The 70,951-nt window shown below is 49.8% G+C and overlaps 2 protein-coding genes and 1 pseudogene across 2 annotated transcripts; 1 reads left to right on the top strand and 2 right to left on the bottom strand.

The window, feature by feature from the left end:
• Nucleotides 1-5,610: 5,610 nt before the first annotated feature.
• Nucleotides 5,611-6,171, top strand: LOC134057390 (olfactory receptor 14J1-like; the record flags this gene model as incomplete). The annotated part of the gene is made up of 1 exon (XM_062514378.1): nucleotides 5,611-6,171. A coding segment is annotated over exon 1 (561 nt), but the record flags the coding sequence as incomplete, so codon positions are not given.
• Nucleotides 6,172-29,954: 23,783 nt separating this feature from the next.
• Nucleotides 29,955-30,731, bottom strand: LOC134057293 (olfactory receptor 14A16-like; annotated as a pseudogene).
• Nucleotides 30,732-47,611: 16,880 nt separating this feature from the next.
• Nucleotides 47,612-55,275, bottom strand: LOC134057292 (olfactory receptor 14J1-like). Its single transcript, XM_062514286.1, has 4 exons — nucleotides 55,144-55,275; nucleotides 54,815-54,963; nucleotides 52,704-52,851; nucleotides 47,612-48,376 (listed from the first exon to the last, which is right to left on the bottom strand). Exons 1-4 carry the CDS (start codon nucleotides 55,273-55,275, stop codon nucleotides 47,612-47,614), a joined length of 1,194 nt encoding a protein of 397 aa, XP_062370270.1.
• Nucleotides 55,276-70,951: the final 15,676 nt, after the last annotated feature.

The following is a 70,951-nucleotide window of genomic DNA, read 5'->3' as shown; positions in this document are numbered from 1 at the left end:
TGGTCTAGGCTGTGCATGTTTAAGAACCGCTTGTGCTTCTGTAGAAATTGATGATAACAATGGAATCTTACCTACTAAGAACCATTCTAATATTTATATTTGAAATTTTATCAGGAATGTCAGGTATGCCTTTTGATACTTGGCACCAGTCACATCCCACCAGCTGATGAGATCTAACTACACAATATATCATAAATTATCACCTAGACCCATTGGAATGAACATTGCATTAGGAAGGTTCATTTCATTAGTAATGAAATGCCAGAACTTGACAAAAATCCTGAAAGAGATTCAGAAAATAGGCAGAGGATTCTGGTTACAGTCTAGAATGATATAAAAGAGATAAGCAAAGTGTTACAAAGAGTAAAGTAGGACACAAATCATCACAGTGCAATGCGCTCTTTGGATGGTCACCAACTACAGCTGGGATTTTGAACACACTTCACCACCGTCTCATTGTCATACTGACATTAGCAGATGTGAGTCTGGTGCTGTCTATTGCAATACTTGTTTGGAATTGGAGGATGTTAAAGTGGAGAGCAGCACTGACTTCCTTAGTGGCAATACATGGAGATGCAATGAGGGATACACGCTGAGAACAGCGAGCTGTGGAGGTAAACTGGAAAAAGGAAAAGGTATCGATATTATTAAGTAAAAGAATTTACAAATTTTCTAGGAATGGGGGGACTGAGTCTGAGAAATTGAGAATCAAGAGTTGGGCATCGAGAAATGCTTTGAGTAAAGGGGGCTGACAAAAGCATATGGAATTCCTAAACATTTACTGTGCTTACAAGAACAGGAGGAGAGCAAAGATACAAGATGAGATAAAGAGCTAGAATGCACAAACAGGATGCAAGGATCATAGGACAAAGGGGTTTTGCAGAGCCCGGAAGCAGGAAAACTGGTATCAAAGTCCAGAAGATGACCAAAGGACTAAAAAGAGCATGCACAAGCAGACAAGGTGAAAAGTTCAACGGAGAGGAAGACTGTTTACTTCATCCCAAGGACCCTCAGAAGACCACCAGAGTGACCAACAAGGAGCAGTGCTCAGTCCCACAGAGGTGTGGAGCTAATTTTAATACAGAGCTGGGACAAGCAGGGTTAGGAAATGAACATGTGTTAGGTGAATTGTGTAGTCCTAGTTTGTAGAGAATAAAAAGAGAGGCACTGTTGGATCCCAGAAACCTGGGGTTTTTGAGGTTTCTGTGCTGGCAGGCACTGACCCACTGGAGAGCACTGCTTTTGACCTGAGGCCTTCCTTGGAGACGGCTTCTAGACAGGAGTGATGAAGTTCAAATGACGAGTGTGTAGTGAAATAGAAGTGTGTGCTTTCCAATGGTGATGGGTTTTAAATTGGAGGGTTTTATAATACAGCAATAGGTATGAGACAAAATGGAGGATTTTTGGTGTTGTGTCTTTCAGTTTTCACCTTCCTTCTTCCTCCTCCTTCTTCATGGGTTTCAGGTAGCAGTTTCTGGTTGGTCAGGCAGTGTCACACTAAGGGACATGGGAATTTAGTTATTGGATCAAAAGCATCAATGATACAGGTGTTAATTCTCTATTGGACTCTTTAGCTCTAAAAGACCTTGTAGCTACATGTGTCTTCCTTTCCTACAGGAAAAAAGCAACTTTCACCTCCAGATGCACATGGCCAAAATTTGGGAATCTACCTCCAGAATTCCCTATCTCCAAGAACAGCTCCCAGACAAAAGTTGCCATGACTGACAGGTCTGGCTGGCCTTGGCTTCCTGAGGGCTGGCTCTCATCTGCCTTTTGAAACACTGGGCCTCCGTTTTTTCTTTCCTAATGAAAAGAACTCTTCTTACATTCAGGCACAACCAAAATGGAGATTCTATCTCTAAAAATCCCTGTGTCCAAGGATTTCCCCCAGATGAAAGGCGCCAGGAGAGACAGGTCTGGCTGGCTTGGCCTAAGGGTGGCCACCTCTCATCTTCTTCCAATGCACTTGGGCTTCGCACTTTTCTTTCCTATGGATGAAAACATCCATCTCGACCACTCATCCATGGCCAAAATTGGGATTCCAGCTCCAAAACTTCATACATTCAAGGATTTCTCCCAAGTGAAAGCTGCCACAACAGAGAGCTCTGGCTGCCCTTGGTCTCTGGTGGCCGCCTTTCATCTGCTCCTGAAACACTGGTGTTCTGTGCTTTCCTTCCTACAGAAAAGAACTGTCCTTGTCCTCCAGATTTCCATGTCTGAAATTGGTATTCCACCTCTAAAATTCCGTATATCTGGGGATTACTCCCAGACAGAATCTGCAAATAGCAACAGGTCTGGCTGTCCTTGGCCTCTGGTGACTGCCCCACATCTGCCCCTGCAACACGAGGGGTCAGCTGTTTCCTTCCTATGGAGATGGTGGTGACACCTTTGGGAGCCCGTGGCACCAAGTTCATCACTGTGGCACTGCTGGGCTGCATGGTGCCAAGGGGCCGGTGTGAAGCAGCAGGGCTGTGTGGAACCAAGAGGCCATTGTTGCATTACAGGGCCTCGTGCAGCCAAAGGGGCACTGTGATCCTGCAGGGCACCGTGGATCCATGGAGAACATTGTGGCATTGCAAGGCCCCATGGAATCATGGAGACCATTGTGACACTGTGGAGCTCCTCTGAACCAAAGGGGCATTGTGATCCTGCAGAAGCATGGAGAACGTTCTGACACTGAGGGGCCTCGTGGAACCAAAGGGACATGGAACATTTCTGGCTGGCTGGGAATCCCACAGACCACCTGGCACGTCCAGCTGAATTTAGCATGTCGTGGGCTGCTTCTCATCTGCCCCTGGAGCACTTGGGCTTTTGGCTTTCCTTCCTATGGAAAAGAACCATCTGTCTTTCCTGTTACCCATCGCTGAAATTGGAGCTCCCCCTAAAATATTCCACATATAAAAGGGTTTCTCCAAGGCAGAAGATACAAGACCAGACCACTCCAGCTGGCCTTGTCCTCAGGAGGTGACCTCTCATCCACCCGTGAAACACTGGTGCACTCTTCCTTCCTTTATACGGAAAGGAATCTTGTTTCTCCTCCAGGGGCCATGGCCAGAACAGGCATGTGGCCTCCAAAATTCCACATATCCAAGAATTGCTCCCAGATGGAAGTATGCAGGACAGAGAGGTCTGGCTGCCTTGTTCCTCCAGTGTTTTTTGTAGATTATGAGCAGAATCTTTTCAATAGCAAACACCTTGGAGAGGGCCCAGAGATCACCCAAGGTGGGGTTGGGTGGCTTTGGGCACATGACCACAATATAGAGACAAAGGAGCTCTGTGCACGATGGAGTCGAAACTGACGTTGAGAGGAGAGCCTAGACTGGACCCAAGGAGAAAGGAATTTTTCTTCCAGGGTAGGGCTGTGGTGCAACACATCCCCCAGAAGGAGTCTGGAGCAGCCCAAGGCTTTGTGTGTGCAGGCAGAGGCAGGCAGGACGCAGAGCTGTCAGCAAAGGAAGGGGCCAGCCAGGTGGGGCAGCCGGGGGATGAGGACAGCCTGCAGGGACAGAGGGGCAGGGCATGGACACCGTAGGACAGCCTGGGCTGCAGAGGGCACAGGGATGGGCAGCAGCTGAAAGGCCCTGCCAGAGCCAAGTGCTGCAGCACTTTGGCCATGGCTGCTGGCCCTGGGCCCTTGGCCAGCAGGGGACAAGTGAGCCTTGCTGTGCTGGGGCCTCATTGCCTCCTTGTCCCTGCTCAGCAGCCTGGCAGGGGCCGCCCCATGGTGCTGCCCTTGGCATTGCACATCCCCAGAGCCCAGTGCCCCGGGAAGAGCCCTGAGCAAGGAGGGAGGGACAGGATCTGCCTTGCCAGGGGCTGGGGCTCAGCCCTTGGCCCTTGGCATTGCTGAGACACATCCAGGTTTGCTCAGCATCAGGGACACCTTACCCTTGTTTGTCCCCTCCTGTCATCACAGCTACCAGTGTTCTGCTCTAACTGGAACCTGTGGACACTTTCACAGTCATATCCTTCGGTGGGACCTATTAAAAGTTTAAGCTATTTTGAAGTTTCAATCTGACGTTCAGCTATTGACAAGTTTTTTGAACACACTCTGTGAGGGACTGAGTCTGATGTAAACAGCACCAAATCCCAGAGACGGTCATTAAAGTCCTTGTGCTGTGTCTGTGCTGCTGAGCTGGCCTGGGATCCTGGCATAGAGGACAATCCTGGCAATCAAGAAGAACTTTAAAAACCCATTTCTCTTGATGAGCAGCTCTTCTCCCAGCCCAGCAGGGCTGGGGCACTGTCTGCAGCCACCCCAGGCACAGCACAGAGGCACAGAGAGCTTCAATCAGTCAGGGCTGGGAAGATGCTCACAAGTGCCTGGGGCAGAATCACTCCCAGCCCTGGACACAGGAAGCCTCTGGCTGCAGGACAATGCAGCTGCAGCTCCTGCAGTGATCTCCTAAAGCTGGAACATCCCAATGCCCACAGACTCTGTGAGTACATTCTCTGATTCCCTCTCCTGTAGAGCAGCCAGGGGTGCCCAGGGCTGTCCTGCAGAGCAGGGTCCTGCAGCCCAGGGTGCTGTGCTGGGCAGGGACTCTGCTGCCTGCCAGGGACAGCTCTCAGCCAGCCCTGGGAGCTGCTGACAGCACTGGGGGACAAGGTCTGGGTGGAGGGAGACAGCTGGTGAGACTTGGAAGTGTTCTCCTTGTGTGGTGAGGATGGTGCATTGATCAGGACTGCTCCCAGCGTGACATTTAACTACACAACATTTCCAAAAGATTATACAGGGAGCACAGCAAGTCAGGGGCTGCATAAAAGGGAAAATCCTGATTTTATAATCTACTGCTCAGGTTTGCCTGGATGCAAAATTGAACATTGATATTCATATCTATGCTCTGGTTGAGTACAATAAAAACAATTTCTCTCATTTCTGAATAAACCAGGCAAAGAAAGAAATCATCACAGGGCCCCTTACAGGCACCATCAGTGTCGCTTTTCCAGCTTCCTCAGGGCTGCTCTGACTTTGCCATCAGAGCCTGCAGAGGCAGAGCTGGCCCTGGCAGTGCCCTGTGCTGGGAGGGGTCTGCAGGGCAGAGCTGAGCCCCCAGGGCTGGGCTGGGCTCTGGCAGCACTGGCAGGGCCCAGCCCTGGGCACAGGGAAGCAGCAGCTGGCAGGGAGAGCTCCAGGCAGCAGAGCCCTGGGCAGGCAGTGGGGGGAAAGTGACACCAAGCTGGGCTGGGATATTTCAAGTCATCTCCAAACCAAACTATTCCATGATTACTGTTCTTACAGATCCTCATGCCAAGACACAGCAAATGTCCAACAGCAGCTCCATCAGGCACTTCCTCCTGCTGGCATTGGCAGACACGCGGCAGCTGCAGCTCCTGCACTTCTGCCTCTTCCTGGGCATCTCCCTGGCTGCCCTCCTGGCCAACGGCCTCATCATCAGCGCCGTAGCCTGCGGCCACCACCTGCACACCCCCATGTTCTTCTTCCTGCTCAACCTGGCCCTCACTGACCTGGGCTCCATCTGCACCACTGTCCCCAAAGCCATGCACAATTCCCTCTGGCACACCAACAACATCTCCTACTCTGCATGTGCTGCTCAGCTGTTTTTCTTTACATTCTTCATTGGAACAGAATATTCCCTCCTGACCATCATGTGCTACGTCCGCTATGTGTCCATCTGCAAACCCCTGCACTACGGGACCCTCCTGGGCAGCAGAGCTTGTGCCCACATGGCAGCAGCTGCCTGGGCCAGTGCCTTTCTCTATTCCCTGCTGCACACAGCCAATACATTTTCCCTGCCCCTGTGCCAGGGCAATGCCCTGGGACAGTTCTTCTGTGAAATCCCCCAGATCCTCAAACTCTCCTGCTCACACTCCTACCTCAGGGAATTCGGGCTCATTGCTGTTGGTGTCTGTTTAGCTTTTGGCTGTTTTGTGTTCATTGTTTTCTCCTATGTGCAGATCTTCAGGGCTGTGCTGAGGATCCCCTCTGAGCAGGGAAGGCACAAAGCCTTTTCCACCTGCCTCCCTCACCTGGCCGTGGTCTCTCTGTTCCTCAGCACTGGTTTTTTTGCCTACCTGAAGCCCCCCTCCATCTCCTCCCCATCCCTGGATCTGGCCCTGTCAGTTCTGTACTCGGTGGTGTCTCCAGCCCTGAACCCCCTCATCTACAGCCTGAGGAACCAGGAGCTCAAGGCTGCACTGTGGACACTGATGACTGGAAGGTTTCAGAAACAGTGAGCTTTGCCAATTTCTGTGAGTTGCCATTTTCTCCTAGTCACTTTTAATATAAATAATTTTTGAGAATTCTTTCTTTTCCTTCATTGCCAGAAGTTTTTACCTTTTAGTCTAATAATTTGTGCACAAAATCATGCCCATATATGTGATATATTTTTGTCTCTCCTCCTTTGCTCTGGCCCCAGACTCTGTCCAGGACGGGCTCTGTTCTCTGTAGCTTTAAATTAACTAAAGGATCTCCCAAATTTTTTTTTTTATTGGGGATCTCATTTCTTTGAAGCTTCCTTCTGCTCCCTTCTCTAGAGCTGCAGCAGCAATATCTGTGTGCAGAGGTGGGGGCAGGTCAGGGGTGGCACAGCAGCTCGGCTCCTGATGGCCACACCATTCCTCATCCATTAATATTTTTACAACAAAAAAACCTTACACTACTCTTAAAAAAATACTACATATATATATAGATATATACAAATCATTCCAAAATTACGCAAAATAACATAACAAAACTACAATAAAAAATTGTAAAAAATCAAAACACAAAAACCCCAACAAAAATAATATAAATCATAGTTTAACCATTCCCCATAACTTACCACCCTCTTATCATCTCTTACCAAACTAATAATATTACTAATTTTAAATTATCATTTAAACCATATATTCTTAACAAAATAATTACTATTCTAAAAATCCACCTAAAAACTACCCATTTAATACTCACCCAAACTAAATATAAACCAACACAAACCCCCCAATCTTAACTAAAACTAGAATTCTAGATCATCAAAAATTACAACAGTTCAATAAACAAAATAAAAAATAATAAAACAAAATGCAATCAATATTTATTCACCAACCTAATTAACAACAACAAAAAAGCGCAAAATATACATTTCCCAAAATCTAACTACAAATATAAAACCTAACTACAAACATGAAATATAACTACAACCATCCAATAAAATAAACAAAACATAAAAGTCCTAAAAATTATATAAGAAATATATAAATATACATCAAAACGTGAAAAAAATAAAAAACCTTAATCCTCACAACGACTAGAAAACAAAAAAAACCCCTAACAACACACCACATATACACAAAACACAACAAAAAAGATACAGGACACATAAAATTAAAAAATATATAAATCAAAACTATCAAATAAAAAATGATGAACCATTAATAAAACAAAAGTCCCCAACCACCCAACACTATTTTACTTACTATCACTTATTAAATAAATTATACTAAATCTAATCAAATTTAATTCTATCAATTCCTATAACTCACTTAGAACACAGGCCAGGTGCCATTGCCCACCTGGGCACACTGCTGGCTCATGCCCACCCTGCTGTCCATCACTGCCCCCAGGTCCCTTTCTGCCTGGCCCCTCTCCAGCCACTCTGTCCCCAGCCTGGAGCACTGCAGGGGTTGTTGTGGTCAAGGTGCAGGACCCAGCTCTTGGTCTTGTTAAACCTCACCCTGTTGGATTTGGGCCCTGGATCCAGCCTGTCCAGGTCCCTCTGCAGAGCTCTCCTACCCTCCAGCACATCCACACTCACACCCAGCTTGGTGCCATCTGCACATTTGCTGATGTTGCACTGTGCTCCCTTCTCCACATCATCAATAAAGATGTTAAACAGGACTGGGCCCACACTGATCCCTGCAGGACACCACTGCACACACGCTGCATGTGGCACCATTCCCCACCACTCTCTGGGCCCCGATGTCCATCCAGTTCTTAGCCCAAGGAGGGGTGAACCGCTCCAAGCCACAGGCTTCAGCTTTTCCAGGGAATGCTGTGGGATAGGGTGTCAAAGGCTGAAGTTCAAGTAGACAACATCCACAGCCCTCCCTGTATCCACCAGGCCCTGTCAGAAAACTCCTGGTGGGCAGGAGCTGGGCAGGAGGCAGCCGTGTGCCCTGGCAGCGAGGCAGGGCAGGAGCACCCAGGGCTGTGGGACCAGGACCTCAAGGACGTGGATTATCCAGGGCACTGGGGCCTGGTTTGGGTTGCCCAGGGCAGGAAAGATGTCTGGCAGCTGGAGCAGGGTGAGGGAAGGGCCTCCAAGGTGGGGCTGGAGCCCTTTGGCTGTGAGCAGAGGCTGAGGGAGCTGGGCTTGTCCAGCCCGGAGCAGGGAAGGCTGAGGGGCTCCTCATCCCAGCCTGGCAGTGCCAGCCAGGAGCTGATGGAGAACACAGAGCCAGGATCTTCACCGGGGGGCCTGGGGGGAGACAAAAGACAATGGGTGGAAAGGGGGGAAAGAGGGGAGATCAGACAGGACATGTGGAAAACTCTTGTTCCCATGGGCTCAGACAGGTTCTGAAATGATGCTGTTTCTGTCTTTTGGGATTTCCAGATTCAGACCAAATCCAGCCTTGAACCACTTGGTCTGACCCAGTTTCTGCAGACTTGATAAAATATTTTCCATGTTAATCCCAATTTTGGAATGGGCCAGAGGAGATGTTTATGGGACAAGAGCAGTCCTGGGGATGTTGGAAACCTGCAGCTTGCGAGGTGCGTGACCACATGTCATAAGATGGGGCATTTGAGTACTTGAAGAAACGTCAAAGTTTTCCCACCAGGAGAAAACAGAAATTTCCTGGATGTGTACTGATGGCAAGAACAGAAATCCTGCTGTTTCCCTCTATGCTACTACTATGCTGTCTATTATTTCATGTCCCTCTCCATTTGGGTGTTTCCAAGACTCCTGTTTAAATGGCCATGTCTAAGGATGTCTCTTCACTAGACCAGATGGTTCTATGGCCCTCCCATTTCTCCCAGATTTCCTTCTCCAGTTGCACTCTGATAATTTCTCATCAGTCTTAGTTGTGTTTTCATTTGTAATAGAATCACCCTTTCTAATGTCTTTTTCTAAAACTGTTTCTGAATGGAAATCCCTTGTGCATGGTGGACATATCTGATACTGCTTTTACATTGCACAGAGCTGAGGGAAGAATTCTGATGTTTATTAAATTATAACATTGATACACTTCTTATGTTGGCATATGAAGAGAAGCCTTCCTGTGCCTCTGAGTCTCAGCAGTTCCTGACCCCCAAAGGACACAAACCTGATGAGTTGTGGTGCCCACTGCACTGGTGGCTCTTGCACCTCCCTCCATAGGCACAGCAGAGCTCCCTTGTCCCACAGAGTCCCTGGCAATGCAGGGATGAAGGAAACAGGACAGGCTGTGGGGATCAGGGGCAGGGCACGGCCAGGGATTTGGGGTGGTTGTGAGCCCAGGGCAGGAGCCGGCCCTTGGCCTTGCTGAAGCTCATCCAATTGTCCTGGGCCCATGGCTCCAGCCTGGCCAGATCCCTGTGCAGAGCTTGCTGCCCTGCAGCACAGCCACACTCCCAGCCAGCTTGGGCTCCCCTGGACACTGACTCAGGGTGCCCTCCATGGCCTGGTCCACATCAGCAAGGAACACATTGAACTGCCCTGGCCCCAGTCCTGAGCCCTGGGGACACCCCTGCATGTGGCTCCATTGCCCAGCACTCCTTGGGCTGCACTTGTGTTTGCCATGGAGCTGGGCCTGCCTTGGCTTCTGTTTGCTGACCCCAAATGAACATCCCTCTGTGTCTGGGGCAGCTCCTTCTCCAAGGAAAGCAGCTGGGACTTGGTGCCAAGGAGCTGAAAGCTGCAGGCACAGCCTGGACTGGAGGAAGCTCAGATTTGCACTGGGCTGCTGTGAGTGCCAGGGCTTGGATGAGGGAAATGATGGGGTGAGGGTAGGGACAGAGTGTGATTGATTGTCAGCCATAAAGGGTCTTGATTTTCATATCTGTTAGAGTGCATGAGGTGGTGCTGGGGATCAATATCAGCTGGAGATTGGTGATATCAATCTATAAACAGGAAAAGAAAGAATGGGAAAAAAAGTCTTATCGATCATTATTTTTAAATGACATATATTACAAATTGAGTGACATCTTAGCCTAGTCCTGCCTTATGGTCAGGTTTCCAGCAGTAGCTTTGTTTAAGGATGCCTGAACCCCAAATTGCCTTTGCTCACAAGTTCCTTAGAATGGCAAATTATGTCTACTATAAAATGAATTATATATTTTGAATGGAGTCCAGATAAACAGACAAGAGAGTTTAAATCAACTACTTAGTGCACAGGATAAACAAAGAAGTACAGGCAAATACAAACCCAGTGCACAATAAAGTTACCTATATTACAGCCAGTGAAGAAATAGCAGAGATCAGGAGTCAATGTAACTTACCACTGAACTGATGAGGGAGTGCACATGGAGCCCTTTCACTCAGCTTCCAGAAAAGGAACCACAAAGATTCATCCAAACTTGGGAGTGAAGCCCTGCCAGTTTCCAGGGACTATGCAGAAGAGTTTTGTATGGTGAAAATTTTGTTCTTATTTTATAGTTTTTTGAAGTGAAGTCTGTGTCACTCAGAAATTCAAGGAGTATCTCTCTCCCTTCATTCTGCTCTCAAGGCAAGATGTTCATGTTCAGCTGGGAATTCCACCTCCCTGATGTGGAAGAGTTTTGGGCCAGTGAGGTCACAGAGAGCTTGCTTTGCAGTGTTGGGATAAATTGGGCTATTTTAGTGCTAGTAAAGGCATGCTGACCTTGGACTGAGAATAAGAGATAAACAGGTGGCGAGAGTGAGAAAGCAAGCCAGGATGTGCTAATCACAAGAGCAAGAAAGTAGAACATAAGCATAAAATGCTGTAACCAATTAGTAGGGTAGTCGTGGCCCATGAACAGTTATTTGTAGCCAATAAATATTAGAATTAGGCGCATGAGCGCATGCACGTATGTCAGAACTTTATAAAAGACAACAGCTTGTATAATAAAGTGGAGCATTCACCATAACTCTATGAGTGTTACGTGTCTGACTCTGGGCACTCCTCATAACAAGTGGTGCCTGAACAGGGACCTTCGATTCAACCCACCGTGGGAGGTAAGTGAGCGGGCAAGCTCCGAGAAACAGCACTTGGAGGGCAAATGACCACTGTACGCAGGCATACGCAGTGCTCTGTGCCTGGGCTGACCCTATAGAGGAGAGCTCGCTGTCCCGATTCATTAATTACATTCTTCCCTCGCCAAATTCCTCCGTAAGTAGGGGCAACCAAACAGGGACGCAGCGTGGTGGGACGCGGTTTTTGCTATCAATGCGTAGGTGTTGATGCGAACTGGCTAATCTTGCCACGGCGTGTGGTGAGGCAAAGTGGAAAAAGGAGCGAGGGACCGTCCCTAGAGGAGGTAGGAAGAATCGAGCGCTCTCTTCCCAGTCCTGATTAAAGACAAGCATGGAAAGTGAATGTGCTGCCGCGGTGAAGCTACTGCTTAGTGTACTCACTAAGCGAGGGGAATCAGTAGCAGAGAAGACCCTCACCAAATTATTGAAGTGGGCACAAGAACACGGGTTTCTCGCTAGCCCACCGCTTGTGTTTCAAGCAAAGGCTTGGCGTGCTCTCGGTGATCACATGAGGGACATGACGATCACGAGCAAGGATAGAGAAATTAAAGACTTCCCTACCACCTGGTGCACGGTTATTAACACCTTAAATGAAATGAAAGCGGAGGTAAAGATAGTTGTTGCCGCTGTTGAGGGTCCTGCCCCACCGGGGGGAGCGGTGAAACCCCGATTGCTGGTTAAAGGGCTCGGACATTTAAACGCCTTTTTGGGACAACATGGGTAAGCGCCAAATTAAAGATCTATCGGCCCTTCAATGCCTGTCTGTATCTGATATGCTTAAACAAATGACGGAGGGGAACGCTTCTGCGGTACCATCTGTCCCACCGTTCGCGGCGCCGCCCCCGGCGAGCTGAGCGTTGGCGGCTCCCGCAGCAGCGCTGAGCGCCACATCCGCACCATCTACCCCACGGCTCCCGGAGCCGTCCGAGCTCCGTCGCCTCAGTGCCCGCCGCCGCCGTCTTGGCCCTGGCCTGCCCCCGGCCCCACCATCATCCGCAATTTCCTCCTTAAGTTCACAAAAGGGAACATGTACCGACAAAAAGAAAAAAAAAAGGGGGCAGAGAGCAAAAAGTGTGCAGAGAAGCGCGACGGGTCCCCGCACAAGGACAAAAGTGGCCGGCCCAACACTATCCAACAGCTTCAACTCCCCAACTCCCTGCCACAATAGACAGTTTGGGAATCGTCTTGGCAGCAGCAGCAGCAGACATGACTCTGTTAGACTCCCGGGTAGTAAAAATCCCAACAGGAGTGACTGGACCTATTTATCATGAAGCCAGCACTTTAGGTGCTTTGCCATTAGGGTGATCTTCAACTAGTATGGCAGAACTTATTGTGTTGCCCAGGGTCATAGATGCTGATTATACTGGTGAAATCCAAATTATGGCATAAGCAATACAACCACCGATTACAATTAAAAAAGGAACATGAATTGCACAGCTGCTGGTGTATCATAAAGAACCTTTAGAAAATGATATTTTTCGCAGGTGCCTGCCATGACAGGATCAAGGATTTGGTTCCATGGGTGGAGCAATTGCCACTGTCTGAAGAGCGGCTCCAAATTGCACATGAATCAGTACAAGAACAGTTAAAAGTGGGCCATATTAAGCCATCTACCAGCCCCTGGAACACACCAATATTTGTAATTCCAAAGAAATCTGGAAAGTTGCAACTTTTATATGACCTATGAAAAGTCAACAACCAAACGTGGGCTATGAGGGGACCATTTCTCCAACCAGAAATGCCTTTGGCGACTATGTTACCAGAAGGTTGGCACATCATAGTTATTGACCTTAAACACTGTTTTATCACCATTCCATTACAACCTCAAGACACAATGGCATCATCATAAAATTATTGGCTCTCGAGATGATTCCCTACAAACCTTGGAACTGAAAGCTGTCCTTTGGGCATGGGGATAATGGAGACATCAGAACTTAAATATAGTGTCAGATTCCCTATATGTAGTAGGAATCGTTCAAAGAATAGAAGATGCAGTGTTACAGCTGCCCAAACGCAAAATCTTGGGGAGACTATTTTTGCAGCTACAAAAGACTATTAATGAACGATCCACCCCCTGCTGCATTCTTCACATCAGAAGCCATCAAACAACCTTGGGACTTGGGAAGGGGATGATAGAGCAGATCAGTTAGTCTCAATTGTGCACAAAGGCCCCATTGATTCTTTTGCCGCAGCAAAACAAAGTCATAGCATGTTTCACCAGTTGGAAAAAATGTTAAAGAGACATCTTCAACTGTCGTGGGCAGATGCCCAGGGGATAGTAAAATCGTGTGATCAGTGCAGTCATCATATGGGATCACTGGGGCTAGGAGTTAATCCCAGAGGTCTCCAAGCCTGTGAGCTATGGCAAATGGATGTTGCACATGTTTCTGAGTTTGGCAGGCAAAAATCCATGCATGTGACAGTGGATACCTTTTCTCACATGATTTGGGCCACACTCCCCCAGGCAGGGGAGCGTGCAATGAAATTATACAACATTCTTCTGTGAAATCCCTCAGATCCTCAAACTCTCCTGCTCACATTCCTACCTCAGGGAACTTGGGCTTCTTGCTCTTTCTGTCTGTTTAGGTTTTGGCTGTTTTGTGTTCATTGTTTTCTCCTATGTGCAGATCCTCAGGGCTGTGCTGAGGATCCCCTCTGAGCAGGGAAAGCACAAAGCCTTTTCCACCTGCCTCCCTCACCTGGCCGTGGTCTCCTTGTCCCTCAGCACTGGTATATTTGCCTACCTGAAACCTCCATCTATCTCATCCCCATCTCTGGATCTATTCCTGTCAGTTCTGTACTTGGTGGTGCCTCCAGCCCTGAACCCTCTCATCTGCAACCTGAGGAACCAGGAGCTCAAGGATGGTCTGAGAAAAATCCTCATTCATGCTTTTCAGAAGTAATAAACTCTCATACTCTTTATAGCTCTTATGATGTTTCTCACTAATGCCCACTCTGTGTTCTTTTTCTTCTTGCACAGCTAATGTATTTTTGTCTGTTTGTTTACAGGAAAACTTTTCTCTGTACAAGTTTCACCTCAGTATTTGCCTTTGTAGACTGAATTTCAGACTATATAAACCCAGAGCTCTACTACATGCGTGGTTTCACAAAATAAAGAACTCTGTATTGCCATTGTAATAAAAACAACATAAGAATTGTTCATTAAAATAAAAGGACTACCAGGAGTTCAATAAAATAACAGAAAATAGAACCGGATCTGAGAGGGCACAAGTCATGCACCCGTAGCCCACAAGAATGTCTTGATAAGATTAGTTTTAGCTCAGCTAGTTAACCATACTTAAGTATCCATTGTTCAATGTCTAAAAAGGATCTACTGATAAGACAGAGGTTCACAGGTCAAGATACGGCTGCAAGGAAGAGGAGTCTTCTTCATTCCAACGACCACCGGAGGGCAAAGTACGACCCCTATCAACAGGCAGTGCCAGCGCAGACACGATTGCAAAAGGGACACGTACACCAGAAACAAGGGGTATAAAACCCAAAGGACTGAGAGAGGAAAGTGCGCGCCGTTGGTGGAGCGCAAACTCCCGGCCGCTCAGCACTGCTTTTGCTTGTTACCGCTTCCTTAATAGATTCCACTGGTTGATGTACAATTGGCTCTGAGTCAGAGTGTGTGACAAACATTTATGACAAATTTGGTGCCGTGACTTGGATAAGGGCAACCCGGTGGGAGACCTCCACCAGGGAGGTGCCCCGCTTTTAGCGGCCTTGGTGCTGCGTCCACCCTCCTGGACCCTTACCGACGAACCCTAAATTGGTAACAAGCAAAGGAAAACCGGTAACCCCATAATCTTTGTGCACGAAGCCCCGGGCGAAGACGCAGGAAGGGTAAGTATATTTGGGGATCCGCTCGGTTGGGGTTGGGTATCCCAGGACACAGCAAATGAGACGCCCAATGTGGGTGAAGTGAGTGCGGACCCCTGAGTAGTGCGGTTCCCAAATCCCGCGAGGGACTGGGCCATAAAAAGAGGAAAACGTGTGTGTGAGTGTTTGTTGGTGTTCTGGAAGATGGGACAGAGGAAAAGCAAGCCCTCTGATCCCATGGGTAAGGGGACCCCAGTAAAGCTCCCCCAGATACCCCCTGACAGTCCGTTAGGGATGATGATTAAATATTGGAATGATTATCCTTCTAGGAAAGGGAAGGATAAGGTCAAAATGATACATTATTTTATGGAGGTGTGGGGAGGGAAACAGATCCGTGGAGATAATCTGTTTTGGCCAGTATTCGGAAGTTCCGAAGATTGGATTTGCCAGGCATTAAATATTTTTGTAAACTCTAAAGAACCTTTTTGCCTGGAAGAAAGTGAATATGCTGCTCTTTGGGTAGTCGGAGAAACTAGGACTAGATTGTTTGCCCTAAACACCTGGGGAGGGAAAAAGAAATCTAAACGATCTGAGGAGGTCCCAACTGCTCCCCCCCCGCCATACATATCTCCTCCTCTCCCAGTTCCCCCACCTCCCCAGGCACAAGTCCTAGAGTCAGATCATGAAGAAGAATCCGGGGAACGAAAATTGGGGAACTGCGAGTTAAGATCCGAAGATAACCGAAGGATCACTCGCAGCCAGTCTAGGAGGGATAGAGAAGGTCCAACCCTGTATCCATTAAGAGAAATGGGCCTGGGGATGATCCCTAAACCAAATGCTGGACAACAGGGGCAGCCTGCCCAAATACCGGGCATAGCCTATGTAAAAGTGTCCCTTAATTCTGGAGATGTTAGAGAATTCAAGAAGGAGATGGGACATTTGCTAGAAAACCTCCTTGGAATGGTGGAAAGGGTTGATAAATTTCTGAGTCCCAATATATATACATGGGATGAAATGCAGTCTATCATAGGAATTTTGTTCTTTTCTGAGGAAAGGAGAATGATCACTACAGCAGGAATGAGGGTGTGGGACAGGGACCACCAGGCAGGTCTCCAAGCTGATGTGAAGTGGCCATTGCAATGCCCCAACTGGGATAAGCAAAATCCACAGCACCGAGCCCATATGGCAGACTTAAGAACTATCCTAATCCAAGGAATCCGGGAATCTGTCTCTTGGGGACAAAATGTAAATAAAGTCTTCTGTGAAAACCAAAAGAAAGATGAGGACCCTACTGATGGATAGAGAGGCTCCGGAAGTAATTTCAACTATGTTCTGGGGTGGACCCCAATACTCCAGAAGGTCAAGTGTTATTAAAAACCCAATTTGTAGCAAAATCTTGGCCTGACATCAGGAAAAAGTTAGAGAAAATTGAGGATTGGCATGATCGTGGTTTAGACTAATTGTTGCGGGAAGCGCAGAAGGTGTATGTCCGGAGAGACGAAGAAGGACACAGGAAGCAGGCTAGAGTAATGATGGCAGTAGTACGTGAGGGGCAACGGGTAACAGCTAGTCGATTCTCCTCGAAGGGGGGCCCTCCTAGAACCAGAAATGTGCCTAGATAAAAGAAGGGTACCCAGGGGACTTGTTATTATTGTGGAAATAGAGGACATTTTTGGAGAGATTGTCGGAAAAGGATTGCAGATGAGAAAGAATTTAAGGAAGATTAGGGGGGTCAGGGGCTCTATTTGCTGGGGACTTGAGAAAGATCAGAGCCCCTGGTAAAGCTGAAAGTAGGTCCCCAGCAACAGGAAATTGAGTTTTTAATTGACACTGGAGCGGAAAGGTCCACAGTACAAAGCCTCCCTTTAGGATGTAAAATACCAAAAGAAAGAATCCAAGTTGTGGGGACAAAGGGAGAACCTTTTAGTGTACCTGTGATTAAAGATGTAGCTTTTGAAAGCAGCTCAAAATTGGGTTTAGGAACCCTCCTGTTGGTACCTGAAGCTGATTACAATCTTTTGGGAAGAGATCTTATGGTAGAATTAGGAATTGAAATTAGTATAGAAAATAAATGATTAACAGTAAAATTATGTCCATTGAGAGTAGAGGATGAACAGAAAATAAACCCAGAAGTTTGGTATACCCCCGACACTGTGAGTCGATTGGAGATAGAACCGTTTGAAGTGACATTGAAAGACCCTGACATTCCAGTAAAGATTAAGCAATATCCAATTTCAGATGAAGGGAGAATGGGGATAAAACCCGAAGTTGAAAGACTTCTAAGACAAGGATTGTTGGAACCCTGCATGTCCCCTTTTAATACACCCATTCTCCCTGTTAAGAAACCTGATGGGAAATACCGGTTAGTACATGATTTACGGGAAATTAATAAAAGAACCGTGGAACGATTTCCCGTAGTAACAAACCCTTACACCCTGTTGAGCCAATTAGGACCTGATAATCAATGGTATAGTGTAATAGATTTAAAAGATGCTTTTTGGGCGTGCCCCTTGAAAGAGAATTGTAGGGATTATTTTGCATTTGAGTGGGAAGACCCAGATACTCATAGAAAACAGCAGCTTCGCTGGACAGTTCTTCCTCAAGGATTTACCGAGTCCCCCAATTTGTTCGGCCAAGCACTTGAACAATTACTAAGTGATTATAAGTTAGGAGAAGGGGCCGTGTTGATTCAATATGTGGATGACTTGTTGATTGCTGGCAAAGAGGAATGGGTGGTAAGGCAAGAGAGCATAAAGCTGTTGAACTTCCTTAGTTTAAAAGGACTGAAGGTATCAAAATCTAAACTCCAATTTGTAGAAGAAGAAGTAAAATACCTGGGATACAGGCTGAAGCAAGGAATGAAAAAGATAGATCCGGATAGGATAAAAGGGATCTTATCTATGCCAAGGCCACAAACAAAACGAGAGGTGAGGCAATTACTGGGATTATTTGGATATTGTAGACAATGGATTGAGGGGTTTAGTGGGAAAGTAAAATTTTTATATGAAAAATTAACCAAGACTGGTTTACTTAAGTGGAATCAGTTAGATGAAGACAAATTACAAATTCTCAAGACAGAGTTGGTAAATGCACCTGTATTAAGCCTCCCGGATTTAAAGAGGCCTTTTTATTTCTTTGTAAACACAACGGAAGGAACAGCATATGGGGTGTTAGCCCAGGATTGGGCTGGTAGTAAAAAGCCTGTGGCCTACTTATCTAAATTACTAGATCCCGTATCAAGGGGTTGGCCAACGTGTTTGCAGTCAATAGTGGCTGCTGCTCTGTTAGTAGAAGAAGCTGTAAAAATCACTTTCGGGGGAGAGTTGCATGTTTTGTCCCCTCACAACATAAGGGGGGTCCTCCAACAGAAAGCAGACAAATGGATAACTGATGCTCGGCTTTTAAAATATGAAGGGATCCTTATATCTTCTCCCAAATTGAGCTTAGAGACTACCTCTCTCCAAAATCCCGCCCAATTTTTATATGGGGAACCGAGTGAAAACTTAAACCATGATTGTTTAAGGGTAATAGAAGAACAAACAAAAATCAGACCAGACCTAGAAGAGGAAGAATTAGAATATGGGGAAAAACTGTTTGTGGATGGGTCTTCCCGAGTAGTTGAAGGAAGGAGAAAATCTGGTTATGCAGTAATTAATGGAAAGACCCTAGAGGTAATAGAATCAGGACCACTAAATTCTGTGTGGTCAGCGCAGGCTTGTGAATTGTATGCTGTATGGCGAGCACTGAAATTATTGAGGGGAAAAGCAGGAACAATCTCAAAAACTCAAAATATGCTTATGGGGTGGTGCATACCTTTGGAAAAATTTGGGAAGAGAGAGGTTTAATTAATTCCCAGGGAAAAAGATTAATTCATGAAGATTTAGTAAGGAAGGTTTTACAGGCTCTAAGGTGGCCCACTGAAATAGCTGTGGTCCATGTAAAAGGGCACCAGACTGCAGTAAACAATCGAGTGAGGGGAAATAACCTAGCAGATCACAAAGCAAAGGCCGCAGCCCACACAGTATTAAAAGAAAAGGCTGCAGGAGTTAAGAGAAATTGCTCCTTTTGTGAAAAAGATTTAAACAAATTACCTTGTATGCTTTGCTGGGAAGATTCCAAAATAGATAAGATAGAATGTGTCTGTTTGAACCCCACTAAGACGCATTGTTATTATCATGGGCCAATTCAAATACTCACATTCACTGAGAGAGAACAACAGAAATTGAATGAAATGGGGGTAGTGAAGAAAGGAAATAAACGAGAATTGCCAGACGGTCGCGAAGTTCTTCCAAAACCGGTAGCCCGAAGAATTTTGTAAGCCATCCACTCCAAAACTCACTGGGGTACACAAGCCTTGATAGATCATTTTGCTATTAAATATGTCTGTATTGGGATGTATAACTTAGCCAAACAGGTCACACAACGATGTTTAACCTGTCAAAAGGTGAATAAGAAGCAGTGGAGACAACGGGAAGCTGGGGGAAGGGATTTAGCGTACAGACCTTTTTCACACATTCAAATTGACTTTACTGATTTGCCTAAGGTAGGGAGATACAAACATTTGTTAGTGATAATTGACCATTTAACCCATTTTGTAGAAGCTTTTCCTACCTCTAGAGCAACTACACAAGCAGTGGTGAAAATTTTGCTAGAAGATATCATCCCTCGATATGGGTTAATAGAGGTGATAGATTCGGACAGCGGGGGCACATTTTACATCTAAAATCGCTAAAGAAATTGTTTCAGCCCTGGGGACAAAATGGAAGTATCACACTCCTTGGCACCCACAGAGTTCGGGGAAAGTAGAAAGAATAAATAGAGAAGTAAAGAAACAACTAACCAAGCTGATGTATGAAACACAATTATCTTAGGTAAAATGTTTACCTTTAGCTTTGCTAAATATACGCACTCAACCCCGGACTGATGTAGGGATTTCCCCCTTTGAAATGCTTTACGGAATGCCGTATAGTATGGATGCCCCAGCGGATCATCCCGAGATAAGTAATCAACAAATTAATCATTACATAATACAGCTGACACAAGCTCGTGATAAACTCAGGAAAGCTGGATTATTGGTACAAAGACCTCCTCTTGACTTAACGATTCACAATATAAAAGTGGGTGATAAGGTTTTGGTTAAAACATGGAAAGAAAATACGTTAACTCCAACTTGGGAAGGTCCCTATGTTGTATTACTCACCACAGAAACTGCCATCAGAACCGCGGAAAAAGGCTGGACTCATGCAAGCAGGATAAAAAGACCTATACACCCCTCCTCCGAGGAACCCTGGAAAGTAACCAGCGCTCCAGGAGACCTTAGAGTCACCCTAAAACAGACTTAAATGAACACTGTGAAGGTAGTTCGGGTACAATGAGACAGCGAAATTAAGTGTAACTACTTGATAACTGGATATTTCAAGACATATTGCTCGAATAAGGATTGTGGTTGTTATCCATTTGTATGTTTTGTTTGTAAAATTTGCCAAGAACGGTGGTGGGTCCATTGTTAGAGAGGAAGTCCACCTAGCAGTGTTTGTAAGAATTGCTATCAACTAGAACGGGAGCTTACTAAAAAGATTTTATGTGAAGGGGAAGGGTATTCACAAGGGGGGGCAAGGTCAGAAAATTATTGCTTCCATCCTAATGAACCAGTTCCTTTCATAGCTAAAATCATTAAGGGAAATTGTAGAAAAGCAGTACCTGGGGTCTGGTGTTCTTCACCGCAAGTGACGGATAAGAACTGGGAATCCTACAAAAAGAGGCAACAAAAACGATGTGGCCCTCCTGAAGAATATCCTTGCTGCCGAGAAGATGGTTCCCCTCGCGGCTCGAAGCAACCGAGTCGGCGAGCGAGGCAGAGGGATAAGAAAAGATGGAGGAAAGAACCCACAGACTGGAACAATTCAGAAATGTTCCGAGAACTGCCTCAAGGATTTTAAATCCCAGAAATCACTCCTAGACCCAGAGGGGGGGTGCAAAAAAAATAAAAATTTCACATTAAAACACAAAGGAATTGAAAATAAAAATCCACCAGGACCACACCCTTCTTGGCAGGTTATGGGAATTTTAGCTGTAATATATATACAAATCAGCCAAGTAGATGCTTATGCGAACAAGCATCAACCTTTCAAATGGTCTTTGATACAAATAGAAGACTCGATAGTTATAAACTCAACAATTACAACTGCAGCCCCAAGCTTCCAAACACATTTGAGCTCAATTATTCGAGCAGGGACTGATAACACATACAAAAGACAAGTACAATCTAAGGCCTTTTCTATGTGCCCAAGCTCAAATCCAGGACAGGGTTATTGCAATTGGCCTGGACATTACTATTGTGCATATTGGGGATGCGAAACTATTGCCTCTGATTGGGAACCGGGGGCAGGCCAAGACAGATACCTTAGAGTCAGGTGAGGACCACCTGGATGTCAAATACCCAAACATGGATATGATGGCACAGTGCAAGGGAGAAATCAAAATACCTGTTGGATGATTTACCTTAAAATAACCAATCCACAGGATCCAGGGTGGAATATTGGGAAAATCTGGTGAATTCGATTTTGGGAACCTGGCACAGACCTAGGAAGATTAATACTAATAAAGAAAGAAATAGCCCCAAAAGACCTAGTGGGTGTCAGTCCTAACCCAGTGGTAAAAGAGACCCCAAAATTATATACCATCCAGAGGAATATGTATATCAAGCCCAAAATACCCCAGAACATCATTTTCAAAAAAGACAGCCCTTTACAGCCCTTACTGTGGCCACACTTATGTTGGTGGGCACTGCGGGAGCTGGTACAGGAATAGCTTCCCTAGTGAGACAAACAACAGAGTTTAATACATTAAGGATAGCAGTAGATGAAGATTTAGCTAGAATAGAAGAATCAAACACAGCCTTAGAAAAATCTGTTCAATCTTTATCTAAGGTAGTATTACAAAACTGAAGGGGGCTAGATCTAATCTTCCTTCAGCAAGGAGGATTGTGCGCGGCACTTAAAGAAGAATGTTGCATTTATGCAGATCATACCGGGCTTGTTAGAGATACAATGGCTAAACTGAGAGAAAGGCTAGAGCAAAGAAAGCGAGAAAGAGAAGCTCAACAGTCCTGGTATGAAACTTGGTTCAACAGTTCTCCCTGGCTTACTACTCTGCTATCTACAATTGCAGGTCCTTTGTTATTTTTGGTGATCGGATTAACTTTCGGACCTTGCATCTTTAATAAAGTCATAGAAATTGTAAAAGGGCGATTAGAAGCTGCTCACCTGATGTTAATTAAAGCTAAATACAAGTACATCTTAAATGATGAGGAGGTGGAAAAAGAGCTTGCATTGAGCTATCAGGAATTAAAAAGATTTAATGAACAAATTATGAAAGAAGAAAAGGAGGGATTGTAATAAAAACAACATAAAAATTGTTCATTAAAATAGAAGGACTACCAAGAGTTCAATAAAATAACAAAGAATAGAACCAGATCTGAGAGGGCACAAGTCATGCACCCGTAGTCCACAAGAATGTCTTGATTAGTTTGAGCTAAGTTAATTAACCATACTTAAGTATCCATTGTTCAACGTGTAAAAAGGATCTACTGATAAGGCAGAGGTTCTGCCGGGAAGAGGAGTCTTCTTCATTCCAACGACCACCGGAGGGCAAAGTACGACCCCTATCAACAGGCAGTGCCAGCACAGACATGATTGCAAAAGGGACACGTACACCAGAAACAAGGGGTATAAAACCCAAAGGACTGAGAGAGGAAAGTGCGCGCCGTTGGTGGAGCGCTAACTCCCGGCCGCCCAGCGCTGCTTTTGCTTGTTACCGCTTCCTTAATAGATTCCCCTTGTTGATGTTCAATTGGCTCTGAGTCAGTGTGTGTGACAAACACTTATAACACAGGGAATCCGCAGCCGCTTTTGGGGGCTTCTGAGTGGATGGTGAGGGGGCAGTTTGGGATCCTGGAGAGTGTGGGGGACGCTTATGGGACATGAGGGAAGGGGGGCAGATAGCGGAGTTCTGTGGAGCGCGGGGCATGATGGACGTTGTAGTCCCAGCTCCAATGGGGCTCTATCGGGCCGCGGTGCATGATGGGAGTTATAGGCCATAAGGAAAGATGGCGCCGTCACCAGGCCCCGCCCCCAGTCCCCGATCCCCGGCGCTGATTGGCTGTGGGCAGTGATGGGCGGGGGCGGGAGCAGCCCATTGAACCCCTCCAGTCCCTCCCAGTACAGCCCAGTTCATCCCTAGCACAGTTCAATACAACCCCAGCGCCTCCAGGCCCTCCCAATACACCTGAGTTCATTCCTACTCTCTCCCAGTTCTCCCCAGTGTCAGCCCCAGTACACCCCAGTGTCCTCCGTCATCCCCACGCTGTTCAGAGTGTCTCCAGTTTGTCCCCATATACCCCATTATCACTCAAAGTATTCAAACTTTGCTCCAGTATTGCCCAGTGTTAGTCCCAGTGTGTCCCGGTATGTCCCAGTGTGTCTCTGTAAGCCCCCAGTCCATCCCAGTCCACCCAGTTTCCCCCTCAGCATTCCCAGTGTTCCCCAGTATGTCCCAGTCCTCCCAAGGGTTTCCAAGGAATATTGAACTTCTCACAGTTGCCGTGGCACCCAAACCCAGCAGTGGGGTCAGTGCAGTGTCCATGGCCACAGCCCCTGGCAGTGCCCAGTGCAGGTTGGGATGATGATCCACCCTCACAGCTGGCCCAGGGCAGCTCTGCAGTGGCTTTGGTGGCACCTTGGGCTGGCACACACCTGAGGAGGGTCTGTTTGCAGTGGGGGAAATCAGAAGGTTGCTTCAAGAAAAAAGGAAAACCCCTTTGCCAGACCTCCTGAGGAGTGACCCTGGATCAGTATCGGTCACTGAATGCTGCAATCACCTCTGCTCTCTAGAGAACAGTAATAAAAAGGACACCATTTAAAATAGGAATGTGGTTACATTTCTTAGAAGTTCTTCTTGAAATATTTGTCCATAACTGAAGTTGAAACTTTGCTCATCAACTGCACCAGACCAGAGGGAAATCAAGGCAGAGCTGGGGTTTGTTAGGAAACCTCTCAAGAACTCCGAGTCAGAATCAAAGTCCAAAGTTACTTTTACTTTTAATGGTTCCCACAGAGGGACACAACTGAGAAAGTGTGCCCAGTTTGCAGTCAGAGCAGGAAATTGGAGGCAGAGATGACAGGAGGGGACAAAGAGAAGCCAAGTCTTGGTGGCCTGGGGCACAGCAGGGTCTGTGCCACCAAGGGCTGTGAGCAGACACCTTGTCCTGAGCCCCTGGGGCCTCCTGGCACAGCCCCAGCAAGGCTGGGCACTGTCAGCCCTTGTCCTGCCCTCAGCATCCCCCCACATGCCAGTGGCCTCAGGGATCTGCTGGGTCCAGTCCCTGAGGAGCCTTGGTCAGGAATGGCCCTGGGGGCTCCTTCATGCTCCCAGGGACTGCAGGTTTTTCCATGGACTTTGGGGTTTTGCTTTTGCCTTGGAGTCTCTGAGAACTTTGTGCAATCATGGCCTCCCATTCTCTGGTTTAATTAGTCTCTTGAGAGCCTTTGTCAGTAACAACACTCAGTGGGGCTCATGGGATCTTTAAGGTACTTCAATTTTTGAGGTGCTTTCCTTTGTCCTTTCATCTCTCAGTCTCTGAGATGTTTTTGGACATTCATATCCCCCAATTCTCTCCTCGAAGGAGTCAAAGAGAATCCTGTGCTAGGGATGGACCTCAGTGGAACCCATTAATGCTTTGAGACACTTTGGGTTTTTCTTCTGACTCTCACTCTTTGAAAGATAACTGCAGTCTCCTGTCAGGCCCTGAGGTTCACGGGCTCAGCACCAAATGCACCACGGGGCTCATTGGGATCAAAGAACTCCTGACAAACCACGGCTCTGCCTTGATTTCCCTCTGGTCTGGTGCAGTTCATCAAGAAGGTTTTCAAATCCACTTAGGGAGAAATATTTCAAAGGTTTTCTAAGAAATATCCATTCCTATTTTGAATGAATGGTTTTTAATACTGGTCTGTTTAGAGCTGAGTTGACTGCAGCTCTCTGTGACTCCTGTTGATCCAGGGTCTCTCCTCAGGAGCTCTGGCCTGCTCAGAGGAGCTGTGACTTGAAGTCTGACCCAGTGTGGACAACCTTGCTCCATATTCCCCAACTCCATCCTGTCTGTCCTCCCTCATCTGCGACCTGCTTTGCCTGGAGAACTGGCTGCACTCAGACAGAGACAGGATTTTCCTTTCCTTTTTTTAGAAGAATCTAGAATTCCTAACTTTCAGCATTAAAAACAGGGTCACTCCTCAGGTGTGTGCCAGCCCAAGGTGCCACCAAGGAGGTTCCCCCTTCCCCAAGGCAGAAACCTGGAAAGAATGTTTGAGACCTTTGAACTCCTTGTTTCCCTGAGGCCTTGCAGTGTCACAAAGGCCCCTTGGTTGCATGAGGTTCAGTGGTGTCACTATGGTCTCTCTCCCTGGTTCCATGAAGTTCATTGGTGTCACCATGGTCTCTCTCCCTGGTTCCAGTAGGTTCATTGGTGTCACCATGGTCTCTCTCCTTGGCTCCAGGAGCCATCACAATGTCACAACGGCCCCCTGGTTCCATGAGGTTCCTGCAGCAGGACTTCCCCTGTGGCACAGCAGAGCTCATCTGTTCTGTCCATCAGCTGGGCCATCACTCAGGGCATCTTCCCCCTCTCGGCAATTGCTGAGATAACCCAGGCTGGACATCTGTCCTGTGCTGAGTTATCTCTGGTGCCAGGGAGGTGGAATTCCCAGCTGACCATGAACATCCTGCCTTGAGAGCAGAATGAAGGGAGATAAGCCTTGAATTTCTGAGTGACACACACTTCACTGTACAAACTATAAAATATACACAAAACTTTCACCATACAAAACTCTTCTGCATAGTCCCTGGAAACAGGTAGGGCTTCACTCCCAAGTCTGAATGATGAATCTTCCTGGTTCCTTTTCTGGAAGCTGAGTGAAAGGGCTCCATGTGCACTCCCTCATCAGTTCAGTGGTAAGTTACATTGACTCCTGATCTCTGCTATTTCTTCACTACCTGTAATACAGGTAACTTTACTGTGCACAGGGTTTGTATCTACCTGTACTTCTTTGGTTTTCTGTGCAGTAAGTAGTCCTTTTAAAGTCTCTTGTCTGTTAATCTTGAATCCATTCAAAATAAATAATTCATTTTATACTAGACCTAATTTGCCATTCTAAAGAACTTGTGAGCAAAACAATTTGAGGTTCAGGCAACCTGAAACAGAGCTACTGCCAGAAACCTGAGCATAAAGCAGGGCTTGTTTAAGCTTTCACTGAATTTGTAACATATGTCATTTAAAAACAATGTGCAACAAGATATTTTTTTCCTCTTCAGTATTTTCCTGTTTATAGATTGGTATCATCCATCTCCAGCTGACATTGACCCCCAGCACCTCCTCATGCACTCTGAGCAGATATGAACATCAAGACCCTTTATGGCTGACAATCAATCACACTCTGTCCCTACCCCCACCCCACCATTTCCCTCATCCAAGCCCTGGCACTCAGAGCAGCCCAGTGCAAATCTGAGCTTCCTCCAGTCCAGGCTGTGCCTGCAGCTTTCAGCTCCTTGGCACCAAGTCCCAGCTGCTTTCCTTGGAGAAGGAGCTGCCCCAGACACAGAGGGATGTTCATTTGTGGTCAGCAAACAGAAGCCAAGGCAGGCCCAGCTCCATGGCAAACACAAGTGCAGCCCAAGGAGTGCTGGGCAATGGAGCCACATGCAGGGGTGTCCCCAGGGCTCAGGACTGGGGCCAGGGCAGTTCAATGTGTTCCTTGCTGATGTGGACCAGGCCATGGAGGGCACCCTGAGTCAGTGTCCAGGGGAGCCCAAGCTGGCTGGGAGTGTGGCTGTGCTGCAGGGCAGCAAGCTCTGCACAGGGATCTGGCCAGGCTGGAGCCATGGGCCCAGGACAATTGGATGAGCTTCAGCAAGGCCAAGGGCCGGCTCCTGCCCTGGGCTCACAACCACCCCAAATCCCTGGCCGTGCCCTGCCCCTGATCCCCACAGCCTGTCCTGTTTCCTTCATCCCTGCATTGCCAGGGACTTTGTGGGACAAGGGAGCTCTGCTGTGCCTGTGGAGGGAGGTGCAAGAGGCACCAGTGCAGTGGGCACCACAGCTCATCAGGTTTGTGTCCTTTGGGGGTCAGGAACTGCTGAGACTCTGAGGCACAGAGGCAATGGGAAGGCCATAGAACCAACTGGTCTAGTGAAGAGACATCCTCAGACACGGCCATTTAAACAGGAGTGGTGGAAACACCCAAATGGAGAGGGACATGAAATAATAGCCAGTACAGTGGTAACACAGGTAGAGGGGAAGGGCAGGATTTCTTCTCCTGCCATCAGTACACATCCAGGAAATTTCTGTTCTCTCCTGGTGGGAAAACTTTGACGTTTCTTCAAGTACTCAAATACACCTCCTAATGACATGTGCTCACACACCTCGCAAGATGCAGGTCCCCAACATCCCCAGAGGGTTCCTGTCCCATAAACATCTGCTCTGGCCCATTCCAAAATTTGGATTATCTTGGAGAATATTTTGTCGAATCTGCAGTAACTGGGTCAGACCAAGTGGTTCAAGGCCGGATTTGGTCTGAAACTGGAAATCCCAGAAGACCGAGACAGAGCATCATTTCAGAACCTGTCTGAGCCCATGGGAACAAGAGTTTTCCACATGTCCTGTCTGATCTCCCCTCTTTCCCCCTTTCCACCCATTGTCTTTTGTCTCCCCCCAGAGCCCCCCGGTGAAGATCCTGGCTCTGTGTTCTCCATCAGCTCCTGGCTGGCACTGCCAGGCTGGGATGAGGAGCCCCTCAGCCTTCCCTGCTCCGGGCTGGACAAGCCCAGCTCCCTCAGCCTCTGCTCACAGCCAAAGGGCTCCAGCCCCACCTTGGAGGCCCTTCCCTCTCCCTGCTCCAGCTGCCAGACATCTTTCCTGCCCTGGGCAACCCAAACCAGGCCCCAGTGCCCTGGATAATCCACGTCCTTGATGTCCTGGTCCCACAGCCCTGGGTGCTCCTGCCCTGCCTCGCTGCCAGGGCACACGGCTGCCTCCTGCCCAGCTCCTGCCCACCAGGAGTTTTCTGACAGGGCCTGGTGGATACAGGGAGGGCTGTGGATGTTGTCTACTTGAACTTTAGCCTTTGACACCCTATCCCACAGCATTCCCTGGAAAAGCTGAAGCCTGTGGCTTGGAGCAGTTCACCCCTCCCTGGGCTAAGAACTGGATGGACATCGGGGCCCAGAGAGTGGTGGGGAATGGTGCCACATGCAGCGTGTGTGCAGTGGTGTCCTGCAGGGATCAGTGTGGGCCCAGTCCTGTTTAACATCTTTATTGATGATGTGGAGAAGGGAGCACAGTGCACCATCAGCAAATGTGCAGATGGCACCAAGCTGGGTGTGAGTGTGGATGTGCTGGAGGGTAGGAGAGCTCTGCAGAGGGACCTGGACAGGCTGGATCCAGGGCCCAAATCCAACAGGGTGAGGTTTAACAAGACCAAGAGCTGGGTCCTGCACCTTGACCACAACAACCCCTGCAGTGCTCCAGGCTGGGGACAGAGTGGCTGGAGAGGGGCCAGGCAGAAAGGGACCTGGGGGCAGTGATGGACAGCAGGGTGGACATGAGCCAGCAGTGTGCCCAGGTGGGCAATGGCACCTGGCCTGTGTTATAAGTGAGTTAGAGGAATTGATAGAATTAAATTTGATTAGATTTAGTATAATTTATTTAATAAGTGGTAGTAAGTAAAAGAGTGTTGGGTGATTGGGGAATTTTTGTTTTATTAATGGTTCATGATTTTTTATTTGATAGTTTTGATTTATATATTTTTTAATTTTTTGTGTCATGTATCTTTTTTCTTGTGTTTTGTGTATATGTGGTGTGTTGTTAGGGTTTTTTTTTGTTTTCTAGTCGTTGTGAAGATGAAGGCTTTTTATTATTTTGGTGTTTTGATGAATTTTTATATATTTCTTATATAATTTTTAGGATTTTTAATTTTTTTTTATTATATTGGATGATTGTAGTTAGATTTCATGTTTGTAGTTAGGTTTTATATTTGTAGTTAAATTTTGGGAAATGTACATTTTGGGTTTTTTTGTTGTTGTGAATTAGGTTTGGTGAATAAATATTGATTGCATTTTGTTTTATTATTTTTGATTTTGTTTATTGAACTGTTGTAATTTTTGATGCTTTAGAATTCGAGTTTTAGTTAAGATTGGGGGGTTTTTTTTGGTTTATATCTAGTTTGGATGAGTATTAAATGGGTAGTTTTTAGGTGGATTTTTATAATAGTAATTATTTTGTTAAGAATATAAGGTTTAAATGATAATTTAAAATTAGTAATATTATTAGTTTGGTAAGAGATGATAAGAGGGTGGGGTATGGTTATGGGGAATGGTTAAACTATGATTTATATTAATTTTGTTGGGGGGTTTTTTGTGCTTTTTTTAAAAATTTTTTTGTAGTTTTGTTATGGTATTTTGTGTAATTTTAGTATGACTTGTATATATATAGTATTTTTTTTAAGAGTAGTGTAAAGTTTTTTTTTTTGTTGTAAAAATATTAATGGATGAGGAATGGTGTGGCCATCAGGAGCCGAGCTGCTGTGCCACCCCTGACCTGCCCCCACCTCTGCACACAGATATTGCTGCTGCAGCTCTAGAGAAGGGAGCAGAAGGAAGCTTCAAAGAAATGAGATCCCCAATAAAAAAAAAAAAATTGGGAGATCCTTTAGTTCATTTAAAGCTACAGAGAACAGAGCCCCTCATGGACAGAGTCCGGGGCCACAGAAAAGGTGGAGAGACAAAAAAATATCACAAATATAGACGTGATTTTGTGCACAAATTATTAGACTAAAACAAAAGTAAAAACTTTTGGCAAGAAAGAAAAAAAAAAAAGAATTCTCAAAAATGACTCATATTACAACTGACTAGGAGAAATTGGCAACTCACAGAAATTGGCAAAGTTCACAGTTTCTGAAACCTTCCAGTCATCAGTGTCCACAGTGCAGCCTTGAGGTCCTGGTTCCTCAGGCTGTAGATGAGGGGGTTCAGGACTGGAGGCACCACTGAGTACAGAACTGACAGGGACAGATCCAGGGATGGGGAGGAGATGGAGGGGGGCTTCAGGTAGGCAAAAAAGGCAGTGCTGAGGAACAGGGAGACCACGGCCAGGTGAGGGAGGCAGGTGGAAAAGGCTTTGTGCCTTCCCTGCTCAGAGGGGATCCTCAGCACAGCCCTGAAGATCTGCACATAGGAGAAAACAATGAACACAAAACAGCCAAATACCAAACAGACACTAACAGCAATGAGCCCAAGTTCCCTGAGGTAGGAGTGTGAGCAGGAGAGTTAAAGGATCTGGGGGATTTCACAGAAGAACTGGCCCAGGCCATTGCCCTGGCACAGGGGCAGGGAAAATGTATTGGCTGTGTGCAGCAGAGCATTGAGAAAGGCACTGGCCCAGGCAGCTGCTGCCATGTGGGCACAAGCTCTGCTGCCCAGGAGGGTCCCGTAGTGCAGGGGTTTGCAGATGGACACGTAGCGGTCGTAGCACATGATGGTCAGGAGGGAAAACTCTGCAGAGATGAAGAACAAAAAGAAAAACACCTGAGCAGCACATGCAGAGTAGGAGATGTTGTTGGTGTGCCAGAGGGAATTGTGCATGGCTTTGGGGACAGTGGTGCAGATGGAGCCCAGGTCAGTGAGGGCCAGGTTGAGCAGGAAGAAGAACATGGGGGTGTGCAGGTGGTGGCCGCAGGCTACGGCGCTGATGATGAGGCCGTTGGCCAGGAGGGCAGCCAGGGAGATGCCCAGGAAGAGGCAGAAGTGCAGGAGCTGCAGCTGCCTCGTGTCTGCCAATGCCAGCAGGAGGAAGTGCCTGATGGAGCTGCTGTTGGACATTTCTGCACTCTGGGCATGTGGACCTGTAAAATAAAAAGAAATCATGGAATAGTTCAAATTTGGGAGGACTTGAAATATCCCAGCCCAGCTTGGTGTCACTTTCCCCCCACTGCCTGCCCAGGGCTCTGCTGCCTGGAGCTCTCCCTGCCAGCTGCTGCTTCCCTGTGCCCAGGGCTGGGCCCTGCCAGTGCTGCCAGAGCCCAGCCCAGCCCTGGGGGCTCAGCTCTGCCCTGCAGACCCCTCCCAGCACAGGGCACTGCCAGGGCCAGCTCTGCCTCTGCAGGCTCTGATGGCAATGTCAGAGCAACCCTGAGGAGGTTGGAAAAGCGACACTGATGCTGCCTGTAAGGGGCCCTGTGATGATTTCTTTCTTTGCCTGGTTTATTCAGACCTGAGAGAAATTGTTCTTATTGTTCTCAACCTGAATAGAGATATGAATATCAATGTTCAATTTTTTATCTAGGCGACCATGAGCAGTAGATTATAAAATCAGGATTTTCCCTTTTATGCAGCCCCTGACTTGCTGTGCTCCCTTTATAATCTATTTGGAAATGTTCTGTAGATAAATGTCATGCTGGGATCAGTCCTGATCAATGAACCATCCTCACCACACAAGGAGAACACTTCCAAGTCTCACCAGCTGTCTCCCTCCACCCAGACCTTGTCCCCCAGTGCTGGCAGCAGCTCCCAGGGCTGGCTGAGAGCTGTCCCTGGCAGGCAGCAGAGTCCCTGCCCAGCACAGCACCCTGGGCTGCAGGACCCTGCTCTGCAGGACAGCCCTGGGCACCCCTGGCTGCTCTACAGGAGAGAGAATCAGAGAATGTACTCACAGAGTCTGTGGGCATTGGGATGTTCCAGCTTTAGGAGATCACTGCAGGAGCTGCAGCTGCATTGTCCTGCAGCCAGAGGCTTCCTGTGTCCAGGGCTGGGAGTGATTCTGCCCCAGGCACTTGTGAGCATCTTCCCAGCCCTGACTGATTGAAGATCTCTGTGCTGTGCCTGGGATGGCTGCAGGCAGTGCCCTCAGCCCTGCTGGGCTGGGAGAAGAGCTGCAAATCAGCAGAAAGGTCTTTTTGAAGCTTTTCATGGTTGCCAAGAGCTGCCTCTGTGTCCTTGGAGCCCAGCCCAGCTCTCTAGCAGAGACACAGCACAAGGACTTTAATGACGCTCTTGAGGCTTGGATGCTGTTTACATCAGACACGGTCCCCCATATTGTGCTTAAAATCTTCACAAAAACTCAAAGTCATATTCAAACTGCAAAGTTTCTTCAAGTTTTAATAGATTCCAGTAAGGAACACAACTGAGTAAGTGTCCCAGGTTCCAGGTACAGCAGAACACTGGTGGCAGTGATGACAGGTGGGGACAAACAAGGGAAAGGTGTCCCTGATGCTGAGCAAACCTGGATGTGTCTCAGCAATGCCAAGGGCCAAGGGCTGAGCCCCAGCCCCTGGCAAGGCAGATCCTGTCCCTCCCTCCTTGCTCAGGGCTCTTCCCGTGGCACTGGGCTCTGGGGATGTGCAATGCCAAGGGCAGCACCATGGGGCGGCCCCTGCCAGGCTGCTGAGCAGGGACAAGGAGGCAATGAGGCCCCAGCACAGCAAGGCTCACTTGTCCCCTGCTGGCCAAGGGCCCAGGGCCAGCAGCCATGGCCAAAGTGCTGCAGCACTTGGCTCTGGCAGGGCCTTTCAGCTGTGCCCATCCCTGTGCCCTCTGCAGCCCAGGCTGTCCTATGGTGTCCATGCCCTGCCCCTCTGTCCCTGCAGGCTGTCCTCATCCCCCGGCTGCCCCACCTGGCTGGCCCCTTCCTTTGCTGACAGCTCTGCGTCCTGCCTGCCTCTGCCTGCACACACAAAGCCTTGGGCTGCTCCAGACTCCTTCTGGATGCCAGGTTTCACTACAGCCCTGCCCTGCCAGTGAAATTTCTTTAACCTTGGGTCCAGTCTGGAGCATCCCATCTGCTCTTGGCATCAATTCTTTCTTTTTTTCTCAGGCTGTTTTCAACTATGTCCAAAGGATCCTCTATCTATGAAACCTCCCTTCAATCCCTCCCTGGGCTCTCTTCTGTCCCCAATCTCCACTCCACTGAACACAGAGCTCCTTTGTCCTTATACATTGGCTTCCTCCAAACCCAAACTTCTGAGATTCACAGAATTCACAGAATTCAGCGATTTCACAGATTGACTAGTTTGGAAGAGACCTTCAAGAACATCAAGTCCAACCCATGCCCTAACACCTCAACTTAACTATGGCCCAAATTGCCACATCCAGTCTTTGTTTTAACACATCCATGGATGGTGACTCCACCACCTCACTGGGCAGATCATTCCAGTACTTTTATCACTCTTTCCATGAAAAACTTTTTTCCTAATATCCAACCCAATTGTTCCCTTTAAACGATTTGAGACTGTGTCCTCTCATTCTGTTTAGTGCTGCCTACTGATCTCTGGACCATCTCCAAGGTGTTGGCAAATGAAAACATTCTGCTCATAGTCTGAGGAAATCACCAGACAACAAGGCAGTCAGACCAGTCTGTCCTGGCTACTTTTGTCTGGGCCCAGTTCTTGGACAAATGCAATTTTGGAGGTGGAATCCCAGATTTGGGCATTGGCAGCTTGGTAAGGAGGGCAGTTCTTTCCCACTGGAAGGAAAGCACTGAGTCCCAGTGTGTGGTGGTAGATGAGAGGCAGCCCTCAGGAGGCCAAGGCCAGCCAGAGTTATCTGTCCTGGCAGATTTTGGCTGGGAGTAGCCCTTGTATATGGAGAACTTTTTACAATGAGGTCCAATTCCAGCCTTGCGCACCTGCAAAGGTAGATGGCTCTTTTGCTTAGAAAGGAAAGCCCAGAACCCCAGTGTTCCAGGGGCTGATGAGAGGCAGCTCTCAACATGCCAGGATCAGCCAGACCTGTCAGTTGGCCCCCAGGAGGCCAAGGCCAGCCAGAGATCTTCCATGTCCCCTTGGTTCCATGGGACCCCACAGTGTCACAATGGTCTCCATGATTCCATGGGGCCCTGCAATGCCACAATGTTCTCCATGGATCCACGGTGCCCTGCAGGATCACAGTGCCCCTTTGGCTGCACGAGGCCCTGTAATGCAACAATGGCCTCTTGGTTCCACACAGCCCTGCTGCTTCACACCGGCCCCTTGGCACCATGCAGCCCAGCAGTGCCACAGTGATGAACTTGGTGCCACGGGGTCCCAAAGGTGTCACCACCATCTCCATAGGAAGGAAACAGCTGACGCCCCGTGTTGCAGGGGCAGATGTGGGGCAGTCACCAGAGGCCAAGGACAGCCAGACCTGTTGCTATTTGCAGATTCTGTCTGGGAGTAATCCCCAGATATACGGAATTTTAGAGGTGGAATACCAATTTCAGACATGGAAATCTGGAGGAAAAGGACAGTTCTTTTCTGTAGGAAGGAAAGCACAGAACACCAGTGTTTCAGGAGCAGATGAAAGGCGGCCACCAGAGACCAAGGGCAGCCAGAGCTCTCTGTTGTGGCAGCTTTCACTTGGGTGCAATCCTTGAATGTACGGAGTTTTGGAGCTGGAATCCCAATTTTGGCCATGGGCGTGTGGTCGAGATGGATGTTTTCTTCCATAGGAAAGAAAAGTGCAAAGCCCAGGTGCTTTGGAAGAAGATGAGAGGTGGCCACCCTTAGGCCAAGCCAGCCAGACCTGTCTCTCCTGGCACCTTTCATCTGGGGGAAATCCTTGGACACAGGGATTTTTGGAGATTGAATCTAAATTTTGGTTGTGCCTGAATGGAAGAAGAGTTCTTTTCCTTAGGAAAGAAAAAATGGAGGCAAAGTGTTTCAAAAGGCAGATGAGAGCCAGCCCTCAGGAAGCCAAGGCCAGCCAGGCTTGTCAGTCATGGCAGCTTTTGTCTGGGAGCTGTTCTTGGAGATAGGGAATTCGGGAGGTAGATTCCCAAATTTTGGCCATGGGTGCCTGGAGGTGAAAGTTGCTTTTTTCCTGTAGGAAAGGAAGACACATGTAGCTACAAGGTCTTTTAGAGCTAAAGAGTCCAATAGAGAATTAACACCTGTATCATTGATGCTTTTAACCCAATATCTAAATTCCCATGTCCCTTAGGGTGACACTGAATGATCAACCAGAAACTGCTACCTGAAACCCATGAAGAAGGAGGAGGAAGAAGAAAGATGAAAACTGAAAGAGACAACACCAAAAATCCTCCATTTTGTCTCATACCTATTGCTGTATTATAAACCCCTCCAATTTAAAACCCATCACCATGGGAAAGCACACACTTCTATTTCACTACACACTCGTGATTTGAACTTCATCACTCCTATCTAGAAGCCGTCTCCAAGGAAGGCCTCAGGTCAAAAGCAGTGCTCTCCAGTGGGTCAGTGCCTGCCAGCACAGAAACCTCAAAAACCCCAGGTTTCTGGGATCCAACAGTGCCTCTCTTTTTATTCTCTACAAACCAGGACTACACCATTCACCTAACACATGTTCATTTCCTAACGCTGCGTGTCCCAGCTTTGTATTAAAATTAGCTCCACACCTCTGTGGGACTGAGCACTGCTCCTTGTTGGTCACTCTGGTGGTTTTCTGGGGGTCCTTGGGATGAAGTAAACAGTCTTCCTCTCCATTGAACTTTTCACCTTGTCTGCTTGTGCATGCTCTTTTTAGTCCTTTGATCATCTTCTGGACTTTGATAACAGTTTTCCTGCTTCAGGGCTCTGAAAAACCCCTTTATGCTGTGGTCCTTGCATCCTGTTTGTGCATTCTAGCTCTTTATCTCATCTTGTAACTTTGCTCTCCTCCTCTTCTTGTAAGCACAGTAAATGTTTAGGAATTCCATATGCTTTTGTCAGCCCCTTTTTACTCAAAGCATTTCTTGATGCTCGATTCTTAAATCTCAATTTCTCTGTCTCAGTCCCCTCTTTTCTAGAAAATTAGTAAATTCCTTTAGTTAATCATGTTGATACCTTTTCCTTTTTCCAGTTTACCTCCACAGCTCGCTCTTCTCGGCGTGTGTCCCTCATTGCATCTCCATGTATTGCCCCTAAGGAAGTCAGTGCTGCTCTCCACTTTAACATCCTCCAATTCCAAACAAGTATTGCAATAGACAGCACCAGACTCACACCTGCTAATGTCAGTATGACAATGAGAGGGTGGTGAAGTGTGTTCAAAATCCCAGCTGTAGTTGGTGACCATCCAAAGAGTGCATTGCACTGTGATGATTTGTGTCCTGGTTTACTCTTTGTAACACTTTGCTTATCTCTTTTATATCATTCTAGACTGTAACTAAAATCCTCTGCCTATTTTCTGAATCTCTTTCAGGATTTATGTCGAGTTCTGGCATTTCATTACTAATGAAATGAACCTTCCTAATGCAATGTTCATTCCAATGGGTCTAGGTGATAATTTATGATATATTGTGTAGTTAGATCTCATCAGCTGGTGGGATGTGACTGGTGCCAAGTATCAAAAGGCATACCTGACATTCCTGATAAAATTTCAAATATAAATATTAGAATGGTTCTTAGTAGGTAAGATTCCATTGTTATCATCAATTTCTACAGAAGCACAAGCGGTTTTTAAACATGCACAGCCTAGACCAATATATACAAGTACAGTCTTTTGACTAGATTTCTGCAAGTTAAATTACTGAATATTCTCAACTGCAATGTACTCATTTTGCTTGAGTAAGTTTAAGTTTCAGTTCATTGTCACCTGGTATGACTTTCCAAGGGGCTTCTGTAGCCTTTTTCACTAGGGAATGGTGAATCCAGGCACTCTGTTCCTTGATCTTTACTGCAGGGAAGGCAGTAAGGAGCACCTGGAATGGACCCTCCCACTGTGGCTCCAGAGTTTTCTCTGTAAGAGAATTAACATACACATCATCTCCAGGCTGTGTGTCCTGCACTGCTCCGTCTGTCCCTCTGCTCTGAGTTCCAGCCACATGTTTCTCCATTTCTCTGAGTTTCTTACTTAAGGCTACCATACAGACAATCATCCTTTCTTCCCCCACTTCAGTGGACAATCCCTTTTGCACTCCATATGGTCTCCCATAAAGCATTTCAAAGGAACTTAGTTTTTCTTTGGCTCCTGGCTTGGTTCAGATCCCCATCAATGCCAGTGGGAGAGACTGAGGCCAGGGTAAATTAGCTTCTTGTCCCAGCCTCACAATTTGCTGCTTAATTTAATGATTCATTTTCTCTACTTGGCCACTTGACTGGGGACCATATGGGGTATGGACCTCCCAGTCTATGCCCAGGTGACGACTGATTAGGTGCACTATTTTTGAAATCAAATGTGGCCCTCTATCTGAAGATACTGTGGCTGGAACTCTGAAGTGTGCTCTTATCTCTTGTAACAATACCCTGGTTACCTCCCAGGCTTTGGCAGTTCTGGTGGGTAAAGCCTCTGGCCACCCTGAAAAGGAATCCGTAAACACCAGCAAATATCCCTACCCACCTTTTCTGTGGAATTCTGAAAAGTCAATTTGCCACTGTTGTCCAGGCCCATGGCTGTGGACACCCTGAGAGGCATTCCCACTTAGGGGGACACCAAAAGCTTTTGTCACAGCAAATTCCAATGTAACCCTGTTCTGTTCCCTTGTTCTCCCCGTGTCCCTTCCCTGTCCCTCAGTCTTTCAGTCACTCCCACCCTGTTTCCCCGTTGGCTCCCATGCCCTAACCCCACCTTTGTGCCCCCCTCCCCATGTCCCCTGCTAATTGGTCTCTGATGATTCCCCCCACCCCGAATACCCATGGACTTGAACCTGGACCCTCACCACAAGCTTTGCCTCTGCCTTTGCCTCTGACCCTGGACTATCCACGTGTGTGGCTGAAATAAACATCTCTGTGGAACCCATACAAAGGCCCTTCCTGCTTTTTCACCTGCAGTCATCGTAACAGCTCTCCAGGACACTCCAACACATGGCTTTTTCCAATTTGGCCAAGTTCTGGTTTGGGTGTATTCCTGGGTTAGGTCTGGAGGCAAATGCCACACTGCCAGGTTACCTGAATGACAGTGGAGTATAAATTTCTGGGAGTACTTTTTTCAATCAGATAGTTATACAGGGCATCTACTCCCCAGTGAGTTTTCTGGTGTTCCTCCCTTAATAATGACCAGAACAGATGAGAAGGGATGACCATTGTCCCTTCTGCAATAACAGTGCATCCCTCTTGGTTACATGTTCCTCCTTGATCCCTAATTAGTTTTCTATGCTTTCTGATAGATACTGGCTTACCTTCAAGGGAGACCTGTCCATCTGGAATTAAAACTCCCTCAATGCTCATCTCACTTTTGCTGCTTCTTTTGCCTCTCTGTCCAGCAGCTCATTTCCTTCCTCCAGTTCTGAGCTCACCTTCTGGTGTGCCTTAATGTACATCATTGCTACCTGCTCAGGTAGCTGAACTGCTTCCAGTAGCAGAAAGAATTTCCTGCACATGTTAGATGTTTTTCCCTCGTGAATTCAACAGTCCCCTTTCTTTCCAGATGGCTCCATGTGCATGTACAACTCCAAATGCATACTCTGTGTCTGTATAAATGTTTGTTTTCTTTCCATTCATGATCTCCTGGGTGCGTGTTGGAATGATTATCTCAGCTTTTTGTGCAGAGGTATCTATTGGCAAGGGTCCACATTCTGTTACCTCTTTACAGGTGGTAAGTGCATACCCAGCAGCTGCTCCCATCAGTGAACCAGGTTTCTGCATCATCCCAAGGGGTGTCCTTCAGATCTGGGCAGCTGGAGGAGGAGGCTTCAATAGTCTCCAGGCAGTCGTGGTGTACTGGCTCCCCTTGATTTCCACTAAGGAAAGAAGCTGGGTTGGTAATGTTAGTCACAATTATCTCTGCATCATCTTGTTCTACCATGGTGGCTTGGTGTTTCAGGAACCTTTGTGGGGAGAGCCAGTGCCTGCCCTTTACTTCCAGCACTGCAGACACTGTGTGAGACACCAATGCAGTCATTTTCTGGCACAAGGTGAGTTTGCATGCCTCTTGAATATTCAGCACCACTGCTGCAATGGCTCTGAGCCTTCCCAGCCATCCCTTGGCTGCTGTGTGTAGTTGCTTGGAGAAGTGAGCAGCTGCTCTCCAGTACAGACCCAGGTCCTGGGCCAGTATCCCCAGGGCAATTCCCTGCTTCTCATGGAGAGACAAAAACAATGGTTTACTCACATCTGGGAATCCGAGAGCTGGAGCTGACATGAGAGCATTCTTCAGCTGGTGAAAGGCCAGGGTGGCCTCTTTTGTGCACTGGAGTTCTCTGTCCCCATTTGTAATGAGCACATACAGAGCTTTCACAAGTACGCCGTAGTCATAAATCCATAATCAGCACCACCCTGTCATTCCTAACAATGTCCACAGTTCCTTTACTGTCTGAGGTTTCAGGGTTTGGCAGATTGCTCCCTTGTGATCTTGCCCTACAGTCCGTTGTCCCACACTAATTTCATAACCCAGGTAAATTACCTTTTGCTTCCCTACCTGGGCCTTTTTCTTTGACACCCTGTATCCCTGAAGTCCTAGAAAGTTTAGGAGGCTCACCATCCAGGTTACCCATGCCTCTTTCATTTGGGTGGCCATGAAGAGATCATCCATTTATTGCAGTGGCTTCCTTTTTTCTGGGGGAGACTCCCAGGATTCCAGATCTTTGACAAGTTGTTTCCCAAACCAGGTAGGAGATTTTTCAAATCCCTGAGGCAATACTGTCCATGTTATCTGGGATTTGTGCCCATTTTTAGGGTTTTTACATTCAAATGTAAAAATATTCTGTCTGTCCTCATGGAGAGGGCGTCAAAAGAAGGCATGTCAAGTCTAAAATGGTAAAACAAGTTAGCTCTGGTGTTAAGCACATTAGAAAAAGCCTGTGGGTTTGCTACCACAGGATAGAGATCTTCAGTTATTTTGTTCACAGCTCTTAGATCATGTACTGCCTAATATGACCCATCAGGTTTTCATCTGGTAAGACAAGAACTCAGAGGGACATTCTTTTGTAACAACCCTAATTGCAAAAATTTTCAACTATCGGGGTAATTCCTTACCTGTCCTCCCTTTTCAAGGGGTACTCCTTAATTCTTGCTGGTTGTTTTCCTTCATTAAGTTAAATTACTATAGGAGTTGCATTTTTCACCCTCCCTGCTTGATTAGAAGCCCATACATCAGGGAACACTTGATTTATTATTTCTTCACTAATTTCTCCCTCCATTTGAATGGCTACTAACATTAAACTTATTGCCTCTATGTGCTGTTCATCATCTACCTCCTGAATAACCTCCTCATTTTTAAATTTATTCGTTACTTGTAATTGTTCTAACAAGTCTCTCCCGAAAAGGGGTCTCAAGATACTGGGCAGATATAGAAATTTATGAATGCCCCATTGCTTTCCTAGCCTATATTTCAATGGTTTGAAAAAATATGCTTTTTCAGGTTGGCCAGTTGCTCCTATTACTGTAACATAATCGTTTCCCATAGGTTCCAGAGTCTTATTCAGAGCCAAATATTTTGCCTCTGTGTCAACCAGAAATTCTACTTCTTTCCCTTTTTCCCCCAGCTTCAATTTTATAACCAGTGGATCTCCTGGGTTTAGATCTACTGGTCCTCCTCAGTCTTCTTTCACATGTGCAATCACTTTTCCCTTTTCCTGGTTCTCCCTTTTCCTGAAAGCCACACCATCTTCATTCTGGGCATTGATATTCCCAGTGACCATATTTCTTACAAATCACACACTGGTCCCAGCCCAGCCAGGACAGGCCTTGTCTAGGTGGTCCCTGTCTGTGTCTTCCTCTCTCCCTCTCACTTAGAGCAGCTACAAACTTGCTCATTGCTTCTTTATATCCTTCTTCCCACTTTCTAAAGACTCTCCACACCTCATGCACAGAGTCTCTAAGTTCCTCCCATCTCCTGCCCCAAAGCTTTTGAAGTTTATGTCTTATGTCACCTGTAGACTGCGCCAGGAATAAATTGACCAGCTGCTGTATCCCTATGTCAGACCCAGGTTCCAGTGATGTGTGGCAGCACATTGCATCCCTTAATCGATCGAGGGATTCCAGTGGTGACTCAGAGGGTCCCTGCTGGATTGCATATAAAGCTGAACAATTTATAGTTTTGGGAATGGTCCTTTCCATTCTCTTTGCAATCCACTCCTGATAGCTTTCCAACTTTGTCAGTTCTGCTCATCTGTTTGGGTCCCACTGTGGATTTTGGAGGGAGAAATAATTTTTTCACATCTAATTGTTGGGTTTTATAATAATCTTTTGCCAGATCCCCTGCCATTTTTATCATTGATTATTTCTCTGTCTCAGTCAGTGCATCCAATAATGACTGCATATTGCTGCAATCTGGATTATGATGTTTTATTATATATCACAGATGTTTAGCTGTGTTAACTGGATTGCTGAAGTAAGTTTTATCAACCTTTTCCCGTGCCTCCAGGTCAATTGTGGAGACAGGAACTTGAACCAATACCATTCCTCCCTCTGGTCCCACTATCAGAGGTGCCTGTCATTTGTGTGTTTGTTTTCCAGTCTGGTGTGTGTTCAGAGGGGGGACTGCATCCTCTGAGCCTGCATCCTCATCCTCATTCCTTTCCTATCTCATGTGGGGAGGTTTGAGCAAATCATCAGCCAGATCTTGTTCCTGGGCCACAGTCTGGTAAACCTCATCCAATTCTGTACATCTTTGCCCTGGACTGCAGGCTGAACAGCACTGTTTGAGCTTTCCTCTCTTAGTCTTATTCTCCTTCTCTAGGGCCAATACCAGAGGCTCAGATGGAGCCCTGAGCCCACACATCCCTCTGCTATTTGGGGTGACTTTGAAGGGAGAACACATATCAGCACATGACACCTCTGTCCACTTCCCTTCCCTCCTAAAAAATAGCATGAGCTGCAATAATGTGTTATAATCCAAAATTCCATTCCACTTCACCAACATTAAGCGAGGAGAAACACTCTATAACCCACAAAATAAGTTATAAGAGTAGGTATGTATTTATTGAGCACTGAGGTACATGAGGGATAGCTCCTCCAAAAACATGCACACCTTCAGTGACCTTCGCCTCTCTTTTTATTGTCTACAAACTGGGATTGCACAATACACCTAATACATATTCATTTCCTAACCCCACTTGTCCCTGCTTAGTATTAAAATTAGCTCCGCACCTCTTTATGACTGCACACTGCTCTTTGCTGGTTGCTCTGGTGGTCATCTCAGGGTCTTTGGGATGAAGTAAATAGTCTCCCTCTCAGTTGAACTTTTTTCCTTGGCTCTATGTGCATGCTCTTTTTAGTCCTTTGGTCATCTTCCAAATTTGGATACCAGTTTTCCTTGTTCAGAGGTCTGAAGAATCCCCCTCATCCTGTGGTGCCTTTGTCCTTCCATCCTGTTTGGTTTTTTTATCTCATTTTGTAACCTTGCTGTTCTCCTGTTCTTGTAAGCACAATAAATGTTAAAGCATTCCGTACAGTTTTGCCAGCCCCTTTTAGACAAACCATTTCTTGATACTTGATTCTTAATTTCGCTGTCTCACTATGGCATAATACATGGGATTGTGTGACACCACAGGCAGGTGGTGTGACATCATACAGCCATCTGTGACATCTCAGGGCCAGCTGTGTGATGTCACAGGGTGGTGGTGTGGCATCATAGAGCCAGCTGTGATGTCACAGAGCAGCTTTGTGATGTCACAGTTTGGGCTGTGATGTCATAGGATGGTGGTGTGACATCATAGAGCCAGCTGTGTATCACAGGGTGACATGTGTCACCACAGGGTAATCTGTGACATTACAGAGCAGGCTATGACATGACAGGGAAGACTCTGACATTGTAGAGGGTGGCAGAATTACATCACAGAATAGACCATGACATCAGGGAGTGGGCTGGGACATCAGAATGCAGCTGTGTGACATCACAAAGCAGGCTGTGACACCAGCTGTGACTCTCAGAGTGGCCTGTGACATCCCAGAGCAGGCTGTGACATCCCATAGAAGGCTGTGACATCACAGAACAGTCTATGACATCCCAGCAGGGCTGTGTGAGGTCACTGGGTTGGTCACTCTGCCACGGCCCCCACTCAAATTATCCCCCCCAGGGAAGTCTCTCCTGCTGCTCATGCAGAACAGTGTCCTCTGTCCCCCTGGAATCCCCCCCGCCCCAGCGCTGCTGCCTCCCCAAGGATGTTCCATAAATCAACCCCAGAGCCTGACACGGGGACAAGGGGCCAGGGCTGTGGGACCAGGACATCAAGGATGTTGATAATCCACGTCACTGTGCCACTGATGGACCTCAGTGGGACCCGTTAATGCTTTGAGGTATTTTGAATTTTTCTTCTGACTTGGAGTCCTGGAAAGGTTTGCGCAATCTCCTCCTAGGCCCTGAGGTTCAAGGGCTCAGCACCAAATGCACCACGGGGCTCATTGGGATCAAGCAAGTCCTGACAAACCATGGCTCTGCCTTGATTTCCCTCTGGTGTGGTGCAGTTCATCAAGAATATTTCCTATGATAGATATTGGCAAATACACCAAAGAGCTTTTTAGAAATGCACATTCTTATTTTAAAGGGTGCATTTTATTTCTGTTCTCTTTAGGGCAGAGGTGACTACAGCATTGTGTGACTGATGTTGATCCAGGGTCTCTCCTCAGCAGGTCTGGCCTGCTCAGAGAAGCTGTGCCTTGAGGTCTGACCCAGTGTGGACAACCATGATCCACATTCCCCAATCCCGTCCTGTCTGTCCTGGCTCACCTGGGTCCTGCTTTGCTTGGAGAACTGGCAAAGTGCAGTCAGGCAATCAGGGGTTTTCTTCTTTTTTTTTTTCGGAAACAATCTAAACCTCTTGACACTCTCATTAAGTGTGTGCCAAGCCCAAGCTGACACCAAGGAGGTTTCTGTGCCTGCGGTAGAGCCAGACAAGAACTGGTTTAGACCTTTGGACTCCCTTGGTTTCACAAAGCCTTGTTGTGTCACCATGAACTCTTGGTTCTGTGACATTCCATAGTGTCACAGTGGATATTTGGTTCCATGGGGTCCCACAGTGTCACAGGGGTTTCCTTGGTTCCGTGTGCCCCACAGTGTCACAGTGGTCTCCTTTTTCTTGTGGCACCCAGCAGCAAACCCCACTGCCAGGGCCAAATGCCTGGGAAGAAGGAGGTGGGGATGGACATTTGGAGTGATGGTTTTTGTCTTCCCAGAGCACAGTGATGTGGGATGGGGCCCTGCTGTCCTGGAGATGGCTAAACACCAGGCTGCCCATGGAAGGGGTGAGAGACAACAACCTCTGTCCATGGAGCTACAACAGCAGAGAGGTCAGGCTGAAGGCTGGGCTTAAAAGACTGTCAACTGCACAGGAAACATCAATGTGAGAGGAAAGATGTGTGCTAATGTCTTTACAAATCCTTTGGTGGGTGAAGGGATGGGTGTGAAGGTCTTTGAAATGGGTTGTAACATTTCTACTGACTTTGGGCAGCAGGTTTGTTACCGTGCTCCTGGAACAGACAAGGGTCTGCACAAGGGTGAACTCCTGAACTTTGGGGGGAAATGCCAGGTACAAGGGGGGACATGGGGCAGGATGTTCAGGAAGGCTGTACCTTCCTGGTGCCTTGGCCAGTGGGGAAAGGAAGAGGGCAACGTGTGTCCAGGAGTTTAGGATAAAAGGAGACTGCGCCCTCTGGAACCTCCAGAGAGAAAACACCAGGGGCATGTGCCCAGTGAAATCTCTCTCTTTACTCAAATAAAGTTGAATAACTCCTCTGTCTCCTTTTCAGACATAAACCTCCGGCGTTTATGGGTTTTCCTGACAGTGACAACATGAGATCTCAGGGAACCAAGGGTCCACAGTTTCACGGTGCAGCCTCATAGAGCGCTGGAGACCATTGTGTCACAATGGGAACACATGGAACAAAGGCACCCTAGTGACACTGCAGGGCCTCATGGAATGCAGGAGATCATCCTGATGGAATGGAAACTCATGGAACCAAGTGCCCACTGTTTTACAGTGGGGCCTCCTGGAATGCTGGAGACCATTGTGTCACAATGGGAACACATGGAACAAAGGCTCCACTGTGACCCAGCAGGACCTCATGGAACCCAAGAGACCTTTGTGATGCACTGGAATCTCATGGAACCAAGGCTCTGTTGTGACAAACCTGGACCTGATGGCACCAAGGAGACCACCGTGATGCAATCGCATCTCAAGGAACCAAGGGTCAATTGTCAACACATCAGGCTCTCATAAAACCCAGGAGAACATTGAGTCACAATGGATTGTCATGGAATCAAGGCCCCATTGTGACAAAACTTGGCCTGATGGAAACCTGGTGCCACTGGGACATCTTCAGCCTTGGAGGAATCAAGTGTCCTTTGTGACACAGCACAGCCTCGTGAATCACAGGAGAGCACAGTGACACCATGGAATCTTGGGGAACCAAGTGTTAATTGTTAACACAGCTGGGACTCGTGGAAGCCAGGAGACCATTGTGACACAATAGAGTCTCATGGAACCAAGTCTGAATTGTTACAAAAATGGCACTGTTGGATGCCAGGAGATCATTGTGACACCATGGAGTCCCATGGAAGCAAATGTCCACTGTTTCGTGTTGTAGCCTCATAGACCACTGGAGACCATTGTGACACGATGGAAAAATGTGGAACAAAGGCTCCCTAGGGACACAGCAGGGCCTCATGGAATGCAAGAGACCATTGTGATGGAGTGGAAACTCATGGAATCAAGTGTCCACTGCTTCAAGGTGTGACCTCATGGAACCAAGGAAACCATCGTGGTACAATGAAATCTCAAAGGACTCAGGGTCAATTGTCAACATATTACTGATAAGTGAAACTTTACAACATGAAGGCCATGAGTAAAATCATGGCTCAGGCCTGCACATCAGGTGAGTACAAAAGTGCTGTGGGAAAGTGACTCAGCTGAATTAGGGGTAGAAAAGCATCTTACATAAACATAATGTGTTCAAAATGTGGTGTGTGGTGGAAGTATGTTTGCTATGCTTAAAAACTGTGTAACTGATAATGGCCTAACTGTTTTAAAAAAGCTTGGTTTTTGCAATAAAGCATCCCTCCTTTGCAGCTGCCTGGCAACTCTGAGCCACTACAGACCCTCACCCACATCAGCCCAAGGCTCTCCTTTGACCAGGATGGGTGCCATGGCCCACAGGTGACACTGGGACATTGCCAGACCTGGTATAAACAAGGCTCCATTACTGCACAGCAGTGCCTCGTGGAACCCAGGAGAGCACTGTGGCACAAGGCAGTCTGGGGAAACCAAGTGTCCACTGCAAACACAGCGGGGCCTCATGGAAGCCAGGTGCCACTTGGATATTGCCAGGGCACGTGGAACTCAGTGTCCATTGTGACACAGAACAGCCTCATGGAACTCAGCAGAGCTTTGGGACAACCTGGAATCTCATGGATCCAAGGCTCTGCTTTGACCTAGTGGGGCCTCATGGCACACAGGTGCCACTGAGACCCTGCCAGCCCTTGTGGAATGCAGTGTCCATTGTGACACACACAGCCTCATGGAAACATGGGGACCATTGTGACACAATGGAATCTCATGGAAGCAAGTGTCAATTGTGAACATGGCGCGGCCTCAAAGAACCCAGAGGCCAGGGCTGCACCTCAGGGACTTGGGAAATGAAGAAAACATGTTTTACACTGTGGTGTACCTTGGGACCAAGAGTTCATTGTGGCAATGTGGAATCAAGGAGAACATTACTTCAGTGTTAAACCTTAGGGAACACAGGATCCATTGTGACACTGCAGGGCCAATGGATCCAAGAGACTTTGTGGCAGCACAGGGTCCCATGGAACCAAAGGGACATTGTGAAACTGGGAGGCCTGAAGGAATCATGGAGGGGCTCCTGAGGCAGTACTGCCGTGTGTGTGCCTGCAAGGATGGGGCACCTGTGTGAGCTGGGGGAGAGGCCAGGGCTGCAGAGGGGGGATGTTGTTGGCAGGTGCACGAGGACGCTCTGGGACGCTGCCCTGGGGTGTCCAGCGCACTGGGGATGGATCAGCCCCTGCTCTGCTGCTCCTTGCCAGGCTCTCCCCTTGCAGGGACCTTGCAGAGCACCAGCCATGCTGTTTGGGCCCAGCCTGCCCACGGCCAGCCTGGGGCTGCTCCCGGGGCTTTTCTGTGCTCAGCGTTGGCCTGGCCAGGTGTTCTGGAGAGAGCCTGGGCAAGGAGCCTCCAGCCCCCAGGCCCTGCCCTGAGGTGTCAGCGCTGCCCCAGCAGTGCCCATGGCCTGTCCCTGCTGCAGCCCTGGCACTGCCACCCCCAGGGCTGTGCCCGGCCCCGAGAGCACTCAGGCCCTGCAGCAACACCAGGGGCAGGAGGGCAGCGGGGCAGTGGCACGGGAGCAGCACTGGCAACACCAAGTGCTGCTGCTGCTGCTGCTGGGCACAGCTGCTGTGCCAGCACTGATCTGCCCCAGCTCTGCACACAGACATTGCTGTTGCAGCTCCAGAGAACGGAACAACAGGGACATATCTAAAGAAAACTTTGCTGGGAGATCCCTTAGTTCATTTTAAGCCACTGAGAGCACAGGTCCTCATTGACAGAGTGTGTGGCCACAGTGAAGGTCGAGAGAAACAAAATTACAGATGGCACCAACAGTGACCTTTATTTGTGGACAATATTAAAAAACAAAGGAAGAAAAAGGGAAAAAATGTAAACCAAGCCAACAAGAAGTATAAAAATTACTTTTATTACAACTGATTTACTGAAATTGGCAAGCAGTTTAATGTTTCTGAAATCCTTGAGTCATCAGTTTACACAATGCAGCCTTGAGCTCCTGGTTCCTCAGGCTGTAGATGAGGGGGTTCAGGGCTGGAGGCACCACCGAGTACAGAACTGACAGGGCCAGATCCAGGGATGGGGAGGAGATGGAGGGGGGCTTCAGGTAGGTAACTGTGCCAGTGGTGATAAACAGAGACACCACAGCCAGGTGAGGGAGACAGGTGGAAAAGGCTTTGTGCCGTCCCTGCTCAGAGGGGATCCTCAGCACAGCCCTGAAGATCTGCACATAGGAGAAAACAATGAACACAAAACAACCAAAAGCTAAACAGACACTAACAGCAATGAGCCCAAGTTCCCTGAGGTAGGAGTGTGAGCAGGAGAGTTTGAGGATCTGGGGGATTTCACAGAAGAACTGGCCCAGGGCATTGCCATGGCACAGGGGCAGGGAAAATGTATTGGCTGTGTGCAGCAGGGAATAGAGAAAGGCACTGGCCCAGGCAGCTGCTGCCATGTGGGCACAAGCTCTGCTGCCCAGGAGGGTCCCATAGTGCAGGGGTTTGCAGATGGACACGTAGCGGTCGTAGCACATGATGGTCAGGAGGGACAACTCTGCTGAAATGAAGAAGAGAAAGAAAAACACCTGAGCAGCACATGCAGAGTAGGAGATGTTGTTGGTGTGCCAGAGGGAATTGTGCATGGCTTTGGGGACAGTGGTGCAGATGGAGCCCAGGTCAGTGAGGGCCAGGTTGAGCAGGAAGAAGAACATGGGGGTGTGCAGGTGGTGGCCGCAGGCTACGGCGCTGATGATGAGGCCGTTGGCCAGGAGGGCAGCCAGGGAGATGCCCAGGAAGAGGCAGAAGTGCAGGAGCTGCAGCTGCCGCGTGTCTGCCAATGCCAGCAGGAGGAAGTGCCTGATGGAGCTGCTGTTGGACATTTCTGCACTCTGGGCATTGTGGACTGTTCAAAGAAGTTCTTGACAAGCTTGGAGCCATATCTCTCATTCAATCCTATGGAATAATTTCTGGAATCCAGTCAAAACTACTTATCTTCCTATGGGGAAACCTCAGTACACATTTTTATTTTTAAGTTTAGGTTTTTGCTGCTGAGATACTGCATCATCTTCAGCATCACACTCAGTCTGAACACTAGGGAGCCCAGAGGGAAAACAGAGCTCCCTGTACCCCAGTGCAGTCAGACTTAAATGTCCCACACAGGTGCCATTCCCTGATTTCACCTTCCTCTATTTCAGCGTGAACATAAGCATTCTTTAGAAATAAAGTGGACTCTTTGAAGACTCCAGTTCAATAATCATTTTCTCTGAAACATCCTCTCTTTCCTTGTGCATCTGGACATGGAGGGATATCCAGCTTTAGTCTGGCTCTCTGCTGCCTGGAGTTGTTCCTACTGGGAGCTGTTTGTCTCTATCCAAAACTTGTCCCTGCCAGTGCTGCCAGAGCCCAGCCCAGCCCTGGGGGCTCAGCTCTGCCCTGCAGACCCCTCCCAGCACAGGGCACTGCCCAGGGGCATCTCCCTGGCAGCAGGGCCTGAAGGGCAGCTCAGACAAACTGAGATGCTGCAAGCCAAGGTGCTGCTGCTGCTGCTGTCTGTAGGCAGAGCAGGCTGAGGAGGAGGCACTTTGTGAGGCAGATCTGAGGCACATCTGCTGATGCCCCGTGGGACAGTGCAGGAGTCTCAGGGACACAGACACACCTGACAGCCCCTTTGCCTTGCCTTGAGGAGAGAGCTGAGAGCAGCCCTGGCCATGCAGCAGCATCTCCAGAGCAGGAGGAATCTGCCCTGATGGGGGTGGCTCCTTCCACCTCCAACTTCTGCCCACAGTCCATGGGGAGCTGCCAGGCAGGCTGAGAGCTGTCCCTGGCAGGTGGCACATGCCCTGGGCTGGCCAAGAGCCCTGAGGGCTGCAGAACAGGCACTCCAGCTCTAGGTCATATTCACCCAAGTGTGTTTCCAGGTGGAGGTTCAGATATGCAGCCCCAGGCCCTCTACAAACCCAAGCTGCCCGCTGCCTCTTCACCTGCCTGGAGTCCTGCCTGCGTTCATGGCAGCAAAACCAGGCTGTTCCTGGCCACAGACCAGAGCTCTGCTCCTGCAGGATGCTCTTGCCAGCACTTTACAGGATTCTGCTCCGCACGCAGCACTTTTCCTTCCCCCTCTCAACTGGCTTTGGCACACAGAGCACAACCTGGCTGGCTCTGCCATCAGCACACCCCAATCACAGGTGGAGGAAGAAGAAGCAGGGGCTGTTTTGCAGCCATGCCCAAGAGAGACTGGAAGGGTGCCCTCCCTCTGGTCTCACTTGCTTGGCTTTCTGACTGGGTCTGGGGCAGGGGCTGTGATTCCTCATTTGTGGGGACCAGAACCGCACTCAGGATCCCAGCACTGCCTGACAGCGCTCTGGACACTGGCACGGTCACGCGTCCGAGTCTCGGGCACTGTGCTGCTGCTTCATTTGTCCTTTGGCACACCCAACGCTCCCTGAGAAGCCCTGATGGTCTCTGGTTCTGCCCTCTTCCTGACCTGGGCAGGGATGGAGCATTGCTGTGCTTTCAGGAAGCTGGTGTTGAAATCTTGCAACATTCCAGTCTCCTTTGCCCTCTGTGGATGCTTGCCATGGAATCCGTCCCAGTTGGGTTCAGAGCATACTCAGGTGGAGTGGCTCTTCTAAAACCCAGGGCCTCCAAGAGTGCTCAGCAAGACCTTTAACTCCACAGTGTTGTGGAACTGGACCTTTAGCACAGAGATATTTCCAGCCTGATCTGTCCTTGTTCCTCTGCATCTCTGCACAAAACACAGCGTGGAAGAGAATGGCAGGAAGAGGCCATGTGTCCCAGGGCTCCGGATTTGCGGCGCTTGAGATCCACAGAGATGCAGGCAAAGTGAAGAAGCCAAACTCTTTATTGATGGAGGGGGAAGCAATGGGAGGAGCTGGAGGGGACAAAAGGGATGGGTACAGTATGAGGGCTGGAGGGAGGGGGCAGTGAAAAGGGTGGAATGAGACATAAGAGAAAAAAGGGATGGGCACAGTGTGAGGGCTGGAGGGAGGGAGCAGTGAAAAGGGTGGAATGAGGCATAAGAGAAAAAAGGGATGGGCACAGTGTGAGGGCTGGAGGGAGGGAGCAGTGAAAAGGGAGGAATAGTGGAGGGAAGATGAGAGGATGGGCAGTGTCTGAAGGCTGTAGGGAGACAGCTATGTACAAGCAGGGAGAGGGCTGAAGCCACATGAACTTCAACAGGCTCAGCTGTGCCTGGAGCTCCAGCTGGTCTCTTCTGGTCTCAAGGTTGCCTCATCTTCCATGGCATCTGGAGAGCTTAAAGGGATGCTGGTTCTTCTGAGCCAGCAGATGAGCATGGTTCTGCAGCTCTTCAATTGAGTGTATCTTGAATTCCTACGTTTGTTTGGGAAGGGCTGTCGTCTGTCATCAGGGCTTGAAAGACTGGAAGAGAGAGGAAAGGAGCCATGGTCAGAGCCCAGATCTGTGGGAATCCAAGGTGACCGTCTTGCTAGGGCCATCCCACCTAGCTTATTCCATGGCCAATACAGAGGAGGGGCCAAGGGGATCAGCTGCAAGGTGTTGGCCACAAATACCCCCACCCATGTCCCTGAAATCACTGTGTGCTCCATCCACGCCACCGTTCATCCACACAGGGAGTGAAACCCTCCAGAACCGGGCCAGGGATTGCAGCTCCCCCCACCAGCCCCGCTGACAGCCCGCTGCCCTCACTCACCCTCCCTGAGCACCTGGGGCTCTTCCTTCTGCCCCCTCAAGCTCTGCCCGGCGAGCCCTGGGAACACAGAGCCTGTCACTGCCCCAGCGGCACAGCTCCCTGCCAGCGGCGCTGCCAGCCCTGTGGCCACTCCCCCTCCTGGCCCGGCAGGGCTCAGCCCTGGCCCTCGCCACCTCCTGACACCCAAGGAAGGGCACGGCTGGGAGAGGGTGGCAGCAGCCCCGAGGGCAGCCGGGGCTCCACGGCGCCGGGCCCGGATGGTGCCGCCGGGGCAGCAGCCGGGGCCGGGGCCGAGCCGTGGTGGGTGGGGAGGGACCCCGGGCTCACCGATGAACCTGATGGCCGCCTCTCGCAGGGGCTCCTGGGGGCTCTGCAGGTACGGCAGGGCCTGGCGCAGGTGCTGGGCCGCTCGGCTCCTGTCCTCTGCCAGCTGGGGAGAGCGGCGGCAGGCAGGGAAGGGTCGGGGCGGGCTCTGCCCCTCTGGCAGGCGCTGCGCTGAGGCGCCCGGCCCCGGCCTCCCCTGCCCGCCCAGCCCTGAGGCGCGGCCGGCAGCCGCTGGCGCCGGGCTCTGCAGGGGCAGAGGGCCGGGTGCTGCCCGGGGAGCCGCGGTGCCCACCCGCCCCGCGGCCCCGCTGGGCCGGGGCTCCGTCGGCACCCGGCTCGGGGCCACGGGAGCCTGGAGCAGAGCCCGTGCGGCCCCTGGGTGCAGCACTGGGCACGGCCACAGCTGCCAGCCCCACACAGCGAGCACTGCGCTCAGGGGGCTTCTCCAGCCTGAGCCTGGGGCTTCCAGGCCGTCCTTACCAGGCACTCGGCCAACTTCCACAGCTGCTCCTTCTTCAGCAACTGCTCCAGATTCCTCTTCTTCAGGAATTTGGTTGCACAATGCAGCGTTGCCCGAGAGGCCTGGAGAGCAGCAGAGATGTGGAGATGGCAGCGCAGTTCAGGGCACAGGACCCGTGTCCCTGTGCCAAGGCCTGGAGGAGGCTGCAGCCCGGGAGGTGCCAGGGCAGGAGGCAGCCGAGCCCCCTCCCAGGGATGCACCAGAAGCCCACGAGTCCTCACCTCGGCCACACGCCGATTTTCATCATGACAGTGGAATAAAAGTGGGAGTAGGCTCTGGCACACAGTTGACTTAAGGGGCTTTTTTCCCTCGTCTACTACCAATTCCATCACCTTGCAGAAGAGGTCAAGGGAGAGCAGCTGCACGTGGCTGTTGTCCTGGAGGAAAGGAAAAAACCTCAGCACCAACTACTGCAGCCCCTGAACAACAGCCCAAATAATCCACAGGGCACCCAGTTTCTGGGCAGCAGCCAGTGCCCGTGGCTGAGGACACTGAGCCTTACGTTGTCAAAGAAGGCCAGGAGTGCCTGGGCCAGCTTCAGGGCGGTGGTGCTGGATATCAGGATGTCTTGGTCCTGGAGCACATTGGTGAACACGTGGAGGCTCATGCCAACCACCTCTCCATCTGCATCACCCAGCAGCTCCAAAAGGCTTTGAGACAGGCTACACATTTTTAGGGCCTGTGTGGAACACAAGGTTGTGCTGTGAAGCCACGAACGACAGCACCACCAACACTGCCCTGGCACTGCAACCCCAACTGCAGGGCCCAGAGGCCAAAGGCCTGTCCCAAAGAACTCAGGGAGGTGAGGCAGGAGAGCTGGGAGCATCTGCCTCAGCTCCTGAAGCCCAGCCAGCCCAAGGGGCTGCTTTCCCCAGCGCAGCTTCAGCCGCTGTCCCCTTCTCACCATCGAGGGATCCTTGCTGAGCACCACAAGGCCTCGGAGCTCCAGGCAACGCCTCTCCCTGCACTTGCTCTGCACATGCCTTGACATGATCTCAAGGATGCTGTCAGCACAGTGAGTCAAATCCAAGCAGTCCAGGACCTGGAAGGCACAGGGCAGTGACAGGGGACCCAGCCAGCAGGAGCCCAGATCCGCACAGGGCTGGGCCCAGACAGCAGCACAGGGCACGGGCACCGTCCCAGGCAGCTGTGGCGATGACCACAGAGAGCTGGGAGGCAGCTCAGAGAGGCAGCGCTGGCCATCGGGCTCACCTCCACAAGGAATGCCAGGAAAGGCAGATCCCAGCGTGGCTCTTCCCTGCTGAGCCAGCCAAGCAGGCGGCGTGCAATCCCAGAACACACGGAGAGGGAGGAACGGCGCATCTGCCTGATGGGGGAAAAGGCACCAAGACACTGAGGTGGGCAGGCAAACCTCTCTCAGGAGTGAGTCACAGAGATCCAGTCTTTGCCAAGCATCCCTGGAGCGGATGTGGGCATTTTGGGAGGCTGCTCCTTCTGGGCACCTCCTCTCCCAGCCTTTTCCAGTCTGCTTGGCTGTCCCTTGGTGACAAATCCCTCTGGCCCATGAGCACAGGGACTGTGTGGGGCACCCCGGGCACAGAGCACAAATGTCGGGGACAGAGGGGAAATGGGGGTCTCACCTGGCCAGCAGACCCACGGCATAGTGCTGGGTGTCAGCACAGAGCAGCGTGTCCCAGCCACGCTTGCGCTCCATGGCCATCACCTCAGGGTCATAGTGCAGACAGAAGAGCAGAGCCTTCATGGCCTGCACCGCAAACCTGTGTGCAGAGCAAAGTCCAGGTCACACTGGGAGCACTGGTGCTGGCCACAAGGGCATGGGAAGGACAGGGGGACTGGGACCTGTTGGGCTGGCTGGGAAGGCGATGTTCCTCCCGGCACGCTGTCCAGAAGTTATCAACTTCCTCTGGCATCTGCTGTGTGGTGATGACAACGTGGAAGAGCAGAGCCACAAACAGGCGGGAGGAATAAAGGATCATTGCCTTCTGGCACTGAGGCACAATTAGCCAGATCACCAGAGTAGCCTGCAAAAGAAGCAGCCCGAGACAGCGCTCAGGGCTGAGCTGTCCATGGGGCAGGGCCCGAGGGGAGACGCAGGGGGAGCAGCGGGCCCAGTGCCCCCTGAGCCTGTCCCTAGCCCAGGTTTCAGCCCAGTGCCTGAGGCACGGGGAGGATGGGGAGCTGCTGGAGAGGCGAGTAGAGAACGAGCAGAGGCCAGTTCCAGAAACTCACAGCCAGGGCAAACACGTCTTTGTTGTCTCCATCAGAGGTGCTCATGCTGTGCAGAGGCCAATCCTCCATCACACAGAGCAGTGTGGGCAGCACCTTCTCCACTGTTGGTCCTGACGAGCCTATGGCTCTCCACATCCTTGCAGCAGCTCTGTGGGATCACAGCTCTGTGTCAGGGGGTCTCAGTCACAGGACCATGCCCTGTACAGCTGTGGGGCCCAGGTGACAGAGCCCCAATGCCCTGAGGGGGAGGGAGGGAGCATGGCAGCAGGCTGAGGAAACAGAGGAGCCTGAGGGTCCTGGAGCTCTGTGCCTGTCTGGCAGACCCCACTGGACAGGCTGTACAGGGCCATGGGCCCTAAAGGCTGTTGAGCCCTGAGCTCTCAAGGCACGTGGACCCTGTACCTGTCACACGTTGGGGCACAGCGCAGGAGGGTCAGCACCACGTCAGCAGGGTGTTCTCCAGCCAGCCTCCAAATGTCAGTGCGCAGCCTGACACCCACAGTGGCATGGGACACGAGACTCTGGTGGATGCTTTTCACCATGGCTGGCACCTGAAGGAGGTGGGCAAGACTTGGAGCACTGTCCATGGGAGACACTCCCCAGCTTCCCCTAAGAAGTGCTTCCCTCCCCGCCACACTGTGCTGGCCTCAAAGACTGAGGGGCCCAGTGACCATGGCGTGAGTGGGCATGCACTCCTGTGAGGCCTCAAGCCCTGGCCTCAGGCTGCTTACGTTTGGCTGGGAAGAAACACAGGGCTCCTTAAAATAGTCCCCAATGAGTTCCTGACTCAGAGTGGCAGTGGTGTCAGTATTTGTGATGCCCTCAGTCTCTGCAGTGCCGGCCATGTCCTCAGTCTCTGCCATGTCAGCCTTTGCCCTGCCATCATTCATTGCAGTGTCAGAGCCCTCTGAGCACTCAGGTGAATTTGGGCTGACATCAGGCTCTGCCTGGAGCTCGGTCAGCCTGGAGTCAGGCTCAGCTGTGCCCTCTGTTGCTGTGGTTCTGGTCTTCCTACGTCGAATGCATAGGAACTTCTGGAACCTCTGCAGGAGAACAAAGGACAGGGAAGAGAGGCAAGTTCCATGCAATGCTCCAAGCGCTGTGCTGGGCTGAGCAGTGACAGCAGGCCCAGCCCAGGTAGGGATGGCTGCAGGTACCTTCCGTGTTGTGTGGAAGCGGCCGCGGGTGGGTTCCTGCTCTTGTGTCCGGTCAGTGGCTGCTCCTGGGTAAGAGCGAGTGCAGCCAGAGCTGAGGGGCTGTGGGAGAGGCCAGAGAACACAGCCCAGCCCTGCGCTCCCCAGGCAGGGACAGCCCCGGGATGCCCCAGGGGATGGAGCACGGCTGCTGCGGGGTGTCTGCCCAGCCCAACTTCTGTCCTGTCCCTGGCCATGTCCACAGTGGGTGGGATGGGATGGGATGGGATGGGATGGGATGGGATGGGATGGGATGGGATGGGATGGGATGGGATGGGATGGGATGGGATGGGATGGGATGGAGCCCAGCTGGCAGCAGCCATTAGCCCTGTGGCCCAGCTGTGCCACTCACCATCCTGCATTGGCTGGAACTGCTCCAGCTCCTCAGGTGGTTGTTCTGGGGATACTCCAGGGCCTTCCTCTTTTTTCCCTCTGCAAACATTGAACAGGCTGAGAAATCTGCCCGCCATGTCAGAGTCTGGCCTCAAGGGCACCTTCTAGAGAGATGCCTTGGGAAAGCTGTGAGGCAACAAGTCGTGCAGTTGTGCCTTGAAGACACCCACGACAGAGATGCCTCAGGAAGGCTGCAGGACAGCAAGTCCTGCACTCTGCTCTTGAGGGCTCCTGCCACAAGGACAGGAGACTCCTCGTAAGCAATTCTGGTCACCAAGTCCCGCGGTCCGGGCGCGAGTGCACCTGCAAATGAGAAGCCTCGGGAAGGCCGCGGGCCACCAAGTCCCACAGCCTTGCCACGAGGTCACCTGCAGGAATAACGCCTCAGAAAAGCTCCGGGTCAGACACGAACGAGTGCGCTGTGTGGGGGCTCCTCACAGCACCGCTCCGGCGCGTCCTGTCCCGTCGCCTGCTCCGAGCACTGTGGTGTGGCTGTGTCACTGCCAGCTCCTATGTCAGCACAGGTCACAAAGGGTCCTTTGACACCGTGTCCCCTTCCATGCCGTGGTGACCGTGCTGCTCTGTGTCATAAAGGCCCTTGCACACACTGCCACCTGCCCTGGGGACACCCTCAGCCCACCCAAAGTGGCCCAGGTTGGAAGAAATCCCTCGCCCCTAGTGTTTAAGGCAGCCTGACAGGATGTTTATGAGCAGCTCTAACCACCAGCAAACACTGCCCTGCTCTGCGGGCTCAGGGCAGCAGAAGGAGCCCCCAGGGCTGCTGACACAGCCGTAGCTGGAAGGGCACGGGGCCTTCCAGAGAAGCTGGCACAGCCTCCTTGGGACACATCCCAAATGCTGGCCATCCTAAACCTGGGCGTCCAAAAGTTCCCTCTTGGTCAGCCCTTGTGGTCTAAAGCTTCAGCTGCTTTAGCTCCTGGTGCTAAGCTGCTCATGCTGAATGTGACAACTCAGAGAGAAGAATACCGTTCATCCAAATCCTTCTGGGACACTGAGAAGGGAGGCTGTGCAAACAGGAGCATGGTTTGCTGTCACCTCTCTGCCCTTCATGCCCTTCAGCACTTGGGAAGCTCAGCCAAGCGCTTTGTCCAAGGGTGCAATGAAGCAGCTGTTCCTGCTCCCAGCTCTGGCTCTTTCCTGTCTCTGACCTTGACTGGTTTTGTCCCTCTTGCTGTGCCCTCTGTTCCCCCTGTGCTCAGTGGCTGCTCCCCAGGACTGTGGAACTGGCACAAATCAAGGGCTCCAGCCCCTCCTTTCTCTGCCCTTGCAGCTGCCTGGTCACAGCAGCCTTTTCCATCTGGAAGCTCCACATGGAGAGGCAGTCCCCACCTCTGTTCCCTGCACAACCTCCAGGAGCCCAGGGCTGCCATCTCCAGTCCCTGCTGGCACAGAGGGCTCCCAGGTGCCCCAGGCTGCTGTGACACCACTGCACACGGCAGGGAACAGTGCCAGGGGCTGTGCTCAAAGTCAGGTCCATGTGCTGCTGCTGCTGCTGCTGCTGCTGCTGCTGCTGCTGCTGCTGCTGTGGATGTCGTTTGTCCAGCCGTGCCCCAGAGTCAGGGATCAGATGCAGGCACTGCTGCTGCTCCCTCGGGATCAGCCACAGTTTGGGTGTTGCTGTCAGTGCCAGCAGAAGCGGTGGCTGGAGCAGAGGGTGCTGACAGTGCCCCAAGCCCCGGGGCCAGAGGGGTCCCTGGGCTGGGGCTGGGAGCTGGGAGGGAGCTGCCCCTTGTTCTCCCTCTGCCCCACACAGAGCTGGGCCGGGCACAAGGGGGGCAGCCCAGCAAACAGGGAGCCTGCGAGTCCCTTCCAGCCCTGTCTGCTCAGAGCTTGGGCCTTGGAGCTGCAGGTGGACAAAGGCAGCTGCTCCTGGTCCCTCGCTGTGTCCCCGTGCTCAGCAGTGCTGCTCCATCAGTCTGTGCCCAGCAAGGGGGAAAAGCCTCAGCCCTGCAGGGCCAGGAGCTGCCGGGCTCTGCCTGAGCAGCTCAGCCAGCGGGAAGGAGCTGCTCCACACGGGAACCAGGAGCAAAGGACTGTAGCACCTCGTTCTTGGGCAGAGCCCTGATTCTCTGGGGGAATAGCAGAGCTGTTCTCATGCACTGCTGTGTCAGAGCTGCAGGTGCTGTGCCTGCAAACACAGGGCTTGAGATCTGCACAAGGATTCTGCAACTCGTGACTGGATCAGGATGTCACCAGTGCTAAACTTTAGTTTAGTCCAAAGCAACCACTCTGCATCTGCTGCTGCTCTCTGCTACATTTTTTTCTTCAGAGTATCCAGACAAAAGTAAACAGAGGAGGAGCCTACATTTTCATTGTTTATCAGAAATGCATCTCATTTTGCTGTACATTCCTTTCTTAGGATGTGTTCTCTTTGTTTAAAAAAAAAGAAAAAACGGAAAAAAAGAACAAAAAGCACAGTGAAAATGAAGAGAAAAAATAAACCACAATGTGTAGTGAGAAGTCTTCTGTAACTTTGGAGCAATTAGTGTCTGATCTTTCTTAAAAAGACAACTAGATTATTTGCTTGGTAAAAGTTCTGATGACATGGATCCATCTTATTGACCTCAGCATCCTTTTTTAAAAGATTTTGGGGTTTGATTCTAATATTAAGTCATTTTTAATTGTGGTTGAAGAAACAGGAAATTGAAATTTGGATTGTGCATAATTGTGTTTTGAGGGTAAAAACACTGCAGTTTGAAACTGTAACCTCAAGTATTGAAAATTAATGTGATAACTCCAAATGGATTGGGTGACAGCAGCTTTTCCTATAGGATGTGCAGCATCCGAAAGACTTCATCAGTGAGGTTGTGGGTGCTTTTATCTTTGTCCTGTTCCACTCTGGGATGTCATGAAACGGGACTTGACCTGCCACCAGCCACAGTTGCCCTCTGACACTGCAGATCCTTGGACCTTGTGTCCCCAAAGCAGACACAAAGTGTTTCTACTGCCACCCCCTTGGCACAAATCTACCACAGTTGGGATTTTTCCAAGTCTCATGTCTCCATTGTGCCATATTCCTCAATTAATAGCAGCCCATCCCAGCAGTGAATCCAGTGATTTACGCAGATGGTTGTCAGCTCCACTTCCTGCCTAGAAATCCTGAAACTGCTCCCAAATGCTGCTCCCTTCAGCTCTTGGACACCTACTCACAAAGCTGGGGAACAAATCCCCTGTCCCCTGCCTTACAAGGTGAGTTATGCCACAGTTAGAGCTCTGTGGGAAATGTCTGTGCATCCATATCCTTTTAATATATCCATACATGGGGGTGTGCATGGATGTGTATGGTATAGAAAGCAAGGAGTGTGCAAGCAATGTGACTGACACTTTCACTCTCCATGTTGGTCCCACAGGTACAAAGACAATATGGATAGCCTGACACAGTCAGACCTTTCTGTCCATGGATACAGAGACATCCCAGAGCCCCTGGCACAGACAGACCCTTCTGTCCATGGATACAGAGACATCCCAGAGCCCCTGGCACAGACAGACCCTTCTGTCCATGGGTACAGAGACATCCCAGAGCCCCTGGCACAGACAGACCCTTCTGTCCATGGATACAGAGACATCCCAGAGCCCCTGGCACAGACAGACCCTTCTGTCCATGGATACAGAGACATCCCAGAGCCCCTTGCGCAGACAGACCCTTCTGTCCATGGATACAGAGACATCCCAGAGCCCCTGGCACAGACAGACCCTTCTGTCCATGGGTACAGAGACATCCCAGAGCCCATGGCACAGACAGACCCTTCTGTCCATGGATACAGAGACATCCCAGAGCACCTGGCACAGTCAGACCCTTCTGTCCATGGGTACAGAGACATCCAAGAGCACCTGGCACAGACAGACCCTTCTGTCCGTGGGAGCACAATGGGGGTGGGTGGGCAGTGAGTCCTGGACTGGAGCCAGACCTGTGTCCAGCCCTGCCAGGCCCTGCCAAGGCTCAGTGCTGGCTCCTCTGGAATGGGAAAGCCCTTCAGCCTTGTCCCTGCCCAGAGGGGCAGTGCTGGCCTGGCAGCACAGGCTGTTTTCCCCACAGGCTGCATGAGATGAGAACACAACACTTGCAAACACTGAGTGCAAGCCACAGCTCTGGGTGCTCCCCATGCACCTCAGCCCTGGTTCCACTCTCTGCCCCAAACCTGTGAAGTAAAAGGCAGGTGGGGGAGAGAACTGTTCAGAGAAGGACTGAGCTACAGCTTGAGCAGGCTGAAAAATATCATTTGGGGTCATCCCAGATTGATTTCTTTTCAGAAGTTATTGAACAAATTTACTTTTTGGGCGGTGTCATGTTTTCCCTTGGAGGTGTACACTCTGCAAACTTGAGCTGCGTTGCCGAAATGCTCAAGCAAGTCTCTGCTGCAGGTCACTCCATTTCTCCTTTGGCTGATTCCAGCCTGGTGCTGAGCTGCAGCAGAGCCCTGGCAGAGCCCAGAGCAGCCTCAGCATCCACAGGGCCCGGCTGCAAGGAGAGAAACCAGAAATTGCCCGTCAGCTGAAGGCTCCTGTGCCCCTTGTCCCAGCTGCCACGGTGCCCAGGCCATGCTGGCCGTGTCCAGAGCAGTGCCCATCACTGCTGCCTTGGGCAGCAGAGCAGGAGGGCAGGACATGTGCCCAGCCTGCAGCCAGCCATGGCACATCCACCTCCTCAGCAGCTGCCACAGCAGGATGCTCCTGTGCTCGCTGCCATCTCCCAAAAGCTCTCATCCCACCGTGACAAGAAGATGGGAATCCACCTCATGCCATCGCTGCTGGAAGAAAAGCTGGTCCCAAGGGATGTCCTCAGCCTTCTCCAAGGGCACGGCCCATCCACGCCGCAGCTGGTCCCGAGCACTTCCTGATCCACACTGGAGCCCACCTGGAACACTTCCTTTAGAGAAAGAATCAACAAATTAATGAAAATAGATTACCGTCCAGAAGGGGAGAAAAGAAAAATGGTAAAAAATCTCATCTCTGTCAGGCGCTTGAGGAAGGCCCAACCCTAGATGCCAGGGAAAAACCCACCCACGGGTGAGAGAAGCCCATGCTTTCTCCCTTTTCCCCTGCACTGGCCCCACAAGTCATGGTGATCCCAAAGCAAGCAAGGGCAGTGGAGCAGCCCAAGCCCTTCCTTGCCTGCACAGGAAAGCAGCCATGCCCAGTTCTGGAGTCCCACCTCACTCCCACCATGGGGCTTTGTTTGTGTCGTGCTGGCTGCCCCAGCCCGGGGCACGGTGGGTGCTGGGGGCTGTTGGCAGGGCCAGGAGCTGACTCCCATTTCGTACCCACCCCAGCCCATACCCCCAGCCGTGCCAAAAAGCAGCTTGGCAGATGACAGAAGAATCAGTTTTATCCTCCCCAGCAAAGGGGGAACCTTTTCTTCCTGGCCAGGCTGTGCAATGCCCAAATCTGGGAGCATCCCCCTGGGTCTGGACTCATCTGTAAATTCGCCGTGGAGCCTGGCTTTGAAGAAGGTGCCAGAATCCAAGTCCATCTTCAGCTTGCCAGTGGCCAGGTGGAGGAAGAAGTTGCCATCCTTGATGTCATCCTCACTGTCTCCAGCAGCAGCAGCCCCACCTGCTACAGCTTCTCCAGGGGCTCCTTCTCCTTCCCTGGGGTGAGACCAGGCTCTCAGTGTTCTGCCCAGGCCCCAGCTGTCAGTGAACCAGGACAAGCCAAAGCAGCTCAGATGGTGGCCACCAGTGCTGGGCAGAGCAGCTCAAGGGCTGTGTGTTCCCACCTGATGACCCCTGTGCAGTGACACAGGCAGGACAAAAAAGTCTGGGCTTCTTTGCTTCTGATTGCCAAGGCCTGTGTGCAACTGGAACTTACCAGAGCCCTGCATCCAAGTGTGCCTGAGGCTCTCTCCCTTCTTCTATGGCAGGTGAATTTGCTGCATCCAAGGGTCACAAAACAGGTCTTCTGACGAGGGCCTTTCCATGTGGAGCATGGATAAGCACCATCTGATCAGATCTTGGCCCTCTGGACAGAGAAAGCAGAAACCACCGGTCAGTTGGAGGAGGTTCCAGTCTGCTTTTTCCTTTTTTTTTAGTACTCTAATATTCCTAACTTTCCCCACTGCAAACAGACACACTCCTGGAAGAGACAGTCCGAAGTTTCCCTCATTTGCCTCATGACAGTCACAAGAAGACCCCAGTGAACCCCACTCGCTCCACACAGGAGTTTTCTGGCCTGGTTGGCTTTGAACAGGACTTCTGGCCCGGCCAAGGTAGATGTTTACCAAATAACTGTTTGCAGGTGTGCTGTGCATGCTGTGCTGATCCATCATGGTACAGCGCTCTCCAGCAGACAATAGCCCAGACATGTCGGCACCTGCTTCTCTGAGCACACAATGGTCCATAAATCTGCCTCCCTCTTGGCCAGACATCACTCACTTTGAGAAAAGACTATAAAAAGGTGACTCTTTGGAGAAGCCTCTTGAGATCTCCCCATGGAAGGAAGACCCATCTATTGGCTGAAAACCACGAGGACGCCGTCCCATCGTTGGTAGGTATTTCCCTTCTTCTCATTTCCCCTCTTTTCTCTATCTCTTTGTTTCCTTAAACTCTCCCCTCTATCAGATAACTGAATTGTTAGCATCAAATAAAATGCTATATTGGAACATACTATTGTCCCCCCGCTGTGTCTTTTATACCTCGAGATCAAAACGAGCCATCACGATCCCCCACCGGTACTGGCAGATCACGATATTAAATTGGCATCACGGACAGGATTCTGACAGACAGAAGGGGTGCAGGTTGTGTGCAGTCTGTAATAGGGGAAGGACGTCTTGCTCCAGCCACACCTAGCTGGCCACCTCCAAAGGGGTGAGCTTGTCTAGAAAGCAAGGGGGGCAAGTTCAGATTTCCCACAAACTGCACACGCCTAGGTGAAAAACACCCCCACACTCGTTTGAGGGCCCAGTCTGTAGAATTTCACTGAAGATCTCTTGGTGCAAAAGACAGGACTGTTCTGTTGTTTTTATTGTGTTTTTGACTGCTTGGTGTAGCGAAGAGACAACCAGAGATTTGTACTGAAGGTAGTGCCTCCCAAGCAGCTTTGGTCTCTTCACCCACAGAGGGAAGTGAAGGAGAACACAGAGAAAAACTGTGTGTATGTGTATGTGTATGTGTATGTGTATGTGTTTGTTTGTGTGTGAATGTGTGTGTGTGTGTATGTGTGTCTGTGAGTATAACTTAAGTGATATACCTCCCTGTAGTGATTTTTACTTGCCCCTTGAAAAAATGACTGAAAATTCCAGTGCAACAAATATAGCTGCATTTTTTTCTTTATTGGCTATATAAAGTGCCAGACCCCCTCAAGGAGAGGAAGAATGGGCACAAAATAATTGGTATAATTTAGAAAATGTGATTGATAGGATATGTTCTCCCATCAATCTGACACTTAATATGTATTCTGAGTGTCACTCACTGGGGTAGATCAGATTAAATAATCAGAACAAGAAGCTGGTGGCTACTGGGGACGTGGGGTTTTCTTTACAACAGGAGACAGACGTAACCCATGGTCCCTAACCCAGCACGCATCCTGTTGGGCAGGGGGATTTAACCCCTTGGAAAGGGGAGACCCTGTAGCTTTAACTGGAACTCCCAACCAACTTTTAGCAGACATTCACAAAGCTGCCTGCTTGCAAATGATACATGAAAGAAAATTAACTGTTGTCTATGAATCACCTATGCAATTACCTGTAATGCCTGAAATTATGACCCCCTTGATTTGTGGTCTTCCAGAATCAATTACTCTACAGCAATTCTCCTTCAAAACACCATTGCAGCTATAACCCCTGTAGACACACTAGACAGAGTTCTTGAGAACCCAAGCGACCAACACAGTTCCACTAACTCTGGGCCCATTCCCTTTCCTCCCTCTACAACCCCCTCTCAGCAGACACCAGGTTCACAATCACATTTTCCTGCCAGCAGCCATAAAATTTGGACATTATTAGTGTTCTGGAGAAAAACCATTCCTGATTTTTCAAAAACTGCCAGGCGTCTTCATGACTTGCTGAGGGAAGGGGTGAAATGGGATTGGGCTCTTTCTCAGGAGGAAGCACTGCAATTGCTGATATCTGAAGTAACAGCTTATCAAGCTCTGGGCCCTATTTACTCTACAGATTCTTTTCAGGTGGAATGGGGGTTCTCCATCTCAGGGCTGTCAGTACACATATGGCAATGAGGCCCTGGTGGTCCTACAAGGCCTGTTAGTTTGTATTTCCTTGGCTTTAAAGATGCTGAAAAAAAGATACATGTTGGGGGTTGGTTCTTTCCCTTTTCCCTCTGTGGAATTTTCCCCATTGTCATGCTAAGATACCTGTTGACTGGGCCCTGGTGACAAGAGGGAGAGGGGAGGGGAGGGAAACGGGAAACCCCGTGAGATTCAAACAGCCAGAAGAGGAAGCAGAAGGCTGGGCCTCAGCCCCATTTTCCCCACGGAGTTCGGACGAGAAGGACGATCGCCGCCTGTGTCCAATCCCTGCCATCCCAGCATCGGGAAACCACTATTGGACCCTGCCCGGCTGTCTTCTCGCTGTGAACTCCCACCATCCAGCACTCTGCTGAGCACCAGGACCCACACCATGAGTGGAGAGCTCTCTCTCCATCTCTCTCTCCCCCTGGGACAGCGCTGCCATCACCCCCAGCCCTCCTGCAGCTCTGCGGGACCCGCCCGCCCCCAGCACCGGGAACTGCAGCTCAGGCAAAAGGTGCCTGCAGCCAAAAAACACTGGGACTGAGTCACTGTTCTGTTTGTGGGTAATTTCATAGCTGTTGTTGTTCTTGTTTGTCGTGTTAGATATACTAGTAAAGAACTGTTATTCCTACCCCCATATCTTTGCCTGAGAGCTCTCTTAATTCCAAAATTATAATAATCACAAGGAAGGAAGGATCACATTTTTTTTTCATTCCAAAGGGAAGCTTCTGCTTTCCTTAGCAAGCACCTGTCTTTCAAACCAGGACAGATTTTGGCCACGCAATGTGGGGCCCGAGGGCATTGAGAGGAAAGGGTGAAAAAGGAATAACAGTTCTTGAGTTACCTCATTTTTGTGTTAGGTGGCATCATGTTGTCCAGCTTACCGTGGTTAGGCTTCATGTGGCCACAGCTTTATCTCTCCCATTTGCAATCCCTTACCTGAACATGGGTCCTATAACTCAGGCTGCTGTAACTATTATCCAGTTCCTTTTGTGGGCTGATAACGTGAGAAATTCATGGATTTTTAATTTCCTCTGGAAGGTGGGCACATGGATTCAGGGCTATCACACTCTAATTGTATGTTTTTGGGGTTACTTTAATAATGGCACATACTGTGAGGATATGACACCAGGGAAAATTTTGTCCCAACCCCTTACACAGTTTTTTGGGTCTGCTCCACCAGCTTTTGAGGGGTTCAAATCTCTTCTAAGCAGTAATGATATCATACAGTGGCTGACATTGCTAATAGGCCTTGTAAACCTGTTCTATTTAACATTCCGAGATGAGGGGAGATTGACTTGGATGACAACCCTGATACTTCCCCCAAGAAATAGGGATTCTACCCCAGAGCCTGACCCTGCCCCTGCCCCAGAGACTAAGGATGTTGCCCCTGAGCCTGACTCTGCCCCAGAGCTCACCTCAGAAAGGAACCATCCAGAGTGGGTGGGGTTTCTAGTGAAGGAGATGGGCCAAATGCTGAAGGAGTACCTTTCCCCAGCTCTTGAGAAACTCTCCCTCTGCCTTAAAGAGGGAGAACCTGATGGTGCAGCAGTGGAACCCACAAATGTTACATCTCACCAGGTTCCAGCTGAACTGCAAGGGCACTCACAGCCAGCAGCAGTTGCCCCCGTGGAAAATAGAAAGTCTAAGGTGAAAACAAAGCACCTGGATAATAAGGATCAGAAAGCAGGGCCCTCACAACCATCAGGGGAGCCAGAGGTTGAGATCGTCACGGAGTCCCTGTCATACGAGAGTCTCCGTAATCTGCGTAAAGATGTTGTACGAAGGGGCCGTGAGGCTTTTACAACGTGGTTACTGCGGGTCTGGGACCTTATGGGTACAGGTGTGCAGCTGGATGGTACTGAGGCAAGGAATTTGGGACCCCTAACCCAGGACTCAGGTGTGGATCACATATTCGAAGGGAACGAGGCCCCCTTTCCCTCTGGGAGCGGCTTTTAATGAGTGTAAGAGAGAGGTTTGTCCATAGAGAGAGAATGCAGGAGCACCACCATAGAATGCGCTGGAAAACCGCTGAGGAGGGGATCCAACAGCTGAGAGAAGTAGCAATACTGGAAGTACACTTTGGGAGGGGTGGACAACATGACAATGACCCCAACAAGGTCAGGTGCACAGGGCAGATGTTGTGGAATCTGGCACACCTGGGGCCATCTCAATACACCACATTCATTGCAGCCATTAACGCTGACACCAACCACGAGACAGTGGGTTCTGTTGCCGATAAGCTCAGAAATTTTGAGAGTATAATGAATGGCCCAATGCAGGCTCAGGTCTCTGCCGTGATTAGGGAACTCAGAGAGGAGTTCAAGGAGGAGATAAGAGGGGTGAGGGAGGAGATGAGGAAGGTCAATGCAGCACCAGTGCGAGTCACAGATCCCAGAGTTAAAGCCCAACGTCCCCCAGCTAGGGAGAGAGGATACACCCCACGAGCTGACCTGTGGTTCTTTCTGCGTGACCATGGGGAAGACATGAGGAGGTGAGATGGGAAACCCACTTCTGCCCTGGCAGCACGGGTGCGTCAACTCAGGGAGGGAAACACTAACCAAAGGAGCTCCACTAAAGTGAAGGTAGCCTCAACTTCCCATAACCAAGATACAGGGTATTACAAAAGGGAGGATGATTCGTCCGATCCCCTTGAGGGAACCTCCAACATGTATGCCCAGGAAGGAAATAATAACCAGTGCTAGAGGGGCCCTGCCTCTAGCCAGGGAGAGGCACGGGAAAAAAAGGTCTTTTGGACGGTGTGGATCCGATGGCCTGGCACATCACAGCCACAAAAACATAGGGCATTAGTTGACACTGGTTCACAGTGCACCCTAATACCATCAGACCATGTGGGGGAAGAGCCTGTTTCTATTGCTGGGGTGACAGGGGGATCACAGGAATTGACTTTGCTGGAGGCTGAGGTGAGCCTGACTGGGAAAGAGTGGCAGAAGCATCCAATTGTGGCTGGCCCAGAGGCACCGTGTATTCTAGGCATAGACTTCCTCAGGAATGGCTATTACAAAGAGCCAAAGGGACTCAGGTGGGCTTTTGGAATAGCTGCTGTAGAGGCAGAAAACATTCAACAATTGAACACCTTGCTTGGACTGTCAGAGAGCCCATCTGCAGTGGGACTCCTGAAGGTGAAGGAGCAGCAAGTGCCAATTGCCACCTCCACAGTGCACCACCAGCAGTACAGGACAAATCGAGATGCCGTGATCCCCATCCACAAGATGATCCGTGAGCTGGAGGGCCAAGGGGTGGTCAGCAAAACCCACTCACCCTTCAACAGCCCCATCTGGCCTGTGCGCAAGTCTGATGGAGAATGGAGATTGACTGTGGACTATCGTGCATTGAATGAAGTGACTCCACCGCTGAGCGCTGCCGTGCCGGACATGCTGGAACTCCAGTACGAGCTGGAGTCCAAGGCAGCAAAGTGGTACGCCACCATTGACATTGCCAATGCATTTTTCTCCATTCCTCTGGCAGCAGAGTGCAGGCCTCAGTTTGCTTTCACCTGGAGGGGCGTGCAGTACACCTGGAACCGACTGCCCCAGGGGTGGAAACACAGCCCCACCATCTGCCATGGACTGATCCAGGCTGCACTGGAAAAGGGTGAAGCTCCAGAACATCTGCAATACATCAATGACATCATTGTGTGGGGGAACATGGCAATGGAAGTATTTGAGAAAGGAGAGAAGATCATCCAGATTCTGCTGGGAGTCGGTTTTGCCATCAAGAGGAGCAAAGTCAAAGGTCCTGCCCGAGAGATCCAGTTCCTGGGAGTAAAGTGGCAGGACGGGCGGCGCCAAATCCCCACTGAGGTCATCAATAAGATCACCGCGATGTCTCCACCAACCAACAAGAAGGAAACACAAGCTTTCCTAGGTGCCATAGGCTTTTGGAGAATGCACATTCCTGAGTACAGCCAGATCGTGAGCCCTCTCTACCTGGTCACCCGGAAGAAGAATGAATTCCACTGGGGCCCTGAGCAGCAGCAAGCCTTTGCCCAGATCAAGCAGGAGATCGCTCATGCTGTAGCCCTCGGCCCAGTCAGGACGGGACCAGAGGTGAAGAATGTGCTCTACTCTGCAGCCGGGAACAAGGGCTTGTCCTGGAGCCTTTGGCAGAAGGTACCTGGTGAGACCCGAGGCCGACCTCTGGGATTCCAGAGCCGAAGTTCCAGAGGGTCTGAAGCCAACTACACCCCAACAGAGAAGGAGATCTTGGCTGCTTCTGAAGGAGTTCAAGCTGCCTCAGAGGTGATTGGCACAGAAGCACAGCTCCTCCTGGCACCCCGACTACCAGTGCTGGGGTGGATGTTTAAAGGGAAGGTCCCCTCTACCCACCACGCCACCGATGCCACATGGAGCAAGTGGATCGCCCTCATCACACAGCGCACACGTATCGGAAACCCAAATCGCCCTGGGATTTTGGAAATAATTACAAACTGGCCAGAAGGTGAAAATTTTGGTCTTGCCGATGAAGAGGAGCAAGAACAAGTGACCCGGGCTGATGAAGCCCCGCCATACAACCAACTGCCAGCAGATGAAACTCGCTACGCTCTTTTCACTGACGGTTCCTGTCGCATCGTGGCGATGAACTGGAAGTGGAAAGCAGCCGTATGGAGCCCCACACGACAGGTTGCACAAGCTACTGAAGGAGAAGGTGGATCAAGTCAACTTGCTGAACTCAAAGCCGTTCAGCTGGCCCTGGACATTGCTGAAAGAGAGAAGTGGCCAAAGCTTTACCTTTACACTGATTCATGGATGGTAGCCAATGCTCTGTGGGGCTGGCTGGAAAGATGGAAAAAAGCTAACTGGCAACGTAGGGGAAAACCAGTCTGGGCTGCTGATGAGTGGAAAGACATTGCCAGTCGGGTAGAGAAGCTACCCGTAAAGGTCCGTCATGTAGATGCTTATGTCCCCAAGAGTCGGGCTAATGAGGAGCACCAACACAATGAGCAAGTAGATCAGGCTGCAAGGATAGAGGTGTCACAGATAGACTTAGACTGGCAACACAAGGGAGAATTTTTCCTGGCTCGATGGGCCCACGGATGTCTCAGGTCACCAAGGCAGAGATGCTACCTATAAGTGGGCACGAGACCGAGGGGTGGATCTCACCATGGACAGCATTTCCCAGGTTATCCATGACTGTGAGACGTGTGCTGCCACCAAGCAAGCCAAGCGAGTGAAGCCCCTCTGGTATGGGGGGCGGTGGTCCAAATAGAAGTATGGGGAGGCCTGGCAGATTGACTACATCACACTGCCTCAGACACGCCAAGGCAAGCGCTACGTGCTGACCATGGTGGAAGCCAGCACTGGATGGTTGGAGACCTACCCTGTGCCTCATGCCACTGCCCGCAACACCATCCTGGGCCTGGAAAAACAAGTCCTTTGGAGACATGGTACCCCTGAGAGAATTGAGTCAGACAATGGGACTCATTTCAAGAACAGCCTCATAAACACCTGGGCCAGAGAACACGGCATCGAGTGGGTGTACCACATTCCTTATCACGCACCAGCGGCTGGGAAAGTGGAACGGTGCAATGGGCTGCTTAAAACCACCTTGAAGGCACTGGGTGGGGGGACTTTCAAAAACTGGGAAATTAATCTACCAAAGGCCACATGGTTAGTGAACACCCGAGGTTCCACTAATCGAGCAGGCCCTGCCCAGTCTGAGCCCTTGAGAACACCAGATGGGGACAAGGTTCCAGTGGTGCATATGAGAGGTATGCTAGGAAAAACTGTTTGGGTGAACTCTGCCTCCAGCAAAGACAATCCAATTCAGGGGGTGGTTTTTGCTCAAGGGCCAGGTTGTACCTGGTGAGTGATGCAAAGGGATGGAAAGACCCGATGCATACCCCAAGGAGACCTTGTTTTAGGGTGAACTACCTACAATACTGTGCCTGTGTCTGTAACTGTATGGATGTCTATAATTTGAAGATTTTTAATTTGATTTGGCATGATGGTAGGGGAAAATTCGGGGTGGATAATGTTGAGGGTTAGTTCTTTCTTTTTTTTCCCTCTGTGGAATTTTCCCCATTGTCATGCTAAGATACCTGTTGACTGGGCCCTGGTGACAAGGGGGAAGGGAGGGGAGGGGAGGGAAGAGGGGAGGCCCCGCGAGATTCAAACAGCCAGAAGAGGAAGCAGAAGGCTGGGCCTCGTCCCCATTTTCCCCACGGAGTTCAGATGAGAAGGATGATATCTGCCTCCTGCCTCTCTGTCCCATCCCAGCGTCGGGAAAAAAATATCAGACCCTGCCCTGCTGCCTTCTCGCTGTGAACTACCACCATCCAGCACTCTGCTGAGCACCAGGACCCACACCGTGAGCGTAGAGCTCTCTCTCCATCTCTCTCTCCCCCTGGGACAGCGCTGCCATCACCCCCAGCCCTCCTGCGGCTCTGTGGGACCTGCCCGCCCCCAGCACCAGGAACTGCAGCTCAGGGAAAAGGTGCCTGCAGCCAAAAAACACTGGGACTGAGTTACTGTTCTGTTTGTGGGTAATTTCATAGCTGTTGTTGTTCTTGTTTGTCTTGTTAGATATACCAGTAAAGAACTGTTATTCCTACCCCCATATCTTTGCCTGAGAGCTGTCTTAATTCCAAAATTATAATAATCGGAAGGATCACATTTTTTTTCAGTCCAAGGGGAAGCTTCTGCTTTCCTTGGCAAACACCTGTCTTTCAAACCAAGACAAGGAGAGACCCTGGATCAATATCAACCACAGATTGCTGCAGTCACCTCTG

Source organism: Cinclus cinclus, unplaced genomic scaffold (genome assembly GCF_963662255.1).
Source record: "Cinclus cinclus unplaced genomic scaffold, bCinCin1.1 SCAFFOLD_32, whole genome shotgun sequence".
Lineage (NCBI taxonomy): Eukaryota > Metazoa > Chordata > Aves > Passeriformes > Cinclidae > Cinclus > Cinclus cinclus.
This window is presented reverse-complemented; position numbering and strand designations above follow the sequence as displayed.

What these genes read in the sequence shown, in the direction of transcription:
- LOC134057292 (XM_062514286.1), bottom strand. Translation starts at nt 55,275, where the DNA reads ATGGCAGAGACTGAGGACATGGCCGGCACTGCAGAGACTGAGGGCATC. An exon ending in TGTGCCCCAACGTGTGACAG is followed by an intron (nt 52,852 to 54,814) that starts GTACAGGGTCCA and finishes CCTGTCTCAAAG; the next exon opens with CCTTTTGGAGCTGCTGGGTG. An exon ending in TCCTGGCCTTCTTTGACAAC is followed by an intron (nt 48,377 to 52,703) that starts GTAAGGCTCAGT and finishes CTGCACACCCCC; the next exon opens with ATGTTCTTCTTCCTGCTCAA.